This window comes from Ylistrum balloti, unplaced genomic scaffold (assembly GCF_031769215.1).
Source record: "Ylistrum balloti isolate Yb309-2 unplaced genomic scaffold, AGI_CSIRO_Ybal_v1 Utg371014, whole genome shotgun sequence".
NCBI lineage: Eukaryota > Metazoa > Mollusca > Bivalvia > Pectinida > Pectinidae > Ylistrum > Ylistrum balloti.
The window spans coordinates 39500-100194 of NW_026782564.1; the positions used below are offsets into that span (position 1 = coordinate 39500).

Below are 60695 nucleotides of genomic sequence, written 5' to 3' on the forward strand. Positions count from 1 at the left end.
AACAGAACAGTAAAAATTTGGAATGAACTTCCAGAAACCTAGAACTTTTCTTTAATTATAAAGCATCAATCCAGAATTAGATATCATGTCCAGTACTGGATATATGTATTTTATTATGTATTCATACTGTATTGTAATGAGTCTAGAGGACTATGACAAGTCCTGAACCAGAAATAAACTTATCTTGTAACAAAAACTGGTAAACCATTAACTCTGGAATGCACATTCTTTGAATTTCTGCAAGCCTTAATTATCATATATAGACATAAAAGTTAAAACATAGGGTGAATTGCTGTACAAGTGATATCTATCATTTTACTGTACAATACAATCACTGCATTGCTGATCCACACATATCTCCAGCCAGCTCCACCTTTCCCATGGCATTTGAACTCCTAAGCTAGATGGCTTCATTCCCCACCATAACCAGTCGGTCTCAGCAATCTTTGACAATTGTTCTACTGCTGCATTCACATCTCTACCCTTGGCCCGGAGTGTCGAGAACATCTCCAGAGGAATTGTGCTGGAAATTCTAGAAATCCAATCTCCATTCGGAGGTTGCCTTTTTCTGTTAATGCTTCACATCATTCCTCCCAATTAAGATACAATCGTCTCCACCATTATCATGGTCTTTCCTTAATGTGACCAGGTGGGAATAAACAAGGTTTATTTAAAAGATACGTGGAAAACTTGGGTGATCCTTATTTCCCAGTCTGTTGTTGTTGAGAGTGTAATTCACTGCACTCAATTGTTTTGTTTTTTTTTTGATTCAGGTTTTTATCAATAGTCACATACATCAATCACATCACATGCATAACTACACGTCATACATTGTACTTGTATCTAAAATTAATGCATATAATATAATTCACTAATTTATTAACTGATTAATAAAGATCCATTTGTTTTGAATAATTTCTTGTTTTCTAAGGCTGTATCTATATAACCCAATGTCCTCTATTTTTTATATTGAGAAATATATTTCTTGCATTCAGAAATAGTTACAGTTTTATTTTTTAATTTACACAAAAATATAAAGTATTTCATAAGAAGCATTAAAAAATTGATTTCATATCTGTGTTCTATTTCTACTACACCAAGAACAAAGACTTCTGGATTTCTAGGTAAAGACAATTGGTGTTTGTTTTCTAATAATTCTATTAACCAAAACCAAAGTGTTTTAACAACATTACATTCCCAAAATAGGTGTATAGTCGTTTCTCTTTCATTTGTACAGAATGTGCATCTTTCGGTTTCTGCAAGTTTACATTTCATTAACTTTGTATTTGTATACAATATCCTATGTAATATTTTATACTGAAAAGTTAGAAGTTTTGTATCATCAGTTATCTCCCTTGATATTAAATAAATTAACTCCCAAGTGTCTTCACTAATGTCAGTATTAAAGTTTTCTTGCCATTTTCTTTGACTATTTGTAGGTTTCTCAGAAACAGATTTAATAAAAATTTGATAGAAGTACTTTGTGACTTTGTCATGTGTATTAAGGTAATCAATTAACCTATATTGAACATTTACCATAGGTACTTGAACATTTACATTCTGCAGAATTACTTTCCAGTTCCTTGGAATGGCATTAATCACACCATAGTAATCTATCAGGTTAACATTAATGTTATATTTGTTTTTAAATATATCATATGGCATAAAACAATAATTTTCTAATAAGTCTGAAACAAAAAATATATCATTTTTACACCACTGTTTATAAAGGAACCATTTGTTACCTCTTTTGATAAAATTATTGAAAAAGATAGGCTGTGATATAATCAGGGGTTGTGGGGGATACATCTTCCTGTACTGAGGCCCAAGCTGTAAATACTTCACTCCAAAAAGTATTAAACATTTTTGATATCTCAGTTAATCATAACCTTGCACTCAATTGTACTGTGGCACACTATGTTCCATAAAACATTAATCATAGAAAGAATGACATTTGTCTGTATTCTTACTATGTCATTTGATATGCTGTGAAGTCTTAGTATACTATTTTCATTTTAAAATGCTGAAACTGTTCTATTTCAATGTTTTCTGAGAAAATGTACATTTAATCTACATTTTGCACTGACATGCATTTCATTGATGACAGGAGTTGATTCTTGATATGACTCTAAGGAACCATTGTTATGGTTTGGAATCTTCTTTCTTTAATAATTCTAGTTTGTAAATGCAATTTTGTTACTCATTCAAAACAAACACTTTCACTGAGGAAGCCTCATATAAAGTGATATAATAGATTCAGGGTAACAGGAGTTGATTATTGTTAACATCTTATTCTGCAAAAACAACTGATACTGAAGTTTCCTGAAGTTTACTGAAGATATTCAATTCAGTTTCAAAGTTTAATATTTTCTGAGCTTATTGTGTTCATTAACAGCACCATGGAGGTCACCCCTCTACCCAAATTTCATTCATGGTCTGTGTAACTCTAACACTCATGTATCGGGCAGAGGATTGATTCACTGAGAGGAGCTATATCGATACAGGTATATTCATGTAAAACTGGAACTATCGGATACAGGAATATTCATAAAAATTGGAACTATCTAATACAGGTATATTCATATAAATTGGAACTATCTAATACAGGAATATTCATATAAATTGGAACTATCTAATACAGGTATATTCATGTAAAACTGGAACTACCTAATACAGGTATATTCATGTAAAACTGGAACTATCTAATACAGGTATATTCATGTAAAACTGGAACTATCTAATACAGGTATATTCATATAAATTGGAACTATTTTATACAGGTATATTCATATAAATTGGAACTATCTAATACAGGAATATTCATATAAATTGGAACTATCTAATACAGGTATATTCATGTAAAACTGGAACTACCTAATACAGGTATATTCATGTAAAACTGGAACTATCTAATACAGGTATATTCATGTAAAACTGGAACTACCTAATACAGGTATATTCATGTAAAACTGGAACTATCTAATACAGGTATATTCATATAAATTGGAACTACCTAATACAGGTATATTCATGTAAAACTGGAACTACCTAATACAGGTATATTCATGTAAAACTGGAACTATCTAATACAGGTATATTCATATAAATTGGAACTATTTTATACAGGTATATTCATATAAATTGGAACTATCTAATACAGGAATATTCATATAAATTGGAACTATCTAATACAGGAATATTCATATAAATTGGAACTATCTAATACAGGAATATTCATATAAATTGGAACTATCTAATACAGGTATATTCATGTAAAACTGGAACTACCTAATACAGGTATATTCATGTAAAACTGGAACTACCTAATACAGGTATATTCATGTAAAACTGGAACTATCTAATACAGGTATATTCATGTAAAACTGGAACTATCTAATACAGGTATATTCATATAAATTGGAACTATTTTATACAGGTATATTCATATAAATTGGAACTATCTAATACAGGAATATTCATATAAATTGGAACTATCTAATGCAGGTATATTCGTGTAAAACTGGAACTATCTTATACAGGTATATTCATGTAAAACTGGAACTATCTAATACAGGTATATTCATATAAAACTGGAACTATCTAATACAGGTATATTCATATAAATTGGAACTATTTTATACAGGTATATTCATATAAATTGGAACTATCTAATACAGGAATATTCATATAAATTGGAACTATTTTATACAGGTATATTCATATAAAACTGGAACTACCTAATACAGGAATATTCATATAAATTGGAACTATTTTATACAGGTATATTCATATAAAACTGGAACTATCTAATACAGGTATATTCATATAAATTTTAACTATCTAATACAGGTATATTCATATAAATTGGAACTATCTAATACAGGTATATTCATATAAATTGGAACTATCTTATACAGGAATATTCATATGAATTGGAACTATCTAATACAGGAATATTCGTGTAAAACTGGAACTATTTAATACAGGAGTATTGATGTAATGGAATATACTTGTCAAACTATACCAAAGATTTGTAGTATGTTTTGCTGTTGATAGAAGGGTTGCAGGTTTTACTCCTGACATGGTAAGACAGTGCTGTAAATATTGTGTAGAAGATGTTATATTGAGCAGAATGTCACAGCTTCAGCATTAAACTCCCCAAGGAATCCAGAAAGAATACATATGTCTGATAACAATAGCATCTCTCTACCCCTCCCCCTCCCCCCACCTCCTTAGGACTAAATAAGAAGTAAGGGTTAGGAATATTAATTCCTTAACAAACAACAACACTATTAAAGAGTAACAATACAAAACCAACACTGAATTTGGAAGTAAACTTCACTTTTATTGTGAATACATTTTCTCTCATTCAATGTGTAACAAAATAGATATTCCATGCACTCTCTTGTATTCTATCATCTATAGTCCATTTTTTCAGCTGTAAAACATTAATTACAAGATGGTAATATCCATGTAAAGGTTCAAATAGCACAAACAGTATAAATTTTCTGTTAGTTTTTTGGTGGCAGGTACAAGTTATACCTCAACACTACAGATTTACATGTTGTAGAGAAATTTGCATTTTATTATGAGTATAAGTGGTATATTTCACATTAGACATGGTAGTACTTCCTGTTAACCATTGATTAACACATCACATTCCTCTAATTTTATCACAATACGGTAGAAAAAATCAGTTCAAACATTTTTTTTAAAGTACAAGGCACTTTTGATAAATGTACACAAAAATTAAACGACAGCATGCATAGTTTAATAAAATTTATTCTTACTGTAAATATAGACAAAACGAAACATCAAATAAAACATATTGCACATGCCATGCAAGATCTGAAACTGACACCTCATTCAAGATCTATAAATTCTCACATGCCATGCAAGGTCACCTCTCACAGGTCAAATAAGACTACAAACACCATAACCTCGCACTAGAAACAAGAACACACTCTAACATGCTGTAAAAAGACCGCAATCTCATATACCACAAAAGACCCACCCTCTATAGTCCAGGGGTTACAATCACTCTCGATCACTCTTGCTCTCTGCACCCCTGAAACATGTCATGGCAAAATTGAAGGCTCCAGAAGACGAAAAGACTAGTTTGATGCTTTCATGTACATCAAATGAATTCCGAGGTCACATAAGGTATATTGTAATGGTTCTGAAGTAGGGTATAGCTCCTTTGTAATCATCAAAAGGAGCATATCAGCCTGCAGTGAATGGTCAATGGTTTTCTCCTGGAACCATTCAAAATTACTTGACTTCTGTCTTTAATTTTGCCATGACATGTTCCAGGAGTGCTGATAGCAAAAGTGATCATAACCTCTGGAGTATTGAGGATACACAAGATAATATTTTCACATGCCATATATTCAAGAGCACTTTCTCGCACACCATACAGTAATTCATTCTCACGCATCATACATTACCAAATTCCCACATTCCATTCTCAAATTCCCATACACCATACAAAGCCGTAATTCTCATTCTCACATGCCGTTCCAGGTCATCACAATCTTTCTTCCTTCACATTCTGATTGTAACAGCAAAAATTCAATTAAACATTTTAGACAATCAAATCAATTTTGCAAGGTATTTTTCTCATATATCAATGTCATTTGACTCATCCATCGCAAAAAAAAAAAAAAACAACAAGAAGAATATGAAGTTTACAATTGATAAATGAAAAATTACTCAAGTTATTGAGGTGAAACCTATTTTGCAAATATACCAAGGGTCATAACTCTGTAAATAATGAGCGAAAAATGTTGATTATCGAACTTGACTTGGCTTTTATGGTAATAAAGCTTCATGTGAAGTTTCAAATTAATCTGTAAGAAGCTATTTAAGTTATCGAATGGAAACCTATGTGGGGCCGCCCCTTTCGACGGGCGTATAAAAAACAACAACAAAGAATACATTAATTATGTATTGGTTTAGGGACCGCGCTTTTATCTTCCAACAAGCTTTTTAATTAATAACACAACCAATTGTAAACTCAAAATTCAATTTTGTTTTCATAGAAAGTGCAGTACTGAAAACACCTAAATGATGAACATCATTAAAAAAGCCATTGTCCACTCTGGTGATAAGACCAACCAAGATTGAAACTAAATGCTATTAAATACCTACTGCATTAATGAGAAAATACCTATGTAAAAATACAACAATAGTTTTGGCACATGAAAGGTAACAAAGATAGGTCAACAGATATAATGATTAAAGAATATCAAACCCAGGGATATATATATCTCTGGTTATAAATGAGCACGACGTATACAGTTCACCTGAGCTACAATCTCAGACATATACAGTCATACTTGAGCTACAATCTCAGACGTATACAGTCATACCAGAGCTACAATCTCAGACGTATACACTCATACCTGAGCTCCAATCTCAGACGTATACACTCATACCAGAGCTCCAATCTCAGACATGTACAGTCATACCTGATCTACAATCTCAGATGTATACAGTCATACCTGAGCTCCAATCTCAGACGTATACACTCATACCTGAGCTCCAATCTCAGACGTATACAGTCATACCTGAACTCCAATCTCAGATGTATACACTCATACCTGAGCTCCAATCTCAGACATATACAGTCATACATGAGCTCCAATCTCAGATGTATACAGTCATACCTGAGCTCCAATCTCAGATGTATACAGTCATACCTGAACTCAAATCTCAGACGTATACAATCATACATGAGCTCCAATCTCAGACATATACAGTCATACATGAGCTCCAATCTCAGATGTATACAGTCATACCTGAGCTCCAATCTCAGATGTATACAGTCATACCTGAGCTCCAATCTCAGATGTATACAGTCATACCTGAGCTACAATCTCAGATGTATACAGTCATACCTGAGCTCCAATCTCAGATGTATACAGTCATACCTGAGCTCCAATCTTGGATGTGTACAGTCATACATGAGCTCCATTCTCAGATACATGCAATCATTCTTGAACTTAAGCCTTGGTTAAAGACTTTGTATGTGACGAATGCGTAGGATCCAGTAGCTCGGGGATTTCCCACTTGTCAAATCTGGTAAGATGACTTGACTTATACTCTGAACTTCTTAGTGTAAGCTTATATTGTTTTATATGAAATCAATCTCTTTGTAAGGATTTTACATACAAATACATTCATTACATTTGATATATATTTAAAGGAAGCTGTAGACTTGAACAATGTGAACTAAAAGGTCATCTTTATACATGCTGATTATTTTCCACAATGCAAAAGCTTCCTCTGAACATGCCTAATGGACTACTGGGAAGTATTCAGGAATTGCTGTCATTGATGGAAGATGAACTACTGGCTGGGGACTGAGACCTGAACCCATTTCTGACATTGAGGACAGGTGGAGTTAATATAGAGTCAAAATCCGGCTTCAGTGGTGGATCTGCTGGTGGGGCGATAGTCACTGGGATTTGTAGTGTACTCAATGGGTCTGACACATAACCTACAACATAGAAAGTGTACTATACTTATTGGGTCAGAAACATAACCTACAACATAGAAAGTGTACTATACTCAAAGGGACAGACACATAACCTACAACATAGAAAGTGTACTACACTCATTGGGTCAGACACATAACCTACAACATAGAAAGTGTACTATACTCATTGGGTCAGACACATAACCTACAACATAGAAAGTGTACTATACTCATTGGGTCAGACACATAACCTACAACATAGAAAGTGTACTACACTCATTGGGTCCGACACATAACCTACAACATAAAAAGTGTACTACACTCATTGGGTCAGACACATAACCTACAACATAGAAAGTGTACGTCAGACACATAACCTACAACATAGAAAGTATACTATACTCAAAGGGTCAGACACATAACCTACAACATAGAAAGTGTACTATACTCAATGGGTCAGACAGAAACCTACAACATAGAAAGTGTACTATACTCAATGGAACAAACACACAACCTACCACATAGAAAGTGTACTATACTCAATACTCAATGGAACAAACACACAACCTACCACATAGAAAGTGTACTATACTCATTGGGTCAGAAACATAACCTACAACATAGAAAGTGTACTACACTCATTGGGTCAGAAACATAACCTACAACATAGAAAGTGTACTATACTCAAAGGGTCAGACACAAACCTACAACATAGAAAGTGTACTATACTCATTGGGTCAGATACAAAACCAACAACATAGAAAGTGTACTATACTCAATGGGTCAGACAGAAACCTACAACATAGAAAGTGTACTATACTCAATGGAACAAACACACAACCTACCACATAGAAAGTGCACTATACTCAAAGGGTCAGACACATAACCTACAACATAGAAAGTGTACTATACTCATTGGGTCAGACACAAAACCTACAACACAGAAAGTGTACTATACTCATTGGGTCAGATACAAAACCAACAACATAGAAAGTGTACTATACTTAAAGGGTCAGACACATAACTTACAACATAGAAAGTGTATAAAAGTCATTGGGTCAGACACATAACTACAACATAGTGTCAGACACATTGGGTCAGACACATAACCTACAACATAGAAAGTGTATTGGGTATACACAAAACCTACAACACATAACCTACAACATAGAAAGTGTACTATAACCTACAACATAGAAAGTGTACTATACTCAATGGGTCAACACATAACCTACAACATAGAAAGTGTATGTCAGACACAAACCTACAACATAGAAAGTGTACTATCATTGGGTCAGACATAACCTACAACATAGAAAGTGTACTATACTCAAAGGGTCAGACACACTACAACATAGAAGCATAACCTACAACATAGAAAGTGTACTATACTGGGTCAGACACATAACCTACAACATAGAAAGTGTACTATACTCAATGGAACAAACACACAACCTACCACATAGAAAGTGCACTATACTCAAAGGGTCAGACACATAACCTACAACATAGAAAGTGTACGTCAGACACATAACCTACAACATAGAAAGTGTACTATACTCAAAGGGTCAGACACAAACCTACAACATAGAAAGTGTACTATATTCATTTGGTGAGACACATAACCTACAACATAGAAAGTGTACTATACTCATTGGGTCAGACATATAACCTACAACATAGAAAGTGTACTACACTCATTGGGTCAGACACATAACCTACAACATAGAAAGTGTACTATACTCAATGGGTTAGACAGAAACCTACAACATAGAAAGTGTACTATACTCAAGGGTGGACACAAACACACAACCTACCATAACCTACAACATAGAAAGTGTACTATACTCAATGGGTCAGACACATAACCTACAACATAGAAAGTGTACTATACTCATTGGGTCAGACACATAACCTACAACATAGAAAGTGTACTATACTCAATGGAACAAACACAAAACCTACCACATAGAAAGTGTATGTCAGACACAAACCTACAACATAGAAAGTGTACTATATTCATTTGGTGAGACACATAACCTACAACATAGAAAGTGTACTATACTCAAAGGGTCAGACACATAACCTACAACACAGAAAGTGTAGTATACTCAAAGGGTCAGAAACATAAACTACTACATTGAAAGTGTGGTATAGTCAATGGGTCAGACACATAACCTACAACATAGAAAGTGTACTCAAAGGGTCAGACACAACATAGAAAGTGTACTATACTCATTGGGTCAGACACAAAACCTACAACATAGAAAGTGTACTATACTCATTGGGTCAGACATATAACCTACAACATAGAAAGTGTATTATACTCATTGGGTTAGACACATTACCTACAACATAGAAAGTATACTATACTCAAAGGGTCAGACACATAACCTACAACATAGAAAGTGTACTATACTCAATGGGTCAGACAGAAACCTACAACATAGAAAGTGTGGGTCAGACACATAACCTACAACATAGAAAGTGTGGGTCAGACACAAAACCTACAACATAGAAAGTGTACTATACTCATTGGGTCAGACATATAACCTACAACATAGAAAGTGTACTATACTCAAAGGGTCAGACACATAACCTACAACATAGAAAGTGTACTATACTCATTGGGTCAGACACAAAACCTACAACATAGAAAGTGTACTATACTCATTGGGTCAGAAACATAACCTACAACATTGAAAGTGTACTATACTCAAAGGGACAGACATACAACCTACAATATACAAAGTGTACTCATAACTACAACACAGAAAGTGTACTAAGGGTCAGACACAAACCTACAACATAGAAAGTGTACTATACTCATTGGGTCAGATACAAAACCAACAACATAGAAAGTGTACTATACTTAAAGGGTCAGACACATAACTTAGAACATAGAAAGTATACTATACTCAAAGGGTCAGACACATAACCTACAACATAGAAAGTGTACTATACTCATTGGGTCAGACACAAAACCTACAACACAGAAAGTGTACTATACTCAATAACCTACAACATAGAAAGTGTACTATACTCAAAGGGTCAGACACATAACCTACAACATTGAAAGTGTACTATACTCAAAGGGTCAGACACAAACCTACAACATAGAAAGTGTACTATACTCATTGGGTCAGACACATAACCTACAACATAGAAAGTGTATGTCAGACACATAACCTACAACATAGAAAGTGTACTATACTCAAAGGGTCAGACACATAACCTACAACATAGAAAGTGTACTATACTCAAAGGGTCAGACACATAACCTACAAAATAGAAAGTGTACTATACTCAATGGGTCAGACACATAATCTACAACATAGAAAGTGTATGTCAGACACAACATACAACATAGAAAGTGTACTATACTGATTGGGTCATACACATAACCTACAACATAGAAAGTGTACTCTACTAAAAGGGTCAGACACATAACCTACAACATAGAAAGTGTACTATACTCAAAGGGTCAGACATATAACCTACAACATAGAAAGTGTATGTCAGACACAACCTACAACATAGAAAGTGTACTATACTCATTGGGTCAGATACAAAACCAACAACATAGAAAGTGTACTATACTCAAAGGGTCAGACACATAACCTACAACATAGAAAGTGTATTATACTCATTGGGTCAGACACATAACCTACAACATAGAAAGTGTACTATACTCAATGGGTCAAACACAAACCTACAATATAGAAAGTGTACTATACTCAATGGGAGAGACACATAACCTACAACATAGAAAGTGTATGTCAGACACAAACCTACAACATAGAAAATGTACTATATTCATTGGGTGAGACACATAACCTACAACATAGAAAGTGTACTATACTCATTGGGTCAGACACATAACCTACAACATAGAAAGTGTATTATACTCATTGGGTCAGACACATAATTTACAACATATCAAGTGTACTATACTCAATGGGTCAGACACATAACCTACAACATACAAAGTGTATGTCAGACACAACCTACAACACAGAAAGTGTACTATACTCATAGGTCAGATACAAAACCTACAACATAGAAAGTGTACTATACTTAAAGGGTCAGACATATAACCTACAACATTGAAAGTGTACTATACTCATTGGGTCAGACACAAAACCTACAACATAGAAAGTGTACTATACTCAAAGGGACAGACACATAACCTACAACATAGAAAGTGTACTATACTTAAAGGGTCAGACATATAACCTACAACATAGAAAGTGTACGTCAGACACATTACCTACAACATAGAAAGTGTACTATACTCAAAGGGTCAGACACAAACCTACAACATAGAAAGTGTACTATACTCAATGGAACAAACACAAAACCTACCACATAGAAAGTGTATGTCAGACACAAACCTACAACATAGAAAATGTACTATATTCATTGGGTGAGACACATAACCTACAACATAGAAAGTGTACTATACTCATTGGGTCAGACACATAACCTACAACATAGAAAGTGTATTATACTCATTGGGTCAGACACATAACCTACAACATAGAAAGTGTACTATACTCAATGGGTCAGACACCTAACCTACAACATAGAAAGTGTACTATACTCAACGGGTCAGACACATAACCTAAAACATAGAAAGTGTACTATACTCAAAGGGTCAGACACATAACCTACAACATAGAAAGTGTACTATACTCAACGGGTCAGACACATAACCTACAACATAGAAAGTGGACTATACTCAAAGGGTCAGACACATAACCTACAACATAGAAAGTGTACTATACTCAATGGGCCAAACACAAACCTACAATATAGAAAGTGTACTATACTCAATGGGTCAAACACAAACCTACAATATAGAAAGTGTACTATACTCATTGGGTCAGACACAACCTACAACATAGAAAGTGTACTATACTCAAAGGGTCAGACACAAAACCTACAACATAGAAAGTGTATTATACTCATTGGGTCAGACACATAACCTACAACATAGAAAGTGTACTATACTCAAAGAGTCAGACAAAAAACCTACAACATAGAAAGTGTACTATACTCAACGGGTCAGACACATAACCTACAACATAGAAAGTGTACTATACTCAAAGGGTCAGACACATAACCTACAACATAGAAAGTGTACTATACTCAAAGGGTCAGACATATAACCTACAACATAGAAAGTGTACTATACTCATTGGGACAGATACAAAACCTACAACATAGAAAGTGTACTATACTTAAAGGGTCAGACACATAACCTAGAACATAGAAAGTGTACTATACTCAACGGGTCAGACACATAACCTACAACATAGAAAGTGTACTTCAGACACATAACCTACAACATAGAAAGTGTACTATACTCAATGGAACAAACACAAAACCTACCACATAGAAAGTGTATGTCAGACACAAACCTACAACATAGAAAATGTACTATATTCATTGGGTGAGACACATAACCTACAACATAGAAAGTGTACTATACTCAAAGTGTCAGACACATAATTTACAACATAGAAAGTGTACTATACTCAATGGGTTAGACACATAACCTACAACATAGAAAGTGTATGTCAGACACAACCTACAACATAGAAAGTGTACTATACTTAAAGGGTCAGACACATAACCTACAACATAGAAAGTGTACTATACTCATTGGATCAGACACAAAACCTACAACATAGAAAGTGTACTATACTCAACGGGTCAGACACATATCCTAAAACATAGAAAGTGTACTATACTCAAAGGGTCAGACACATAACCTACAACATAGAAAGTGTACTATACTCAACGGGTCAGACACATAACCTACAACATAGAAAGTGGACTATACTCAAAGGGTCAGACACAATACCTACAACATAGAAAGTGTACTATACTCAATGGGCCAAACACAAACCTACAATATAGAAAGTGTACTATACTCAATGGGTCAAACACAAACCTACAATATAGAAAGTGTACTATACTCATTGGGTCAGACACAACCTACAACATAGAAAGTGTACTATACTCAAAGGGTCAGACACAAAACCTACAACATAGAAAGTGTACTATACTCAATGGGACAGACACACAACCTACAACATACAAAGTGTACTATACTCATTGGGTCAGACAAATAACTTACAACATAGAAAGTGTACTATACTCAAAGGAACAGACACAAAACCTACAACATAGAAAGTGTACGTCAGACACATAACCTACAACATAGAAAGTGTATTATACTCATTGGGTCAGACACAAAACCTACAACATAGAAAGTGTACTATACTCATTGGGTCAGACATATAACCTACAACATAGAAAGACACATAACCTACAACATAAAAAGTGTACTACACTCATTGGGTCAGACACATAACCTACAACATAGAAAGTGTACTATACTCAAAGGGACAGACACACAACCTACAACATACAAAGTGTACTATACTCAAAGGGTCAGACACATAACCTACAACATAGAAAGTGTACTATACTCATTGGGTCAGACATATAACCTACATCATAGAAAGTGTACTATACTCATTAGGTCAGGCACATAACCTACAACATAGAAAATGTCTCAATGTGCAAAAATATTGAGGATTTTGTGCATGAATGTTTTCAAATCATACACAAATAACAACATGTTGTAATAAATCTGAGGATAGAATATTTAAGATGATGTGTAGTGGAGACTTACCATTCTTATCTATCTGTGGATACTGTAGGCGACGTCTCAACTCATCATCTGGAACAGCACTGTCATAAAACAGGCATAGGATTACACACAGGTAATTGTGATCACAGAAAAGTTAAATAGAGCAATTTTTGAATTGTTAATGTATGTGGCCTTGATTCTGCATGTGTGTTTATAATTGTGGCCCTGATTCTGCATATGTGTGGGTACTTGTAGCCCTGATTCTGCATGTGTGCATAATTGTGGCCTTAATTATGTATGTGTGTGTGTAATCTGCATGTGTTGGTGTCAGATGTGGTGATTCTGCCTGTGTTTGTGTCAGAGATCCTAATTCTGTATGTGTATGTGTACTTGTGGCCCTGATTCTGTATGTGTACTTGTGGCCCTGATTCTGTATGTTTACATGTGGACCTGATTCTGTATGTGTACTTGTGGCCTGATTCTGTATGTGTATGTGTACTTGTGGCCCTGATTATGTAAGTGTATGTGTACTTGTAGCCCTGATTATCTATGTGTATGTGTACTTGTGGCCCTGTTCTGTATGTGTGTGTGTGTACTTGTGGCCCTGATTCAGCTCATGTTGGTGTCTGTTGGCTTGATTTTGTAGGCTTTCCTCTATATGACTAATTACATAATAATTTTTGCAGATATAGGTGATTATCTGAATTCTTTTTCTATGATGTACAACTTTACCTGTGCCTAGTGGCCTCTTGTTCCCAGTGTGTCCTGAGGGCTGTCACATGACCAGCAAGGGGTGGGGTATCCCGACCTTCCTCCCCTTCTTCCTCATCCCTGATAGGAGAGAGCCGGGACACGAGGGAAACACTGATTGGTGAATTACTTAGGAGAGCAGCACCTTGAGACTGTTTACATTCCTCAAGAATAGTCACAATCTCTTTAAACTCTGGCCTATCCTACAAATGATATAAACATAAATCTCATTTATACTCATGCCTATTCTAATTACAATATAATTGATTTCATACACAGATCCAATTCAAGTGTGAAGAAATGTTGAAAAGTTGAATGTATCTATGAAGTGTACCCACCTCAGCCGATGCATTCCAACCACGCTGGAGGATAGCTACCAGTGGTTTAGGGAAAGTTAGTGCTATTGGAGGCCGAGTATTGTGGTAGGCCATTTCCGCAGCAGCAGCAGCTGTAAGTAAAGGGAGTTTACAGTCTAAAATAACAAGAGAATTGGCAGAACTGATGGATGTTCTTTGTAATAAATGCTAGTTCCAAAACAGCTGATTTTAACAAAATATAAGTACAATGTATGAAAAATAACAAAGGGAAATAACTCCTTAATTATACAAAAGAGAGTTATGGTTCTTGTACACTGCACTTCTCCTTATCGAGATCTATCTGCCAATGAAGTTTCATGTTGATACAAATAAATTTTGTCATTTGCTTTGGACAAAATTACAACAGATGGACAGACAGATGGATGGACAAACATATGGAGGACAAAGCAGCAACCATATGCTCTCCTTTTGGGGAGTATCAGAATCATATTCTAGTACATTTCAGTACATAGTAAGTCCATAAAACTTTATCAAATTGAATTCTTAAACTCATATTCTTTCATTGAGTCTTGTAAATAAAATCATGAAAAGCCTTACATTATTGAAATCATTGGAATGTCAAATGATTGGTCGCTTGGAATAGAAGAATAAATAGTAACCCTCACCTCTCCATTTTGTTAATGTTATCATTCTCATGGCCCTCTTACTTTGACCTTTGGTTGGTTTTAATTCATAATAAATATTTTCAAATCTATATCAGGTAAAAGATAAAAGAAAAAGCCTAAACCTTTGGACCTAGGAACTTAACCTTTGGTCAGATGGCTTCCAATTTGACCTTGACCTTTTAAATTAAAGCAGCATTTGTAATTGCATCAATTCTCATCTTAACTCTTTACAGGATGTCAACACCAACATCTAGATTATAGAATAAGCCGCTATCAACTTTGTTAAGGTGAGCTTAAAGATATCAACAGGATAATAGTACAACTGTCAAAGTGGAACCTGTATGAGTCAGAATCAACTGTAAAACACACTGACCAATAAATGTGATGTTGACTACTGTGGAAAAGGTCAGTGTGTTCAATATCAACTTTTGTGAACAGATGTTTTCTTTGAAGCAGAAATACATACCTGGTTTGAGATGACCAAATGGTAGTTCCCCTGCAAGCAGCTCCCACAGACAGAGGGAGTAACTGAACATATCAGCCTTTATACTGTACTTGGTACACTGAGTAAATATCTCTGGAGCCATCCAGCGCAGGTTCTGTCGATCAACCAAAGTTAATCTTTCAAATGGCATAAAAGTGAATAGCTATACCAGGAATGTGTTAATACCAGAAACCCTTTTTTTGAGAGAAGTTTCATCTCTTACATGATTTAGATATTGATCTTTAACAATCTGATTGTGTGTATACTCACACCTGGTTGTTTTGTCATGTTGTCCTCCAGAGATCGTAAAAATCTTGATTCTGAAATATAATGCTCATTTCTCTGAGAAAATTAACAAGCATATGCTGTCAAAATTATTCAACAAGGACTACCATATAGGCTTGTCTTTATATCTTACAAAAAACATACCCTCTCCACATCTTGTCATGTCTATTAAAAACACCCAAATCTTATCCTTAAACATCTTTCCCCAGAACTGCCTTCCCCACAAACACCTTGCTATAATGTCTCACCCCCAAAATCAGCCACAAGTGCATGTCCATTTTCGTCCAGTAAAACATTGTGGCTGTTGAGATCTCGGTGTATGATTGGCTGAGGCAGTGTATGTAGATATGCCATTCCTTTGGCAATGTCCACTGCTATGCTCAGTTTGGAATGCAGATCTATAACTCTGAAAATGAATCCTTTCACTGGTCAACAATGATAACCTTAAAAAACAACAATGATAACCTTAAAAAACAACAATTAATGTAAATACAGTTTATTTGTGTGGTAGTTTTTGTGTTATAAAACATATAATATGTGGAAGTTAGGTTTATTCTGTCTGATTTGAACTATAGAAGAGTCAAGTGTAGAAGTTATCTCCCTTTAGCTAAAGGCAAATAAGGCCACTTTCATGTAACCCAGTTGAAATAGTTCATTCGTCCATGAATTATTAACATGATAAACAAACACATCTGTACTAGAAGTTTGGAAATGATACAAGTAAAACTCAAAATGAATGTGGAAGATTTAAGTGTGATGTTTCACACTAGTGTGAAGCATATTAGCAGTGACGTATGTATTGTACAAGATAAGACTATAATCAATTTTGCTATGCTTTGTTTAACATTTAGTCACAGATGTGTTACCTTTTTTGTTCATGAAGTATACTGAAGAGGGAGCCACCAGACACAAACTGTGTAACAATGGCAAATTGCTGGAAAGAAACAATGGTCTTAAGTAATTATCAAGTCAACAAACATGTAAACTGTAAAACCATTTTATTTTTGTGAATTGCAGAAATATTTTTTATTATGGGTCAACATTTTCAGCATGCAATAGGATATTAACGTCATACCTGTAACGCAAATGTGAATCTCACCTAAATATATCACTTTGTGATTAATATTTCAGAGAAACAAATACAGCAAATTCTACTCAAAAAATAAAAACATAATCAAGTTTACACATTCTTCACATACTGGTAGCAAAAGAAAATTGTGAAATATCCATCATATTCCATGTTTTAAAAACTGGCACTTTTACTGTAGCTTTATAAGAAACGTCAGTGACTGTTGTATCATTGTGCTGTGATAAGCCCAACTGTATACTTGAGTCAAAGATCAGCTGATTACTGAATATATATATGACATAATTTTCAAAGAAAGTCAGAAATTTGAGAGTTGACCACCAGATTTATAACTGGATATATATGGTACTATTCTGTACTCACACTTGGATCATCTAAGCAAGCTCCTACAAAGTTGATCACATAGGGACTATTAAGCTTGGACAGTATGGCTACTTCTCTACAGAACATGTCCACATCAGATTTAGCACCAAAGGAATTAGCTCTGTACCTAGAGAGACAGGACACATTTAGTACAGAACATGTCTACATCGGATTTAGCACCAAAGGAGTTAGCTCTGTACCTAGAGAGACAGGACACACTTAGTACAGAACATGTCTACATCAGATTTAGCACCAAAGGAGTTAGCTCTGTACCTAGAGAGACAGGACACACTTAGTACAGAACATGTCTACATTAGATTTAGCACCAAAATCAGGATATACATGTAAGAATTATTGTATGAGCTGTACATAATCTGTAATAATGACTAACATCTGTTGATTTGTAAGATTTAATGACCTCTATAACCTCTAGTGTTGACTTTTTTTACCTCTAGTGTTGACTTGTACGACATCCAATGATTACCGAAATGACCTCTAATATTGACCCATATGACCTCTTTTGTTGACCCATATGACCTCTAATGACAATCTGTATGACCTCTAATGACGATCTATACGACCTATAATAATATATGTATGATATTTCTAATGCTTATCGGTATGTCCTCACCCAGACAGAACGAGTTGATTCCCTGAAAGGATGTCAAAAAAGATGTGTCACCTGTCCAGCCAAATAGGTATTTTCAGTGTTCAGTTTCTTCCCATACAAAGATCCCTGCAAATCAGTAATGGGGATAATGCTTTTAAATGACTGATAGTTATCCTACCTTTTTATGGCTACAACTTTTCCATCATAACGTCCTTTGAACACTTTGCCAAATGACCCACTGCCAATAACTTCCTCAAAGTCAAGGTCACTGATATTTAAGTGGTAGTGACGAGGTAGAGTAGATCTCAGCTGAAGTACATCAATTTTTTCTGTATAACGAGAACAACAAGGTGTTAAAAATTTGATCACATCTTATTGACAGTACAACATAATGACAGCAGTACAAAATCTGGTCATAAAATGTGAAATGTTGCATAAATCTGATAAAATGTGAAACATCTGACAAATATGAAATATCTGTTAATGTGAAATGTCTCATAGACTCATCCTTTAAACTGTGAAACATCTGATGAATGTTAAAACGTGAAACATTAGCTGCATGTTAAAATGTGAAACATTAGCTGAATGTAAAATGTGAACAATCTGATGAATATTATAATGTGAAACATTAGATGACTTTTAAAATGTCTGAACAGATATGAAACAACTACTGATCTATACAATATTGACATCAATAGCAAGTCTGAATATCTAATGAAATTATACACCATCTGATGATCTATACAACATCACACAAACATACAAATTTGATATGTTAACTCTGTGATATCTGTTAACTCTGTGATATCTGTTAACTATGTGATATCTGTTAACTCTGTGATATCTGATAACTATGTGATATCTGTTAACTTCTGTTAACTCTGATATCTGTTAACTCTGTGATATCTGTTAACTCTGTGATACTCTGTGATATCTGTTAACTCTGTGATATCTCATAACTATGTGATATCTGTTAACTTCTGTTAACTCTGAAATCTGTTAACTCTGTGATATCTGTTAACTATGTGATATCTGTTAACTCTGTGATATCTGATAACTATGTGATATCTCATAACTATGTGATATCTGTTAACTTCTGTTAACTCTGATATCTGTTAACTCTGTGATATCTGTTAACTCTGTGATATCTGTTAACTATGTGATATCTGTTAACTCTGTGATATCTGTAAAATCTGAGATATCCCTTAACTCTGTGATATCTGTTAACTATGTGATATCTGTTAACTCTATGATATCTGTTAACTATGTGATATCTGTTAACTCTGTGATATCTGTTAACTCCGTGATATCTGCTAACTCTGTGATATCTGTTAACTCTGGGATATCTGTTAACTCTGTGATATTTGTTAACTCTTTGATATATGTTAACTATGTGATATCTGTTAACTTCGGTTAACTCTGTGATATCTAAAAAATATGTGATATCTGTTAACTTCTGTTAACTATTTAATATCTGTTAACTATGTGATATCTGTTAACTTCTCTTAGCTATGTGATATCTGTTAACTATGTGATATCTTAACTGCTGTTAACTATGTGATATCTCTATGTGATATATGTTAACTATGTGATATCTGTTAACTTCTGTAAAGACTGTGATATCTGTTATCTCTGTGATATCTGTTTAACACTGTGACATCTGTTTAACTCTGTAATATCTGTTACCTCTGTAATATCTGTTAACTTCTGTTAATTCTGTGATATCTGTTTAACTCTGTGATATCTTTTAACTCTGTGATATGTGTTTAACTCTGTGATATCTGTTAACTCTGTGATATTTGCTAACTCTGTGATATCTGTTAACTCTGTGATATCTGTTAACTCTGTAATATCTTTTAACTCTGTGATATTTGCTAACTCTGTGATATCTGTTAACTATGTGATATCCGTTAACTATGCGATATGTTAAATATTTGATATCTGTTAATTCTGTGATATCTTTTAACTCTGTGATATCTGTTTAACTCTGTGATATCTGTTAACTTGGTGATATTTGCTAACTCTGTGATATCTGTTATCTCTAAAATATTTATTAACTCTGTGATAACTTTTAACTCTGTGATATCTGTTAACTATGTGATATCTGTTAACTTCGGTTAACTCTGTGATATCTATTAAATATGTGATATCTGTTAACTTCTGTTAACTATTTAATATCTGTTAACTATGTTATATCTGTTCACTATGTGATATCTGTTAACTTCTGTAAAGACTTTGATATCTGTTATCTCAGTGATATCTGTTTAACACTGTGACATCTGTTTAATTCTGAGATATCTGTTACCTCTGTAATATCTGTTAACTTATGTTAATTCTGTGATATCTGTTTAACTCTGTGATATCTGTTAACTCTGTGATATCCGTTAACTCTGTAATATCTTTTAACTCTGTGATATCTTTTAACTCTGTGATATCTGTTAACTTGGTGATATTTGCTAACTCTGTGATATCTGTTAACTCTGTGATATCTGTTGACTCTGTAATATCTTTTAACTCTGTGTTATTTGCTAACTCTGTGATATCTGTTAACTATGTGATATCCGTTAACTATGTGACATGTTAAATATTTGATATCTGTTAATTCTGTGATATCTTTTAACTCTGTGATATCTGTTTAACTCTGTGATATCTGTTAACTCGGTGATATTTGCTAACTCTGTGTTATCTGTTAACTCTGTAATATCTGTTAAATCTATAATATCTTTTAACTCTGTGATATTTGCTAACTCTGTGATATCTGTTAACTCTAAGATATTTATTAACTCTGTGATAACTTTTAACTCTGTGATATCTTTTAACTCTGTGATATCTGTTTAACTCTGTGATATCTGTTAACTTTGTGATATTTGCTAACTCTGTGATATCTGTTAACTCTGTGATATCTGTTAACTCTGTGATATTTGATAACTCTGTGATATCTGTTAACTATGTGATATCTGTTAACTTCGGTTAACTCTGTGATATCTATTAAATATGTGATATCTGTTAACTTCTGTTAACTATTTAATATCTGTTAACTATGTTATATCTGTTCACTATGTGATATCTTAACTGCTGTTAACTATGTGATATCTCTATGTGATATATGTTAACTATGTGATATCTGTTAACTTCTGTAAAGACTTTGATATCTGTTATCTCAGTGATATCTGTTATCTCTGTGATATCTGTTTAACACTGTGACATCTGTTTAACTCTGTAATATCTGTTACCTCTGTAATATCTGTTAACTTCTGTTAATTCTGTGATATCTGTTTAACTCAGTGATATCTTTTAACTCTGTGATATGTGTTTAACTCTGTGATATCTGTTAACTCTGTGATATTTGCTAACTCTGTGATATCTGTTAACTCTGTGATATCTGTTAACTCTGTAATATCTTTTAACTCTGCGTTATTTGCTAACTCTGTGATATCTGTTAACTATGTGATATCCGTTAACTATGCGATATGTTAAATATTTGATATCTGTTAATTCTGTGATATCTTTTAACTCTGTGATATCTGTTTAACTCTGTGATATCTGTTAACTTGGTGATATTTGCTAACTCTGTGATATCTGTTATCTCTAAAATATTTATTAACTCTGTGATAACTTTTAACTCTGTGATATCTGTTAACTATGTGATATCTGTTAACTTCGGTTAACTCTGTGATATCTATTAAATATGTGATATCTGTTAACTTCTGTTAACTATTTAATATCTGTTAACTATGTTATATCTGTTCACTATGTGATATCTGTTAACTTCTGTAAAGACTTTGATATCTGTTATCTCAGTGATATCTGTTTAACACTGTGACATCTGTTTAATTCTGAGATATCTGTTACCTCTGTAATATCTGTTAACTTATGTTAATTCTGTGATATCTGTTTAACTCTGTGATATCTGTTAACTCTGTGATATCCGTTAACTCTGTAATATCTTTTAACTTTGTGATATCTTTTAACTCTGTGATATCTGTTAACTTGGTGATATTTGCTAACTCTGTGATATCTGTTAACTCTGTGATATCTGTTGACTCTGTAATATCTTTTAACTCTGTGTTATTTGCTAACTCTGTGATATCTGTTAACTATGTGATATCCGTTAACTATGTGACATGTTAAATATTTGATATCTGTTAATTCTGTGATATCTTTTAACTCTGTGATATCTGTTTAACTCTGTGATATCTGTTAACTCGGTGATATTTGCTAACTCTGTGTTATCTGTTAACTCTGTAATATCTGTTAAATCTATAATATCTTTTAACTCTGTGATATTTGCTAACTCTGTGATATCTAACTCTGTGATATCTGTTAACTCTGATATTTATTAACTCTGTGATAACTTTTAACTCTGTGATATCTTTTAACTCTGTGATATCTGTTTAACTCTGTGATATCTGTTAACTTTGTGATATTTGCTAACTCTGTGATATCTGTTAACTCTGTGATATCTGTTAACTCTGTGATATTTGATAACTCTGTGATATCTGTTAACTATGTGATATCTGTTAACTTCGGTTAACTCTGTGATATCTATTAAATATGTGATATCTGTTAACTTCTGTTAACTATTTAATATCTGTTAACTATGTTATATCTGTTCACTATGTGATATCTTAACTGCTGTTAACTATGTGATATCTCTATGTGATATATGTTAACTATGTGATATCTGTTAACTTCTGTAAAGACTTTGATATCTGTTATCTCAGTGATATCTGTTTAACACTGTGACATCTGTTTAATTCTGAGATATCTGTTACCTCTGTAATATCTGTTAACTTATGTTAATTCTGTGATATCTGTTTAACTCTGTGATATCTGTTAACTTGGTGATATTTGCTAACTCTGTGATATCTGTTAACTCTGTGATATCTGTTGACTCTGTAATATCTTTTAACTCTGTGTTATTTGCTAACTCTGTGATATCTGTTAACTATGTGATATCCGTTAACTATGTGACATGTTAAATATTTGATATCTGTTAATTCTGTGATATCTGTTAACTCTGTAATATCTGTTAACTCTGTGATATCCGTTTGACTCTGTGATATCTGTTTACTCTGTGATATCTTTTATCTATGTGATATCTGTTAACTCTGTAATATCCGTTTGACTCTGTGATATCTTTTATCTATGTGATATCTATTAACTATGTGATATCTGTTAACTCTGTGACCTCGTGTTATACTTTTGAGTTTACCCAGAGGGGAGGGGACAGACACATATGAGCCTTCTCTGTGATATCTTTTAACTCTGTGATATCTGTTTAACTCTGTGATATCTGTTTACTCTGTGATATCTTTTATCTATGTGATATCTGTTAACTCTAAGATATTTGTTAACTCTGTGATAACTTTTAACTCTGTGATATCTTTTAACTCTGTGATATCTGTTTAACTCTGTGATATCTGTTAACTCGGTGATATTTGCTAACTCTGTGATATCTGTTAACTATGTGATATGTTAGATATTTGATATCTGTTAATTCTGTGATATCTTTTAACTCTGTGATATCTGTTAACTCTGTAATATCTGTTAACTCTGTAATATCTGTTAACTCTGTGATATCCGTTTGCCTCTGTGATATCCGTTTGACTCTGTGATATCTTTTATCTATGTGATATCTATTAACTATGTGATATCTGTTAACTCTGTGACCTCGTGTTATACTTTTGAGTTTACCCAGAGGGGAGGGGACAGACACATATGAGCCTTCTCTGTGATATCTTTTAACTCTGTGATATCTGTTTAACTCTGTGATATCTGTTAACTCAGTGATATTTGCTAACTCTGTGATATCTGTTAACTCTGTGATATCTGTTAACTCTGTAATATCTTTTAACTCTGTGATATTTGCTAACTCTGTGATATCTGTTAACTATGTGATATGTTAGATATTTGATATCTGTTAATTCTGTGATATCTTTTAACTCTGTGATATCTGTTAACTCTGTAATATCTGTTAACTCTGTGATATCCGTTTGACTCTGTGATATCCGTTTGACTCTGTGATATCTGTTAACTCTGTGATATCTATTAACTCTGTGATATCTGTTAACTCTGTGATATCTTTTATCTATGTGATATCTGTTAACTCTGTGATATTTGTTAACTCTGTGATAACTTTTAACTCTGTGATATCTGTTAACTCTGTGATTTCTGTTTACACTGTGATATCTGTTAGTTATGTGATATCTGTTTGATTCTGTAATATTTGTTAACTCTGTGATATCTGTTAACTCTGTGATATCTGTTAACTTCTGTTTACTCTGTGATATCTGTTAACTTCTGTTAACTCTGTGATATCTGTTAATACTGTGATATCTGTTTACAATGTGATATCTGTTAATTATGTGATATCTGTTAATTCTGTGTTATCTTTTAATTCTGTGATATCTGTTAACTATTAAATCTTTAATATTCAAGATATCTGATATATACAAAAATCCATCCACACAGAGATAAGAGGCAGGTATATACAGATATGTTCATGAGCTTACCTCGTGTTATACTTTTGAGTTTACCCAGAGGGGAGGGGACAGACACATATGAGCCTTCCTGCCCTGGCTGAGAGTAGTCCCCACAAGCAGATTCATCCTGGGGCCGTTTATGGTGTTTCAGAAGTGTCACTATGTCATCATGTCCTGCCAAACCAGGCAGAAATATTCAGAATTTATTCTTTCTATTTATAAGAAAGTAAAAATAAACTGAACAGATGAACATGTTAAGCTATACAACCGTGTGAACATAAAGTAAATCTCTGTTCGTGAGAGACCTTGTATACAAGCTGTTTTATTTTGTTTTGACATAAACGACCATATACCCTCTTTCTACTATGTCAGGGATATGATTAGAGCAAGTTATCCTATCATGGAACAAGATAGAAGTTTCAATGTAAAGAATATTCCCAAAAATGATATTTTCATGGCAAATGTTTTGAAACAATTCGATAGCACAATATAAAACATGTAAAGAGATTATATTCCTGTGACCTCTGACCTTGTTCGTACGCCCACATCAGTGCTGTTTGCTCCTCCACCTTCTCACTGCCTGAGGTCTGGTCAGTCATGGTGGCAACAAGATTCATATCGGCCCGGCACTCCAATAAAAACTGAACAACACGGATGTGACCATGGTAACAGGCACTGTGTAAACCTGTAATACAAGACAATACAAAAATACACTACTTGGGTACCTCAAAATACATATTACTAACAGAGGAATACCTCAAAAATATATACCACACAGAGATACAACACTGGGGTACCTCAGAATACATATCACACAGGGATACCTCAAAAATATATACCACACAGAGATACAACACTGGGGTACCTCAGAATACATATCACACAGGGATACCTCAAAAATATATACCACACAGAGATACTTTAGAAATACAACACTGGGGTACCTCAGAATACATATCACACAAGGATACCTCAAAAATATATACCACACAAGAGATACAACACTGGGGTACCTCAGAATACATATCACACAGGGATACCTCAAAAATATATACCACACAGAGATACTTTAGAAATACAACACTGGGGTACCTCAGAATACAACACACTCAGAATACATATCACACAAGGATACCTCAAAAATATATACCACACAGAGATACAACACTGGGGTACCTCAGAATACATATCACACAGGGATACCTCAAAAATATATACCACACAGAGATACTTTAGAAATACAACACTGAGGTACCTCAGAATACATATCATACAAGGATACCTCAAAAATATATACCACACAGAGATATAACACCGGGGTACCTCAGAATACATATCATACAGGGATACCTCAAAAATATATACCACACAGAGATACAACACTGGGGTACCTCAGAATACATATCACACAAGGATACCTCAAAAATATATACCACACAGAGATACTTTAGAAATACAACACTGGGGTACCTCAGAATACATATCATACAAGGATACCTCAAAAATATATACCACACAGAGATATAACACTGGGGTACCTCAGAATACATATCATACAGGGATACCTCAAAAATATATATCACACAGAGATACAACACTGGGGTACCTCAGAATACATATCACACAAGGATACCTCAAAAATATATACCACACAGAGATATAACACTGGGGTACCTCAGAATACATATCACACAAGGATACCTCAAAAACATATACCACACAGAGATATAACACTGAGGTACCTCAGAATACATATCACACAAGGATACCTCATAAATATATACCACACAGAGATACTTTAGAAATACAGCACTGGGGTACCTCAGAATACATATCACACAAGGATACCTCAAAAATATATACCACACAATACACACCAAAGTTACAATACTATGCTAATACACACCAAAGTTACGATATTATGTTAATACGCACCAAAGTTACAATATTATGTTAATACACACCAAAGTTACATTATGTTAATACACACCAAAGTCATAATATTATGTTAATACATACCAAAGTTACAATATTATGTTAATACACCCCGAAGTTACAATATTATGTCAATACACACCAAAGTCATCATATTATGTTAATACATACCAAAGTCATAATATTATGTTAATACATACCAAAGTTACAATATTATGTTAATACACCCCAAAGTTACAATATTATGTCAATACACACCAAAGTCATCATATTATGTTAATACATACCAAAGTTACAATATCATGTTAATACACACCAAAGTTACAATATCATTTTAATACACACCAAAGTTACAATATCATGTTAATACACACCAAAGTTACAATATCATGTTAATACACACCAAAGTTACAATATCATTTTAATACACACCAAAGTTACAATATCATGTTAATACACACCAAAGTTACAATATCATGTAAATACACACCAAAGTTACAATATCATGTTAATACACACCAAAGTCACAATATCATGTTAATACACACCAAAGTTACAATATCATGTTAATACACACCAAAGTTACAATATCATGTTAATACACACCAAAGTTACAATATCATGTTACAATATTATGTTAATACACACCAAAGTTACAATATCATGTTAATACACACCAAAGTTACAGTATCATGTTAATACACACCAAAGTTACAATATCATGTTAATACACACCAAAGTTACAATATCATGTTAATACACACCAAAGTTACAATATCATGTTAATACACACCAAAGTTACAATATCATGTTAATACACACCAAAGTTACAATATCATGTTAATACACACCAAAGTTACAATATCATGTTAATACACACCAAAGTTACAATATCATGTTAATACACACCAAAGTTACAATATCATGTTAATACACACCAAAGTTACAATATCATGTTAATACACACCAAAGTTACAATATCATGTTAATACACACCAAAGTTACAATATCATGTTAATACACACCAAAGTTACAATATCATGTTAATACACACCAAAGTTACAATATCATGTTAATACACACCAAAGTTACAATATCATGTTAATACACACCAAAGTTACAATATTATGTTAATACACACCAAAGTAATACGCACCAAAGTTACAATATCATGTTAATACACACCAAAGTTACAATATCATGTTAATACACACCAAAGTTACAATATCATGTTAATACACACCAAAGTTACAATATCATGTTAATACACACCAAAGTTACAATATCATGTTAATACACACCAAAGTTACAATATCATGTTAATACACACCAAAGTTACAATATCATGTTAATACACACCAAAGTTACAATATCATGTTAATACACACCAAAGTTACAATATCATGTTAATACACACCAAAGTTACAATATTATGTTAATACACGCCAAAGTTACAATATCATGTTAATACACACCAAAGTTACAAATATCATGTTAATACACACCAAAGTTACAATATCATTTTAATACACACCAAAGTTACAATATCATGTTAATACACACCAAAGTTACAATATCATGTTAATACACACCAAAGTTACAATATCATGTTAATACACACCAAAGTTACAATATCATGTTAATACACACCAAAGTTACAATATCATGTTAATACACACCAAAGTTACAATATCATGTTAATACACACCAAAGTTACAATATCATGTTAATACACACCAAAGTTACAATATCATGTTAATACACACCAAAGTTACAATATCATGTTAATACACACCAAAGTTACAATATCATGTTAAAACACACCAAAGTTACAATATCATGTTAATACACACCAAAGTTACAATATCATGTTAATACACACCAAAGTTACAATATCATGTTAATACACACCAAAGTTACAATATCATGTTAATACACACCAAAGTTACAATGTTATCATGTTAATACACACCAAAGTTACAATATCATGTTAATACACACCAAAGTTACAATATCATGTTAATACACACCAAAGTTACAATATCATGTTAATACACACCAAAGTTACAATATCATGTTAATACACACCAAAGTTACAATATCATGTTAATACACACCAAAGTTACAATATCATGTTAATACACACCAAAGTTACAATATTATGTTAATACACACCAAAGTTACAATATCATGTTAATACACACCAAAGTTACAATATCATGTTAATACACACCAAAGTTACAATATCATGTTAATACACACCAAAGTTACAATATCATGTTAATGTTACAATATAATACACACCAAAGTTACAATATTATGTTAATACACACCAAAGTTACAATATTATGTTAATACACACCAAAGTAATACACACCAAAGTTACAATATCATGTTAATACACACCAAAGTTATAATATCATGTTAATACACACCAAAGTTACAATATCATGTTAATACACACCAAAGTTACAATATCATGTTAATACACACCAAAGTTTCAATATCATGTTAATACACACCAAAGTTACAATATCATGTTAATACACACCAAAGTTACAATATCATGTTAATACACACCAAAGTTACAATATCATGTTAATACACACCAAAGTTACAATATCATGTTAATACACACCAAAGTTACAATATCATGTTAATACACACCAAAGTTACAATATTATGTTAATACACACCAAAGTTACAATATTATGTTAATACACACCAAAGTAATACACACCAAAGTTACAATATCATGTTAATACACACCAAAGTTACAATATCATGTTAATACACACCAAAGTTACAATATCATGTTAATACACACCAAAGTTACAATATCATGTTAATACACACCAAAGTTACAATATCATGTTAATACACACCAAAGTTACAATATCATGTTAATACACACCAAAGTTTCAATATCATGTTAATACACACCAAAGTTACAATATCATGTTAATACACACCAAAGTTACAATATCATGTTAATACACACCAAAGTTACAATATCATGTTAATACACACCAAAGTTACAATATCATGTTAATACACACCAAAGTTACAATATCATGTTAATACACACGAAAGTTTCAATATTATGTTAATACACACCAAAGTTACAATATTATGTTAATACACACCAAAGTTACAATATCATGTTAATACACACCCAAGTTACAATATCATGTTAATACACACCAAAGTCATACACACCAAAGTTACAATATCATGTTAATACACACCAAAGTTACAATATCATGTTAATACACACCAAAGTTACAATATCATGTTAATACACACCAAAGTTACAATATTATGTTAATACACACCAAAGTTATAATATGATATCAACTTCACAGTGAAAAAAAAAATCAAAATCTATCTATCATAATTTCCCCTTATTTGTCACGGATATCTAACTGAAATTTTTATTTTTTTTTTATTTTTCTAAGTTCACATAATACGATACAATAGTACAAGTAGAATATTCATGATTGATGTCAACTCTTACATAGGTATAAGTTATTAATACACTTGTCAAACATGATATATATATTTTAAAATTAATTTCTTATATACATCTACTGATCGAGATTCAGTGCTGTGGTGTTAGATCTCCATTTTTCTCTGATATAGCCGGCCTTTGTCTGGGTATAAAAAACCGCATTCTGAATGTCAGTCTGCTTATAATATAATAACATTGATTTGACTCCATCAATAGATGGAATAGTATTTTTTTCATTTGCAGGTATAAATATATTTTTTACTGGTAGAATGCAAAAATTTATATCATCAAATTGAGGATCATTATTACAGCCTAAAAGGACAAAAGGACAAGTCATATGAAATACTACATTTGATTAGACTCAAAGCTGTTGTTTAAGGATTCCCATAGGAAGCGAGAAAAGGGGCATTCCCAGAAAAGATGTTCAAGTGTTTCTCTATTAGCCAAACAGAAAGTACAAAGCCCAGTTTCCACGATTTTCAGGATCAGAAGTCTAGAATTCGTATATAAAATTCTATCTATGAAGCAGCTTAAATTGAAAGGTTTGTATATTTGTATTTCAGTTAATAAAAACGGTGCCTTGTATATAGACTTCCAATCTTCTCTATTAAATGCAGTTTCTAATTTTTCATTCCATTTTTCTAAACTTTTAACTGGAAATTCCTGATGATCCATGATAAAAAGATTACAGAAACATTTCGCACCTTTTTCATTTGACTTAAAAAGAGAAACTAATTTGCATTCAATGTTAGTCATTTTTTCACCATTATGGATGATATTTTGTTTCCAATTCCTCGGAATAGCTGAGAGTAGCCCTTGATAAGTAATTATATTAGTATTTTTATAGTACTTCTGCTTAAAGTCTTCAAAAGAAAGGAATTCTTCATTTTCATTTAATAAATCATTTATGAAAAACACATCATGCTCTATCCACTTATAATATATGACATGCTTATTATTTATTTGTATTTTTTCATTTAGCCATAATGGCTGGGATAATAGATCATTTAATGCCAATCTTATCTCTATGGATTTAGCTAATATATTTCACCCCAACAAATTCAACTGTATTTATGATTTCTTAACTACCTGTATCCCTGACTCACCCTTACAGATGTGTATTTGTTTACCTGTGTGACAAAAAAACCCTTACAGATGTATATTTGTTTAACTGTGTGACTGACTCACCCTTACAGATGTATATTTGTTTACCTGTGTGACTGACTCACTCTTACAGATGTATATTTGTTTACCTGTGTGACTGACTCACTCTTACAGATGTATATTTGTTTACCTGTGTGACTGACTCACTCTTACAGATGTATATTTGTTTACCTGTGTGACTGACTCACTCTTACAGATGTATATTTGTTTACCTGTGTGACTGACTCACCCTTATGGATGTATATTTGTTTACCTGTGTGACTGACTCACTCTCACAGATGTATATTTGTTTACCTGTGTGACTGACTCACCCTTATGGATGTATATTTGTTTACCTGTGTGACTGACTCACTCTCACAGATGTATATTTGTTTACCTGTGTGACTGACTCACTCTTACAGATGTATATTTGTTTACCTGTGTGACTGACTCACTCTTACAGATGTATATTTGTTTACCTGTGTGACTGACTCACTCTCACAGATGTATATTTGTTTACCTGTGTGACTGACTCACTCTCACAGATGTATATTTGTTTACCTGTGTGACTGACTCACTCTCACAGATGTATATTTGTTTACCTGTGTGACTGACTCACTCTCACAGATGTATATTTGTTTACCTGTGTGACTGACTCACTCTTACAGATGTATATTTGTTTACCTGTGTGACTGACTCACTCTTACAGATGTATATTTGTTTACCTGTGTGACTGACTCACTCTTACAGATGTATATTTGTTTACCTGTGTGACTGACTCACTCTTACAGATGTATATTTGTTTACCTGTGTGTCCATCTCTTCCCTGCTGGTTGATATTCACGCTTGACTGCTCCAAAAGATATTTGATCAGTTCGAGACTGCGACCACTTGTACAAGCACTGTAATGAGGTAAAACATCTTACATTATAGACACTGTTTACTACAATTACAGGCATCTATAACTTCAAATCCACATGAAAAACTTGTACAGGACAATGTACTGACTATTCCTTTTAGCTTCATTGAAATCATGCTGCGAAGTTATATAACAAGATGCCCATAGGGCCTTTACTGCTCAACATATGAGGTTTGGTCACAACTAAAGGAGAAAGATTTTGAATGTCAATCTGTATTTCTTTGATTAAATTGTATCCATCTGCCCATTGAGGTCAGATCCACTGTTTACACAACATCGATTCCCTCTTTACCCAAGGATGCTCTACACCAAATTTAATCAAAATACATGTTCCTTCGCTCAAGGAGTCAGATCAATTGCATGAAAGACTGTCATAGTGAGTTTCCTTCACCTAAGGATTGCCATATACCATATAGATAAAATAAGGTTGACTTTCCTTCACATAAGGATTGCCATATACCATATAGATAAAATAAGGATTGCCATATACCATATAGATAAAATAAGGATTGCCATATACCATATAGATAAAATAAGGATTGCCATATACCATATAGATAAAATAAGGATTGCCATATACCATATAAATAAAATAAGGTTGACTTTCCTTTAAGACACTTATGATAAAATTTAACACAAAAAAATCTTCATATCAAGAGGAAATAAAATGCTTTCCTGTGTATTCCCTACTTCACCCATATGACCATGGCCATTTGACTCTGAGGAGTCAGACCCACTGTTAACATGTATATACTTGTTTGTTAATGTGTGTTTATCTTTCATGCCATCACATATCCTCAATTCCTGTAAAACTAAATAACTATTGCCAATGTCATATCATATGTCAATAGAATATGTTTGAAGTTAACTACATACATACAAAATTCAATCTCCTTTGCCGAAGTGTGCTTCACACAAAATACTATTATTCCTATAGAAAAAGCTGAATTTTCAAGAATATGATAATTTTCCCTACTGGAAATGTCTCTCAGGCTACCTTAGGTTGTAGACAAAATTAGTTCCCCTTTCTACAGTGTTGTTTGAACCAAATCTGGTCAAAGTCTTCTCAATTGTGTAAGACAACAAATGCTATGATATCAGCTTACTTATCCCCTTGGGAAAACTGGATTAGTGATAGGTAGATAGTAGGACAACTGGATTAGTGATAGGTAGATAGTAGGACAACTGGATTAGAGATGGATAGATAGTAGGACAACTGGATTAGTGATAGGTAGATAGTAGGACAACTGGATTAGTGATGGCTGGATAGTAGGACAACTGGATTAGTGATAGGTAGATAGTAGGACAACTGGATTAGTGATAGATAGATAGTAGGACAACTGGATTAGTGATAGGTAGATAGTAGGACAACTGGATTAGAGATGGATAGATAGTAGGACAACTGGATTAGTGATAGGTAGATAGTAGGACAACTGGATTAGTGATGGCTGGATAGTAGGACAACTGGATTAGTGATAGGTAGATAGTAGGACAACTGGATTAGTGATAGGTAGATAGTAGGACAACTGGATTAGTGATAGGTAGATAGTAGGACAACTGGATTAGTGATAGGTAGGACAACTGGATTAGTGATAGGTAGATAATAGGACAACTGGATTAGTGATAGGTAGATAGTAGGACAACTGGATTAGTGATAGGTAGATAGTAGGACAACTGGATTAGTGATAGGTAGATAGTAGGACAACTGGATTAGTGATAGGTAGATAGAAGGACAACTGGATTAGAGATGGATAGATTGTAGGACAACTGGATTAGTGATAGGTAGATAGCAGGACAACTGGATTAGTGATGGCTGGATAGTAGGACAACTGGATTAGTGATAGGTAGATAGTAGGACAACTGGATTAGAGATGGATAGATAGTAGGACAACTGGATTAGTGATAGGTAGATAGTAGGACAACTGGATTAGTGATGGTGATAGTAGGCTAGGATAGTAGGACAACTGGATTAGTGATGGCTGGATAGTAGGACAACTGGATTAGTGATAGGTAGATAATAGGACAACTGGATTAGTGATAGGTAGATAGTAGGACAACTGGATTAGTAGGACAACTGGATAGCGATGGCTTCATAGTAGGACAACTGGATTAGTGATGGCTTGATAGTAGGACAACTGGATTAGTGATAGGTAGATAGTAGGACAACTGGATTAGTGATAGGTAGATAGTAGGACAACTGGATTAGAGATAGGTAGATAGTAGGACAACTGGATTAGTGATAGGTAGATAGTAGGACAACTGGATTAGTAGATAGGACAACTGGATTAGTGATAGGTAGATAGTAGGACAACTGGATTAGATGGATAGGTAGATTATGATAGGTAGGAGGACAACTGGATTAGTGATGGCTGGATAGTAGGACAACTGGATTAGTGATGGATAGATAGTAGGACAACTGTAGATAGTAGGACAACTGGATTAGAGATGGATAGATAGTAGGACAACTGGATTAGTGATAGATAGATAGTAGGACAACTGGATTAATGATAGGTAGATAGTAGGACAACTGGATTAGTGATGGCTGGATAGTAGGACAACTGGATTAGTGATAGGTAGATAGTAGGACAACTGGATTAGCGATGGCTGAATAGTAGGACAACTGGATTAGTGATGGCTGGATAGTATGACAACTGGATTAGTGATAGGTAGATAGTAGGACAACTGGATTAGTGATAGGTAGATAGTAGGACAACTGGATTAGAGATGGATAGATAGTAGGACAACTGGATTAGTGATAGGTAGATAGTAGGACAACTGGATTAGAGATGGATAGATAGTAGGACAACTGGATTAGTGATAGGTAGATTGCAGGACAACTGGATTAGTGATGGCTGGATAGTAGGACAACTGGATTAGTGATAGGTAGATAGTAGGACAACTGGATTAGTGATAGGTAGATAGTAGGACAACTGGATTAGTGATAGGTAGATAGCAGGACAACTGGATTAGAGATGGATAGATTGTAGGACAACTGGATTAGTGATAGGTAGATAGTAGGACAACTGGATTAGTGATAGGTAGATAGTAGGACAACTGGATTAGTGATAGTAGGACAACTGGATTAGTGATGGCTGGATAGTAGGACAACTGGATTAGTGATAGGTAGATAATAGGACAACTGGATTAGTGATAGGTAGATAGTAGGACAACTGGATTAGTGATAGGTAGATAATAGGACAACTGGATTAGTGATGGCTGGATAGTAGGACAACTGGATTAGTGATAGGTAGATAGTAGGACAACTGGATTAGTGATGGCTGGATAGTAGGACAACTGGATTAGTGATAGGTAGATAGTAGGACAACTGGATTAGTGATGGCTGGATAGTAGGACAACTGGATTAGTGATGATGGACAACTGGATTAGTGATAGGGATAGTAGGTAGGACAACTGGATTAGTTAGTGATAGGTAGATAGATAGTAGGACAACTGGATTAGAGATGGATAGATAGTAGGACAACTGGATTAGTGATGGCTGGATAATAGGACAACTGGATTAGTGATGGATAGATAGTAGGGCAACTGGATTAGTGAAGGATAGATAGTAGGACAACTGCATTAGTGATATGTAGATAGTAGGACAACTGGATTAGAGATGGATAGATAGTAGGACAACTGGATTAGTGATAGGTAGATAGTAGGACAACTGGATTAGTGATGGCTGGATAGTAGGACAACTGGATTAGTGATGGCTGGATAGTAGGACAACTGGATTAGTGATAGGTAGATAGTAGGACAACTGGATTAGTGATGGCTGGATAGTAGGACAAGTGGATTAGTGATAGGTAGATAGTAGGACAACTGGATTAGTGATAGGTAGATAGTAGGACAACTGGATTAGTGATGGCTGAATAGTAGGACAACTGGATTAGTGATGGCTGGATAGTAGGACAACTGGATTAATGATAGGTAGATAGTAGGACAACTGGATTAGTGATAGGTAGATAGTAGGACAACTGGATTAGAGATGGATAGATAGTAGGACAACTGGATTAGTGATGGCTGGATAATAGGACAACTGGATTAGTGATGGATAGATAGTAGGACAACTGGATTAGTGTCTGGAATTAATTATGGTTAGATAGCAGTACAACTGGTTTCTGATTTAAAAAATATGGTCTCTTTACCATACTTAACTTGTTCCAAACTAAATCTCAGTACATACCTGTGTAGAGGAAACTCACTGAAAATATTCTCTACAGTCAGACTCTCCGCACTGGTCAGTGCTACCAGTTGCTTGACCACTTCTACCTTGGCATTGTAGCAAGCTCTACAAGAAATATTCATCATTTTGATAAAAGAAATACCTTTTTAACATTTAATATCCATTAAAATACATACATGTTTAAGCAATGCTAGAGATGGTTAGATGATGAGTAGAGCAAGTGGCATATAACCTAGGTACTTCAGCAATCTACCCAGTGGTGTACAGTTTAGACAGAGTACACTGTACATCATCTACCCAGTGATGTATGGTTTAGACAGAGTACACTGTACATTATCTACCCAGTGATGTACAGTTTAGACAGAGTACACTGTACATTATCTACCCAGTGATGTATGGTTTAGACAGAGTACACTGTACATTATCTACCCAGTGGTGTACATTGTACATTATCTACCCAGTGGTGTACAGTTTAGACAGAGTACACTGTACATTATCTACCCAGTGGTGTACAGTTTAGACAGAGTACATTGTACATTATCTACCCAGTGGTGTACAGTTTAGACAGAGTACACTGTACATTATCTAACCAGTGGTGTACAGTTTTGACAGAGTACACTGTACATTATCTACCCAGTGATGTATGGTTTAGACAGAGTACACTGTACATTATCTACAGAATCATCTACAACCATCCTATTTAAATCTTTATACATACAAATGAAGAGGTGTATCTCCATAGATGTTTCTAGCATGTGGCTCAGCCTTGTTTTCCAGCAGATAGTACAGAACAGCCAAGTGACCGGACTTGCAACAGAAATGGATTGGTCGGTGCTGTTCATCATCTGTAACATTGACTGTAACAAAGGCATCAATAAGTAACATTGACTGTAACAAAGGCATCAATAAGTAACATTGACTGTAACAAAGGCATCAATAAGTAACATTGACTGTAACAAAGGCATCAATAAGTAACATTGACTGTAACAAAGGCATCAATAAGTAACATTTTCTTTATGTTGATTGATGTCTACACATGGTATTCTTCTAGCCCCCTGAAACATGTGTTTCTAATTTGGTAATAATAATAGGAGTTAGACGATAAGACACACCATCAGTCTTCAGCTCTGAGGTATATACAGTTAGACAATAACACTCACCATCAGCTCTGAGGTATATACAGTTAGACAATAAGACTCACCATCAGCTCTGAAGTATATACAGTTAGACAATAAGACTCACCATCAGCTTGGAGGTATATACAGTTAGACAATAAGACTCACCATCAGCTCTGAGGTATATACAATTAGACAATAAGACTCACCATCAGCTTGTAGGTAAATACAGTTAGACAATAAGACTCACCATCAGCTTGGAGGTATATACAGTTAGACAATAAGACTCACCATCAGCTTGGAGGTATATACAGTTAGACAATAAGACTCACCATCAGCTTGGAGGTAAATACAGTTAGACAATAAGACTCACCATCAGCTCTGAGGTATATACAGTTAGACAATAAGACTCACCATCAGCTTGGAGGTAAATACAGTTAGACAATAAGACTCACCATCAGCTTGGAGGTATATACAGTTAGACAATAACACTGACCATCAGCTTGGAGGTATACACAGTTAGACAATAAGACTCACCATCAGCTCTGAGGTATATACAGTTAGACAATAAGACTGACCATCAGCTTGGAGGTATATACAGTTAGTCAATAAGACTGACCATCAGCTTGGAGGTATACACAGTTAGACAATAAGACTCACCATCAGCTTGGAGGTAAATACAGTTAGACAATAACTCACCATCAGCTTGGAGGTATATACAATTAGACAATAAGACTGACCATCAGCTTGGAGGTAAATACAGTTAGACAATAAGACTCACCATCAGCTTGGAGGTAAATACAGTTAGACAATAACTCACCATCAGCTTGGAGGTATATAAAGTTAGACGATAAGACTCACCATCAGCTCTGAGATATATACAGTTAGACAATAAGACTCACCATCAGCTTGGAGGTATATACAGTTAGACAATAACACTCACCATCAGCTTGGAGGTATATACAATTAGACAATAAGACTCATCATCAGCTCTAAGGTATATACAGTTAGACAATAAGACTCACCATCAGCTTGGAGGTAAATACAGTTAGACAATAACTCACCATCAGCTTGGAGGTATATAAAGTTAGACAATAAGACTCACCATCAGCTCTAAGGTATATACAGTTAGACAATAAGACTCACCATCAGCTTGGAGGTAAATACAGTTAGACAATAAGACTCACCATCAGCTCTGAGGTATATACAATTAGACAATAACACTGACCATCAGCTTGGAGGTATACACAGTTAGACAATAAGACTCACCATCAGCTTGGAGGTATATACAGTTAGACAATAAGACTCACCATCAGCTTGGAGGTATATAAAGTTAGACAATAAGACTCACCATCAGCTTGGAGGTAAAAAAACAGTTAGTCAATAAGACTGACCATCAGCTCTGAGGTATATACAGTTAGACAATAACACTCACCATCAGCTTGGAGGTATATACAGTTAGACAATAAGACTCTCCATCAGCTCTGAGGTATATACAGTTAGACAATAAGACTCATCCTTGGAGGTATACAGTTAGACAATAAGACTCACCATCAGCTCTGAGGTATATACAGTTAGACAATAACACTCACCATCAGCTCTGAGGTATATACAGTTAGACAATAAGACTCACCATCAGCTTGGAGGTATATACAGTTAGACAATAAGACTCACCATCAGCTTGGAGGTAAATACAGTTAGACAATAAGACTCACCATCAGCTTGGAGGTATATACAGTTAGACAATAAGACTCACCATCAGCTTGGAGGTATATACAGTTAGTCAATAAGACTCACCATCAGCTTGGAGGTAAATACTCACCATCAGCTTGGAGGTATATACAATTAGACAATAAGACTCACCATCAGCTCTGAGGTATATACAGTTAGACAATAAGACTCACCATCAGCTTGGAGGTAAATACAGTTAGACAATAAGACTCACCATCAGCTCTGAGGTATATACAATTAGACAATAAGACTCACCATCAGCTTGTAGGTAAATACAGTTAGACAATAAGACTCACCATCAGCTTGGAGGTAAATACAGTTAGACAATAAGACTCACCATCAGCTTGGAGGTATATACAATTAGACAATAAGACTCACCATCAGCTCTGAGGTATATACAGTTAGACAATAAGACTCTCCATCAGCTTGGAGGTAAATACAGTTAGAAATACAGTTAGACAATAAGACTCACCATCAGCTCTGAGGTATATACAGTTAGACAATAACACTGACCATCAGCTTGGAGGTATACACAGTTAGACAATAAGACTCACCATCAGCTCTGAGGTATATACAGTTAGACAATAAGACTGACCATCAGCTTGGAGGTATATACAGTTAGACAATAAGACTCACCATCAGCTTGGAGGTATAAACAGTTAGACAATAAGACTCACCATCAGCTTGGAGGTAAATACAGTTAGACAATAAGACTGACCATCAGCTTGGAGGTATATACAGTTAGACAATAAGACTCACCATCAGCTTGGAGGTATATACAGTTAGTCAATAAGACTCACCATCAGCTTGGAGGTATATACAGTTAGACAATAAGACTGACCATCAGCTCTGAGGTATATACAGTTAGACAATAAGACTCACCATCAGCTTGGAGGTAAATACAGTATATATCAGCTTAGGTATATACAATTAGACAATAAGACTCACCATCAGCTTGTAGGTATATACAGTTAGACAATAAGACTCACCATCAGCTTGGAGGTAAATACAGTTAGACAATAAGACTCACCATCAGCTTGGAGGTATATAAAGTTAGACAATAAGACTCACCATCAGCTCTAAGGTATATACAGTTAGACAATAAGACTCACCATCAGCTTGGAGGTATAAGACTCACCATCAGCTTGAGTATATACAATTAGACAATAAGACTCACCATCAATAAGACTCACCTTGGAGGTAAATACAGTTAGACAATAAGACTCACCATCAGCTCTGAGGTATATACAATTAGACAATAAGACTCACCATCAGCTTGTAGGTATATACAGTTAGACAATAAGACTCACCATCAGCTTGGAGGTAAATACAGTTAGACAATAACTCACCATCAGCTTGGAGGTATATAAAGTTAGACAATAAGACTCACCATCAGCTCTAAGGTATATACAGTTAGACAATAAGACTCACCATCAGCTTGGAGGTAAATACAGTTAGACAATAAGACTCACCATCAGCTCTGAGGTATATACAATTAGACAATAAGACTCACCATCAGCTTGTAGGTAAATACAGTTAGACAATAAGACTCACCATCAGCTTGGAGGTATATACAGTTAGACAATAAGACTCACCATCAGCTTGGAGGTATATACAGTTAGTCAATAAGACTGACCATCAGCTTGGAGGTATATACAGTTAGACAATAAGACTCACCATCAGCTTGGAGGTAAATACAGTTAGACAATAAGACTCACCATCAGCTCTGAGGTATATACAGTTAGACAATAAGACTCACCATCAGCTTGGAGGTAAATACAGTTAGACAATAAGACTCACCATCAGCTTGGAGGTATATACAGTTAGACAATAACACTGACCATCAGCTTGGAGGTATACACAGTTAGACAATAAGACTCACCATCAGCTCTGAGGTATATACAGTTAGACAATAAGACTCACCATCAGCTTGGAGGTAAATACAGTTAGACAATAAGACTCACCATCAGCTTGGAGGTATATACAGTTAGACAATAACACTGACCATCAGCTTGGAGGTATACACAGTTAGACAATAAGACTCACCATCAGCTCTGAGGTATATACAGTTAGACAATAAGACTGACCATCAGCTTGGAGGTATATACAATTAGACAATAAGACTGACCATCAGCTTGGAGGTATATACAGTTAGACAATAAGACTCACCATCAGCTTGGAGGTATATAAAGTTAGACAATAAGACTCACCATCAGCTTGGAGGTAAAAAAACAGTTAGACAATAAAACTCACCATCAGCTTGGAGGTAAATACAGTTAGACAATAAGACTCACCATCAGCTTGGAGGTAAATACAGTTAGACAATAACTCACCATCAGCTTGGAGGTATATAAAGTTAGACAATAAGACTCACCATCAGCTTGGAGGTAAAAAAACAGTTAGACAATAAAACTCACCATCAGCTTGGAGGTAAATACAGTTAGACAATAACACTCGCCATCAGCTCGGAGGTATATACAGTTAGACAATAACACTCACCATCAGCTCTGAGGTATATAAAGTTAGACAATAAGACTGACCATCAGCTCTGAGGTATATACAGTTAGACAATAAGACTCACCATCAGCTTGGAGGTAAAAAAACAGTTAGACAATAAGACTCACCATCAGCTTGGAGGTAAATACAGTTAGACAATAAGCTTGAGGTATATACAGTTAGACAATAAGACTGACCATCAGCTTGGAGGTAAATACAGTTAGACAATAAGACTCACCATCAGCTTGGAGGTAAATACAGTTAGACAATAAGACTCACCATCAGCTTGGAGGTATATACAATTAGACAATAAGACTCACCATCAGCTCTGAGGTATATACAGTTAGACAATAAGACTCACCATCAGCTCTGAGGTATATACAGTTAGACAATAAGACTCACCATCAGCTTGGAGGTAAATACAGTTAGACAATAACACTCACCATCAGCTCTGAGGTATATACAGTTAGACAATAAGACTCACCATCAGCTTGGAGGTATATACAGTTAGACAATAAGACTCACCATCAGCTTGGAGGTAAATACAGTTAGACAATAAGACTCACCATCAGCTTGGAGGTATATACAATTAGACAATAAGACTCACCATCAGCTCTGAGGTATATACAGTTAGACAATAAGACTCTCCATCAGCTTGGAGGTATATAAAGTTAGACTATAACACTCACCATCAGCTTGGAGGTAAATACAGTTAGACAATAAGACTCACCATCAGCTCTGAGGTATATACAGTTAGACAATAAGACTCACCATCAGCTTGGAGGTATATAAAGTTAGACAATAAGACTCACCATCAGCTTGGAGGTATATAAAGTAAGACTATAACACTCACCATCAGCTTGGAGGTATATAAAGTTAGACTATAACACTCACCATCAGCTTGGAGGTAAATACAGTTAGATAATAAGACTCACCATCAGCTTGGAGGTATATACAATTAGACAATAAGACTCACCATCAGCTCTGAGGTATATACAGTTAGACAATAAGACTCACCATCAGCTTGGAGGTATATAAAGTTAGACTATAACACTCACCATCAGCTTGGAGGTAAATACAGTTAGACAATAACACTCACCATCAGCTTGGAGGTATATACAATTAGACAATAACACTCACCATCAGCTCTGAGGTATATACAGTTAGACAATAAGACTCACCATCAGCTTGGAGGTATATAAAGTTAGACAATAAGACTCTCCATCAGCTCTGAGGTATATACAGTTAGACAATAACACTCACCATCAGCTTGGAGGTATATACAGTTAGACAATAAGACTGACCATCAGCTTGGAGGTATATACAATTAGACAATAAGACTCACCATCAGCTCTGAAGTATATACAGTTAGACAATAAGACTCACCATCAGCTTGGAGGTATATAAAGTTAGACAATAAGACTCTCCATCAGCTCTGAGGTATATACAGTTAGACAATAACACTCACCATCAGCTTGGAGGTATATACAGTTAGACAATAAGACTCACCATCAGCTTGGAGGTAAATACAGTTAGACAATAACACTCACCATCAGCTCTGAGGTATATACAGTTAGACAATAACACTCACCATCAGCTTGGAGGTATATACAGTTAGACAATAACACTCACCATCAGCTCTGAGGTATATACAGTTAGACAATAACACTCACCATCAGCTTGGAGGTAAATACAGTTAGACAATAAGACTCACCATCAGCTTGGAGGTATATAAAGTTAGACTATAACACTCACCATCAGCTTGGAGGTAAATACAGTTAGACAATAAGACTCACCATCAGCTTGGAGGTATATACAGTTAGTCAATAAGACTGACCATCAGCTTGGAGGTATATACAGTTAGACAATAAGACTCACCATCAGCTCTGAGGTATATACAGTTAGACAATAAGACTCACCATCAGCTTGGAGGTAAATACAGTTAGACCATAACTCACCATCAGCTTGGAGGTATATAAAGTTAGACAATAAGACTCACCATCAGCTCTGAGGTATATACAGTTAGACAATAAGACTCACCATCAGCTTGGAGGTAAAAAAACAGTTAGACAATAAGACTCACCATCAGCTCTGAGGTATATACAGTTAGATAATAAGACTCACCATCAGCTCTGAGGTATATACAGTTAGACAATAAGACTCACCATCAGCTTGGAGGTATATAAAGTTAGACTATAACACTCACCATCAGCTTGGAGGTAAATACAGTTAGACAATAAGACTCACCATCAGCTTGGAGGTATATACAATTAGACAATAAGACTCACCATCAGCTCTGAGGTATATACAGTTAGACAATAAGACTCACCATCAGCTTGGAGGTATATAAAGTTAGACAATAAGACTCACCATTAGCTTGGAGGTAAATACAGTTAGACAATAAGACTCACCATCAGCTCTGAGATATATACAGTTAGACAATAAGACTCACCATCAGCTTGGAGGTATATACAGTTAGACAATAACACTCACCATCAGCTTGGAGGTATATACAATTAGACAATAAGACTCACCATCAGCTCTGAGATATATACAGTTAGACAATAACACTCACCATCAGCTTGGGGTATATACAGTTAGACAATAACACTCACCATCAGCTTTTTGCTGGGTGGTACCCTCTACTAGCAGTTTGGTGATATGAAGGTGACCCTTGGCACAAGCCAGATGTAGAGGTCTGTCACCAACTCCTCCGGATATGTTGACATCGGCACCATGGGAAATCAGCAGTTCAACCACCTTTCAGTATCATAGAGACAAATGATGCAAAATGTAAGACTTTTATGAACTTTATCTTTATCTCACTTCCACCAACTCAACACTGATTTCAAACTACCACCATCTCTACACTTATCAAATACATTTTAATATTCTAATTCAATTGACCTCTCCCTTGTATCTCCTGATATCAAAGAGAGAAAAATCTGTCAATATTCCTTATTGAAACTAAATCAAAGATAAATACAAAAAGAAATGTATTGTAAATATAAACTATATACAAATGTTTGCTGTATTTTGGTTTTTACATGTCACCAATTTTTTTAACTTAGAGCTGAAATATATAAGTATAGTATTAACTCTACACAAAGAAAAACTTACAGGCTACATGTAATGGTGTAGAGTATTATATAAAACCATATCATAACTCACCCTTTCCTGGCCAAAGTTACAGGCCACATGTAATGGTGTAGAGTATTATATAAAACCATATCATAACTCACCCTTTCCTGGCCAAAGTTACAGGCCACATGTAATGGTGTAGAGTATTATATAAAACCATATCATAACTCACCCTTTCCTGGCCAAAGTTACAGGCCACATGTAATGGTGTAGAGTATTATATAAAACTATATCACAACTCACCCTTTCCTGGCCAAAGTTACAGGCCACATGTAATGGTGAAAACTTGACTGCATCCTCCACATTGACTTTGGCTCCACTCTCTAGCAGAGCACTGGTGATCTTTAAAAAGTCAAATGATTTCATATCATGAATGAAAACAACAGAATACAGACAATGAGCAGACTACATACATAATTGTACAGCATGTGATTCAAGTCAGGGGGTGGGCTTTTCACTGAACCTTGACCTTTTCATTATACAAGCAATTCCCACAGTATGATCGTGACCTCTTTCCCAAAACTAATACTGTTAACCAACCTTATGGTGTGTTCTAGTCCCTGTCACTACACTCTGTTCACTCCCCTGTCTGTGTATGATGATAGATTTGCTACCTACCTCTGCATGACCACATTTAGCAGCAATGTGAAGAGGTGTGGCACCACTGTTTCCTGCCAAGTTCACATCGACTTTATCATGGTCCAACAAGTACTGCACACATTCTGTATCCCCCTGTACAAAAATACATTATGTTAGTCATAGAAACTAAGTGTGTTAACACTTATTTATTTATTCATGGTAAACTGTGCACAAGCTTCTCTTGCAGTAGCTTTACATTTTACCTTGTACACATGTATATAACTTTCAAGTAATTTCATGTTGTTGTAATTTTACCTAGTATGTGACATTATCTTGTACGTTACTTAACCTAGTATGTGACTTTACCTTGAATGTGACTTTATCTGGTACGTTACTTAACCTAGTATGTGACTTTACCTTGAATGTGACTTTATCTGGTACGTTACTTAACCTAGTATGTGACTTTACCTAGTATGTGACATTATCTTGTATGTGACTTAAACTAGTATGTGACTTCATCTTGTATGTGACTTTATCTTGTATGTGACTTAACCTAGTATGTGACTTTATCTTGAAAGTGACTTTTATTGTTACATGTATGTAACTTTACCTTGTATGTGACTTTATCTTGCTTGTGACTTAACCTAGTATGTGACTTTATCTGGTACGTTACTTAACATAGTATGTTACTATATCTGGTACGTTACTTAACCTAGTATGTGACTTTACCTAGTATGTGACTTTATCTGGTACGTTTCTTTACCTAGCATGTTACTTTATCTGGTACGTTACTTAACCTAGTATGTGATTTTATCTGGTACGTTACTTAACCTAGTATGTGACTTTATCTGGTACGTTACTTAACCTAGTATGTGACTTTATCTGGTACGTTACTTAACCTAGTATGTGACTTTACCCAGTATGCGACTTTACCTTGAATGTGACTTTTATTGTTACATGTATGTATCTTTACCTTGTATGTGACTTAACCTAGTATGTGACTTTACCTAGTATGTGACTTTACCTTGAATGTGACTTTTATTGTTACATGTATGTAACTTTACCTTGTATGTGACTTAACCTAGTATGTGACTTTACCTTATATGTAGCTAAGTGAAGAGCAGAAAACTGGTTTTTACTGAGGTCGGAACTTTTCACATTTTTCTTCAGCAGTAAATCTATAAGGCTTTCACTTCCTGTTGTAAATGGAAAATAAGATGTTGATGAATAGCACTTTTCTGAGAATCAAATGCTATTATACACAACCTTGTAAGCAATAAAGCATGTTTACTTGATGAGGGATTTTCTATTATCATTTCACACAAAACATACACACTAAATAAAATTTCACTTATGTTTTTGTTCTCTAGTTACATTTTTTGTAGATAGCAATTAAAATTTCACCGTTTCAGACACTAACATTAAAATGTCTACTTACCCCCAAATATACATGCTATGTGAAGCAATGTTAAACCAGTATCTGTTCTTTCCTCTATATTCTCGTCTGTTAACAAGTCAGCTACAGTGGTGTACTCTCCTCTTCTAAAAGGACACAATCAAGATAACTTAACATGATCCATCGCTTCTGTAGGGAAACAGAATGGTTCAGACATCTTTTCCTAAAGGAGATGCAGTCCAGCTAGTTGTATACAGTACTTAAGTATACTGCCTCCTTTGTCTCCCTTCATCAATTTTGTTTGTGTTTATGAAGTCTTCATTTCAGTTGTTCATTTATGTACTCTATGTTGAACACAATAGCAGAGACCAGGTTGTTTCTTAGCTTCCTGAGAAACACAAACCGGTACAACCACAAACAGTACAGATCGGTCTGTTTCAGATTGATGAGAAACACAAACCGATACAACCACAAACAGTACAGATCGGTCTGTTTCAGATTAATGAGAAACACAAACCGGTACAACCACAAACAGTACAGATCGGTCTGTTTCAGATTAATGAGAAACACAAACCGGTACAACCACAAACAGTACAGATCGGTCTGTTTCAGATTGATGAGAAACACAAACCGGTACAACCACAAACAGTACAGATCGGTCTGTTTCAGATTGATGAGAAACACAAACCGATACAACCACAAACAGTACAGATCGGTCTGTTTCAGATTAATGAGAAACACAAACCGGTACAACCACAAACAGTACAGATCGGTCTGTTTCAGATTAATGAGAAACACAAACCGGTACAACCACAAACAGTACAGATCGGTCTGTTTCAGATTGATGACCGATACAACCACAAAAACACAGATTAATGAGAAACAACCGATACAACCACAAACAGTACAGATCGGTCTGTTTCAGATTAATGAGAAACACAAACCGGTACAACCACAAACAGTACAGATCGGTCTGTTTCAGATTGATGAGAAACACAAACCGGTACAACCACAAACAGTAGAGATCAGTCTGTTTCAGATTGATGAGAAACACAAACCGGTACAACCACAAACAGTACAGATCGGTCTGTTTCAGATTGATGAGAAACACAAACCGGTACAACCATAAACCATACAGATCGGTCTGTTTCAGATTCCTGAGAAAAACAAACCGGTACAATCACAAACAGTACAGATCGGTCTGTTTCAGATTAATGAGAAACACAAACTGGTACAACCACAAACAGTACAGACCGTCTGTTTCAGATTAATGAGAAACACAAACCGGTACAACCACAAACAGTACAGATCGGTCTGTTTCAGATTCCTGAGAAACAAAAACCACTTTAAGTACTGAGCATCAAACCAGCTGCTCTAATCAGTCTCTTCTCATGATGAAGTTACGCTGACTATGATCCACTGACCAACTTATAGCAGCCCCCACATTGCACTGCACAGGTGTTTTACAATAGACTGCTTTACTGAAACCCTACTGCATCTTCACCCTCATTATTCTATCTAGTACCCGACAAAATACTGTACTTCATTACCTGACCTGATACTATCAGCTGTATCACCTTTCTGTAGGTTCTTCAGTAATTCTTCAGATTAGTAAAATACAGCTAACCATAGTCATATCTATTAACATTTAACCATAGGCTAACTGTATCTTAATGATCACGAACAATAAATACATACCCACATGCTAACTGCAACTCTGTCCAATCCTTTTCATTCGGACGAAGTTCTTCAATTATTTTTGATCTAAATATTGAGTAACTTTCACTTATCTTCTTTTTCAGTTCGTCTGCAAAAGCAAACAATAGTACAGTGTGTATGAGATTATCAGATCGTGCTGTCTGACACTTTAGTTTAAATGCTCATACTCAAATGACAAAATAGAAAGAACAAATAAACAGGTACACAGATTAAGGACTAGAATTTACCTGCACAAGAGATTGTTGGCCTGGACTTGTAATTCCCCATCACTCATCATGGCTGATTTGTAGGTGTGTGTATTACCCACTCTACAACACGGAAAAGGTTATATATATATATATATATATACATATACATATATATCCGTTTTTTGGGGGGAAAAAAGGCTCTTGAAAGAAAAATGTCTAAGATTTTTCCAATGATGGCAACCATTAATTATAAAGAATTATATGTTTCTGCAGCAGAGAAGGATGAGTGGTCCATTATCAGACAATATATCTGTAGTTTTAAAAAACATGTACCTTTTATCTAGAGGGACTTCTAAAATTATCCAGATCATGAATTTACCCACGTTCTACTTTCAGCCACCCTATGATATGATATGATAGATAAATGATGCAGGCATTCTTATGCCTCTATATCCATATCGTTAAATTAGAAAAAGACATATATAATTAATGGTCACTTCCGGTAAAGGATTTGAAACTAGCAAGATGGTTAAATTTTAGTTTTAAGCATTTCCATTGGTAGTCCAAATTAATTTCTAAGTCTCTGATAGTTTTTGCTTGTATCACCGAATCCGATAGGCTGTTCCACACATCGACAATTCTGAGTCCAAAGGAGTATTTGCGAATATCCGGTCTACAATATTTTTTCTGTAATTTCTGCGAGTTGCCTCTCGTTATGGCTCCTTTATAGTGTTCAAATATCCTGGTGGTAACTTCCTTATCATGAAAATTGTTATTTATTTTATACACATTTATGATATCTCCCTGCAATCTCCTGTACGTAAGTGTTGGAATCCTCAGCTTCTTCAAATGGTCGATATATGATAAAACCTTTAGACCAGGAATTAGATTTGTCGCCCTTCTTTGTACTCTCTCAATTGATTCAATGTCTCTCATCTTGTGTGGGCTCCACACACTTGCTGCGTATTCCAAATGCGGGCGAACTGTAATGCTTTAAACAGTTGTATAAAAGTTGTATTATCCAAGTATATAAAGCATCTTCGAATTAGGCCAACAATACTATTTGCCTTACTTATCAATTGCTAACACGCACCAAGCAATATGTACTTAACCCAATGTAAATACAATTCGATGCAGCTACAGAAAATAAGAAACAATCCTTAAATATTCTTTCTTTACTACTGGATCAGATGTTTCTGTTACTTTTTTGGAGAGTGCATGCTTCTTCCTTATTTTTGCTAGTGTGTCCTAATCAATTGGAAATTGATGTTTGTTGTTTTTTCTGGTTTTGATAATTCTGGATGGTACATAGTTATCAATTAAGTACTGAATTTTGCTTTTAAAAATTTGCCAGTTTCATGGATGTCCCTAACTTCATTTAATAAATCTTTCCAATTGGTCTCTTTGATTTCGTTGTTAATTTGCTCATAGTTTGCTTTTTGTAACATTTCTTAGATATTTTTCTATATGTTACCCTTGTATTACAGACTATGCTCAGAAGAATAACACTGTGGCCACCCTTCCCCAGTGGACGCTGGTACTCTATTGATGTAACGGTGCTTTCCTTGTTAGTTATTACAAGATCTAAATCATGGGGTGTGTCGTTTCCTCTCCATCATGAAGGTTTGTTGATTTTTTGCCATAAGAAATTGTCTTGTAAGCAGTTGAGGAATCTATATTCTTGTTTTCGATACTATCTCCTTTAGAATTCCACGTTTCCCAGTTGATATTCGGATAGTTGAAATCCCCCATAATTACTAAGTGAGTATAGTTTTTCTTTGATACCTCACTGATTAATCTTATCGAGTTTCTATTACTCTCATCCGTTCCACTATTGGATCTGTATATCAATCCAATAAGTATTTTTTAGTGTTTATTTAAAGAGATTTCTATGAATATATTTTCCTGGAACAATGTTTCTATTTCCACCTCTCTGGATGGAAGCAGCTTGTTCCAAACTTGTGTTTATAACTAAATCAAGCTAGGCAGATAAGTCATAATAAGTCTAAGTCTAACCAGGGACGTAGATAACAATTATCTACGTCCCTGGTCTAACTGGACATAATTTTGAATAATTTAATTGATTGACACAATAATTTTCAATAATTCACAACTACCTGATTACTCAAAGCGGTAACTTTCACTCAAATGCAGGATTATTGTTGATATTTGGGGTTGAAACCAACCTGTATAAAGTTGTTTTTGTGTCTCTTATTATTTATCATTCATTTATAACTTACATCAGCACACACAATGTAGTATTCCCGAGTCATTTCATAAGACATGACTGTATATCCATACTTTCAACCAAAGTTAGTCTGTATGCCTTACCTTTAACAAACTGTCAAGTCCTTTTTCCTGGCAACAAGTTCCAGTGCATCCTCTCAAACAGATCGTAAATGATTCACAAACCTGATGCGAAACTAATCCAACGTCAGAAACTTGTTAAAAATGGATAAAACGCTAAAACGTATTTCAAAATTGATAAAAACGGCTGAATTTACATATTTCCAAACTTTTTCATACATCTCTTATGTCTCCTTATACCGGAAATAACGAACGAGAACTCGTAGGTGAAGGTCATCAAGTGTACATGCCTTTGAAAATTCAGGGCGCTTTCGTGTAAGCAGTTGAACGGTTTGACCGGTTAAATCTGCAGGAAAACACCAGGTACAGATCGGGACCGAGGCTGGAATGCGGAATATTTGGCACGTGCAGTTTTAGTGATCCAGCCGTACCTGTCCGAAACTAATTTGCTGAATATTATTAATTTTCAGATTTTGAACATAAAAAGTAGGGTTTGTGCACTCACACATTTCTGGCAGCATTATGCTAAAAAGTATGAGTGAAATGGATGGTATCTTAATTTAAGTCAATGGATTTATGCTTGACGGGAATTTCCGAAACTGTGCATTTTGAGCTTTACACATATCCGATTCAACGTCCGGTACAAGGGCTTTCGTGTACATAGTGGAATTACTCCAAACCTGAACCGTTTCAACCGGGTTAGGTGAATGCAGCCGTACGTTCGTTGGGTAAATTTTATCCGGTCACGTCATGTGTATGGTCAAAAGAATGTAATGAAGGATCAAATCTACTTCAATCTTTTAAAAATCTGACACGTTGAATAAATTAATTTCAATATCTACATTTTCTTAAATCTGCGATTTTTTTCAGGGCGTGAAAACTTGTTCGCCGCACAAAAAACCGTGATATTTTCCTTGATGTTTTGCCGTAACAACTCATTTACTGTTTGATTTAAGTTATTTTTTTTGTAACTGCAAACAAAAATTATACTAGACTATCTTATTTTAACTACGCCCAGAAAGCACGCGTAATTCACATTCAATCTAGCATTTATCAGGATCGCGACTACAAGGATTGCGTTGGTTTATACTGATTCTCGCCTACAGTACATTGTTAAAATCTTATGTACCGGCCTGTCTAAACTTTCAGCATTCAAACGACTTCTTCTCAATAACCAAATGGCGCAGAGTCCTGTTATATTAAGTCTTTAGCTTTCTGAGGTAAAGGGCTACCAAGTTTGTTATTATTATTTTTGAAATACTTTCTAGATCATAGTGGTCAAATATGTTGAATGATTTAAACAACTTTCTCTAAATAACCAAAATGTCCATTATGCTGATATACGACCTCTAACATGCTGGGATGAAAGGCTACAAATATGTCTAAATGAATGACTTAAATACTTTTAAGGTCACAAGAATCAAAATATCTTAAAATATGCTGGGATGAAAGGCTACAATTATGTCTAAATGAATGACTTAAATACTTTTAAGGTCACAAGAATCAAAATATCTTAAAATATGCTGGGATGAAAGGCTACAATTATGTCTAAATGAATGACTTAAATACTTTTAAGGTCACAAGAATCAAAATATCTTAAAATATTTAAACAATTTCTTTTCAATAGCCAAAAATGTCCAGGTTGGTTATATTAGGTTTGAGCCATGAGGATGAATAGCTGCCATTTTGTTGACACAATTGACCTTGACCTATGCCAAAGCAAGAGAGGTCAAATATGTTAAAATCTTCAAACAACTTCTTTTTGATAACCAAAATGCTATGAGTGTCGATGTAGGACCTCTCTTATTATGTAGAAGAGATCTTATTTCATATAGATATATATAAGATTTAAATAAAGATATTTCGTATCATTTCAATGATGGGTAAATGAAATCTCGTTTCTAACATGTTTTTATATACTTAGATATTGACTAGGGACCAACATTTCTCCTTAATTTGGGACCAGAGTGTTTGCTTGATTAGGGACCAACATTGGTCCTTTATTAGGGACCAGAGTGTTTCTTGATTAAGGACCAACATTGGTCCTTGATTAGGGACCAGAGTGTTTGCTTGATTAGGGACCAACATTGGTCCTTGATTATGGCCCAGAGTGTTTGCTTGATTAGGGACCAACATTGGGACCAACATTGGTCCTTGATTATGGCCCAGAGTGTTTGCTTGATTAGGACCAACAGTGGTCCTTGATTAGGGACCAGAGTGTTTGCTTGATTAGGGACCAACATTGGTCCTTGATTAGTGACCAGAGTGTTTGCTTGATTAGGGACCAACATTGGTCCTTGATTAGGGACCAGAGTGTTTGCTTGATTAGGGACCAACATTGGTCCTTGATTAGGGACCAGAGTGTTTGCTTGATTAGGGACCAACATTGGTCCTTGATTAGGGACCAGAGTGTTTGCTTGATTAGGGACCAAATTTCTTGATTAGGGACCAGAGTGTTTTATGATTTGATTAGGGACCAACATTTGGTCCTTGATTAGGGACCAGAGTGTTTGCTTGATTAGGTACCAACATTGGTCCTTGATTAGGGACCAGAGTGTTTGCTTGATTAAGGACCAACATTGGTCCTTGATTAGGGACCAGAGTGTTTGCTTGATTGGGGACCAACATTGGTCCTTGATTAGGGACCAGAGTGTTTGCTTGATTAGGGACCAACATTGGTCCTTGATTAGGGACCAGAGTGTTTGCTTGATTAGGGACCAACATTGGTCCTTGATTAGGGACCAGAGTGTTTGCTTGATTAGGGACCAAAATTGGTCCTTGATTAGGGACCAGAGTGTTTGCTTGATTAGGGACCAACATCGGTCCTTGATTAGGAACCAGAGTGTTTGCTTGATTAGGACCAACAGTGGTCCTTGATTAGGGACCACAGTGTTTGCTTGATTAAGGAACAACATTGGTCCTTGATTAGTGACCAGAGTGTTTCCTTGATTAGGGACCAACATTGGTCCTTGATTAGGGACCAGAGTGTTTGCTTGATTAGGGACCAACAGTGGTCCTTGATTAGGGACCAGAGTGTTTGCTTGATTAGGGACCAACATTGGTCCTTGATTAGTGACCAGAGTGTTTCCTTGATTAAGGACCAACATTGGTCCTTGATTAGGGACCAGAGTGTTTGCTTGATTAGGGACCAACATTGGTCCTTGATTAGGGACCAGAGTGTTTGCTTGATTAGGGACCAACATTGGTCCTTGATTAGGGACCAGAGTGTTTGCTTGATTAAGGACCAACATTGGTCCTTGATTAGGGACCAGAGTGTTTGCTTGATTAGGGACCAACATTTCTTATTGATTATAATTAGTGGTCCTTGATTAGGGACCAACATTGGTCCTTGATTAGGGACCAACATTGGTCCTTGATTAGGGAACAGAGTGTTTGCTTGATTAGGGACCAACATTGGTCCTTGATTAGGGACCAGAGTGTTTGCTTGATTAAGGACCAACATTGGTCCTTGATTAGGGACCAGAGTGTTTGCTTGATTAGGGACCAACATTGGTCCTTGATTAGGGACCAGAGTGTTTGCTTGATTAGGGACCAACATTGGTCCTTGATTAGGGACCAGAGTGTTTGCTTGATTAAGGACCAACATTGGTCCTTGATTAGGGACCAGAGTGTTTGCTTGATTGAGGACCAACATTGGTCCTTGATTAGGGACCAGAGTGTTTGCTTGATTAGGGACCAAAATTGGTCCTTGATTAGGGACCAGAGTGTTTGCTTGATTAGGGACCAACACTGGTCCTTGATTAGGGACCAGAGTGTTTGCTTGATTAGGGACCAACAGTGGTCCTTGATTAGGGACCACAGTGTTTGCTTGATTAAGGAACAACATTGGTCCTTGATTAGTGACCAGAGTGTTTCCTTGATTAGGGACCAACATTGGTCCTTGATTAGGGACCAGAGTGTTTGCTTGATTAGGGACCAACATTGGTCCCTGATTAGGGACCAGAGTGTTTGCTTGATTAGGGACCAACATTGGTCCTTGATTAGGGACCAGAGTGTTTGCTTGATTAGGGACCAACATTGGTCCTTGATTAGGGACCAGAGTGTTTGCTTGATTAGGGACCAACATTGGTCCTTGATTAGGGACCAGAGTGTTTGCTTGATTAGGGACCAACATTGGTCCTTGATTAGGGACCAGAGTGTTTGCTTGATTAGGGACCAACATTGGTCCTTGATTAGGGCCCAGAGTGTTTGCTTGATTACGGACCAAAATTGGTCCTTGATTAGGGCCCAGAGTGTTTGCTTGATTAGAGACCAACATTTCTTATTGATTATAGCCCAGAGTGTTTGCTTGATTAGGGATTAGGGACCAGAGTGTTTGGTCCTTGATTAGGGACCAGACTTGATTAGGGACCAACATTGGTCCTTGATTAGGGACAAGAGTGTTTGCTTGATTAGGGACCAACATTGGTCCTTGATTAGGGACCAGAGTGTTTGCTTGATTAGGGACCAACATTGGTCCTTGATTAGGGACCAGAGTGTTTGCTTGATTAGGGACCAACATTGGTCCTTGATTAGGGACCAGAGTGTTTGCTTGATTAGGGACCAACATTGGTCCTTGATTAGGGCCCAGAGTGTTTGCTTGATTAGGGACCAAAATTTGGTCCTTGATTAGGGACCAGAGTGTTTGCTTGATTAGGGACCAACATTGGTCCTTGATTAGGGACCAGAGTGTTTGCTTGATTAGGGACCAACATTGGTCCTTGATTAGGGACCAGAGTGTTTGCTTGATTAGGGACCAACATTGGTCCTTGATTAGGGACCAGAGTGTTTGCTTGATTAGGGACCAACATTGGTCCTTGATTAGGGACCAGAGTGTTTGCTTGATTACGTACCAACATTGGTCCTTGATTAGGGACCAGAATGTTTGCTTGATTAGAGACCAACATTGGTCCTTGATTAGGGACCAGAGTGTTTGCTTGATTAGGGACCAACATTGGTCCTTGATTAGGGACCAGAGTGTTTGCTTGATTAGGGACCAACATTGGTCCTTGATTAGGGACCAGAGTGTTTGCTTGATTAGGGACCAACATTGGTCCTTGATTAGGGACCAGAGTGTTTGCTTGATTAGGGACCAACAGTGGTCCTTGATTAGGGACCAGAGTGTTTGCTTGATTAGGGACCAACATTGGTCCTTGATTAGGGACCAGAGTGTTTGCTTGATTAGGGACCAACATTGGTCCTTGATTAGGGACCAGAATGTTTGCTTGATTAGGTACCAACATTGGTCCTTGATTAGGGACCAACATTGGTCCTTGATTAGGGACCCAGGGACCAAGTGTTTGCTTGATTAGGGACCAACATTGGTCCTTGATTAGGGACCAGAGTGTTTGCTTGATTAGGGACCAACATTGGTCCTTGATTAGGGACCAGAGTGTTTGCTTGATTAGGGACCAACATTGGTCCTTGATTAGGGACCAGAGTGTTTGCTTGATTAGGGACCAACATTGGTCCTTGATTAGGGACCAGAGTGTTTGCTTGATTAGGGACCAACATTGGTCCTTGATTAGGGACCAGAGTGTTTGCTTGATTAGGGACCAACATTGGTCCTTGATTAGGGACCAGAGTGTTTGCTTGATTAGGGACCAAAATTGGTCCTTGATTAGGGACCAGAGTGTTTGCTTGATTAGGGACCAACATCGGTCCTTGATTAGGAACCAGAGTGTTTGCTTGATTAGGGACCAACATTGGTCCCTGATTAGGGACCAGAATGTTTGCTTGATTAGGGACCAACATTGGTCCTTGATTAGGGACCAGAGTGTTTGCTTGATTAGGGACCAACATTGGTCCTTGATTAGTGACCAGAGTGTTTGCTTGATTAGGGACCAACATTGGTCCTTGATTAGGGACCAGAGTGTTTGCCAGAATGTTTGCTTGATTAGGGACCAACATTGGTCCTTGATTAGGGACCAGAGTGTTTGCTTGATTAGGGACCAACATTGGTCCTTGATTAGGGACCAGAGTGTTTGCTTGATTAGGGACCAACATTGGTCCTTGATTAGGGACCAGAGTGTTTGCTTGATTAGGGACCAACATTGGTCCTTGATTAGGGACCAGAGTGTTTGCTTGATTAGGGACCAACAGTGGTCCTTGATTAGGGACCAGAGTGTTTGCTTGATTAGGGACCAACATTGGTCCTTGATTAGTGACCAGAGTGTTTGCTTGATTAAGGACCAACATTGGTCCTTGATTAGGGACCAGAGTGTTTGCTTGATTAGGGACCAACATTGGTCCTTGATTAGGGACCAGAGTGTTTGCTTGATTAGGGACCAACATTGGTCCTTGATTAGGGACCAGAGTGTTTGCTTGATTAGGGACCAACATTGGTCCTTGATTAGGGACCAGAGTGTTTGCTTGATTAGGGACCAACATTGGTCCTTGATTAGGGACCAGAGTGTTTGCTTGATTAGGGACCAACATTGGTCCTTGATTATGGCCCAGAGTGTTTGCTTGATTAGGGACCAACATTGGTCCTTGATTAGGGACCAGAGTGTTTGCTTGATTAGGGACCAACATTGGTCCTTGATTAGGGACCAGAGTGTTTGCTTGATTAGGGACCAACATTGGTCCTTGATTAGGGACCAGAGTGTTTGCTTGATTAGGGACCAACATTGGTCCTTGATTAGGGACCAGAGTGTTTGCTTGATTAGGGACCAACATTGGTCCTTGATTAGGGACCAGAGTGTTTGCTTGATTAGGGACCAACATTGGTCCTTGATTAGGGACCAGAGTGTTTGCTTGATTAGGGACCAACATTGGTCCTTGATTAGGGACCAGAGTGTTTGCTTGATTAGGGACCAACATTGTGCTTGATTTTGATTCCTTGATTAGGGACCAGAGTGTTTGCTTGATTAGGGACCAACATTGGTCCTTGATTAGGGACCAGAGTGTTTGCTTGATTAGGGACCAACATTGGTCCTTGATTAAGGCCCAGAGTGTTTGCTTGATTAGGGACCAACAGTGGTCCTTGATTAGGGACCAGATTGTTTGCTTGATTAGGGACCAACATTGGTCCTTGATTAGGGAACAGAGTGTTTGCTTGATTAGGGACCAACATTGCTCCTTGATTAGGGACCAGAGTGTTTGCTTGATTAAGGACCAACATTGGTCCTTGATTAGGGACCAGAGTGTTTGCTTGATTGGGGACCAACATTGGTCCTTGATTAGGGACCAGAGTGTTTGCTTGATTAGGGACCAACATTGGTCCTTGATTAGGGACCAGAGTGTTTGCTTGATTAGGGACCAACATTGGTCCTTGATTAGGGACCAGAGTGTTTGCTTGATTAGGGACCAACATTGGTCCTTGATTAGGGACCAGAGTGTTTGCTTGATTAGGGACCAACATTGGTCCTTGATTAGGGACCAGAGTGTTTGCTTGATTAGGGACCAACATTGGTCCTTGATTAGGGACCAGAGTGTTTGCTTGATTAGGGACCAACATTGGTCCTTGATTAGGGACCAGAGTGTTTGCTTGATTAGGGACCAACATTGGTCCTTGATTAGGGACCAGAGTGTTTGCTTGATTAAGGACCAACATTGGTCCTTGATTAGGGACCAGAGTGTTTGCTTGATTAGGGACCAACATTGGTCCTTGATTAGGGACCAGAGTGTTTGCTTGATTAGGGACCAACATTGCCTGCTTGATTGATTATAATTGATTAGGGACCAACATTGGTCCTTGATTAGGGACCAGAGTGTTTGCTTGATTAAGGACCAACATTGGTCCTTGATTAGGGACCAGAGTGTTTGCTTGATTAGGGACCAACATTGGTCCTTGATTAGGGACCAGAGTGTTTGCTTGATTAGGGACCAATATTTCTTATTGATTATGATTAATGGTCCTTGATTAGGGACCAGAGTGTTTGCTTGATTAAGGACCAAAATTGGTCCTTGATTAGGGACCAGAGTGTTTGCTTGATTAGGGACCAACATTGGTCCTTGATTAGGGACCAGAGTGTTTGCTTGATTAAGGACCAACATTGGTCCTTGATTAGGGCCCAGAGTGTTTGCCTGATTAAGGACCAAAATTTCTTATTGATTATGATTAATGGTCCTTGATTAGGGCCCAGAGTGTTTGCTTGATTAGGGACCAACATTGGTCCTTGATTAGGGACCAGAGTGTTTGCTTGATTAGGGACCAACATTGGTCCTTGATTAGGGCCCAGAGTGTTTGCTTGATTAGGGACCAACATTGGTCCTTGATTATGGCCCAGAGTGTTTGCTTGATTAGGGACCAACATTGGTCCTTGATTAGGGACCAGAGTGTTTGCTTGATTAGGGACCAACATTGGTCCTTGATTAGGGACCAGAGTGTTTGCTTGATTAGGGACCAACATTGGTCCTTGATTAGGGACCAGAGTGTTTGCTTGATTAGGGACCAACATTGGTCCCTGATTAGGGACCAGAGTGTTTGCTTGATTAGGGACCAACATTGGTCCTTGATTATGGCCCAGAGTGTTTGCTTGATTAGGGACCAACATTGGTCCTTGATTAGGGACCAGAGTGTTTGCTTGATTAGCTTGATTAGGGACCAACATTGGTCCTTGATTAGGGACCAGAGTGTTTGCTTGATTAAGGACCAACATTGGTCCTTGATTAGGGACCAGAGTGTTTGCTTGATTATGGACCAACATTGGTCCTTGATTAGGGACCCAACAACATTGGTCCTTGATTAGGACCAACCAGAGTGTTTGGCTTGATTAAGGTGGTCCTTGATTAGGGACCAGAGTGTTTGCTTGATTAAGGACCAACATTGGTCCTTGATTAGGGACCAGAGTGTTTGCTTGATTGGGGACCAACATTGGTCCTTGATTAGGGACCAGAGTGTTTGCTTGATTAGGGACCAGAGTGTTTGCTTGATTAGGGACCAACAGTGGTCCTTGATTAGGGACCAGAGTGTTTGCTTGATTAGGGACCAACATTGGTCCTTGATTAGGGACCAGAGTGTTTGCTTGATTAGGGACCAACATTGGTCCTTGATTAGGGACCAGAGTGTTTGCTTGATTAGGGACCAACATTGGTCCTTGATTATGGACCAGAGTGTTTGCTTGATTAGGGACCAACATTGGTCCTTGATTAGGGACCAGAGTGTTTGCTTGATTAGGGACCAACATTGGTCCTT

At 35.8% G+C, this 60695-nt stretch overlaps 1 protein-coding gene across 1 annotated transcript; it reads right to left on the minus strand.

Annotated features, from left to right (window-relative positions):
- Positions 1-4324: 4324 nt before the first annotated feature.
- LOC132560107 (serine/threonine-protein kinase TNNI3K-like) lies at positions 4325-51925 on the minus strand. The gene is made up of 23 exons (XM_060224752.1): positions 51581-51925; positions 49289-49369; positions 49041-49149; positions 47385-47488; positions 47045-47142; positions 45986-46099; positions 45611-45709; positions 44842-44986; positions 37603-37741; positions 36885-36989; positions 32587-32681; positions 25720-25875; positions 25221-25364; positions 18884-19034; positions 18096-18222; positions 17512-17579; positions 16894-17051; positions 16631-16680; positions 16343-16475; positions 15233-15342; positions 14877-15097; positions 14187-14245; positions 4325-7501 (listed from the first exon to the last, which is right to left on the minus strand). The coding sequence occupies exons 2-23, from the start codon at positions 49326-49328 to the stop codon at positions 7320-7322; spliced, it is 2607 nt and encodes an 868-aa protein (XP_060080735.1). The 5' UTR covers positions 49329-49369; positions 51581-51925; the 3' UTR covers positions 4325-7319.
- Between the last annotated feature and the right edge of the window lie 8770 nt (positions 51926-60695).

Bases quoted from the DNA above. Each gene is read 5' to 3' on its own strand.
- LOC132560107 (XM_060224752.1), bottom strand. From the start codon at position 49,328: ATGGGGAATTACAAGTCCAGGCCAACAATCTCTTGTGCAG. The intron at 46,100-47,044 runs GTAAAGTCACAT...ATTTTTGTACAG, and splicing joins TTCACTTAGCTACATATAAG to GGGGATACAGAATGTGTGCA. The intron at 25,365-25,719 runs GTCAGAGGTCAC...CTGGTTTGGCAG, and splicing joins GATGTGGGCGTACGAACAAG to GACATGATGACATAGTGACA.